Source organism: Garra rufa, chromosome 4, assembly GCF_049309525.1.
Source record: "Garra rufa chromosome 4, GarRuf1.0, whole genome shotgun sequence".
Lineage (NCBI taxonomy): Eukaryota > Metazoa > Chordata > Actinopteri > Cypriniformes > Cyprinidae > Garra > Garra rufa.
In genome coordinates, this window is record NC_133364.1 from 48,781,115 (window position 1) to 48,849,298 (window position 68,184).

The following is a 68,184-nucleotide window of genomic DNA, read 5'->3' on the forward strand; positions in this document are numbered from 1 at the left end:
TAAGTATAAATAATGCAGAAAATGTTTATATATTTAAAATAAAAGTACAGACTGTTTTACTTGCTTTTTAGTTCAGGAAGCAGCTGTATAAAGAATAAGACCACAGAAAAAAAAGAATAAAACTCACTGATTCACAATAAAAATAAATAAAATGAATTAAACAAAATCAAACTGTTTCTGTGTTTGAATCTCTTTGTTTCACAAAAATGTTTCACTTAGTGTTTAGTTTTGGTTTCTATTTATGTTTATTCTTTTCTTTTCTTTTTTTTCCAAGGGTATGTTCAGAATAGCTAGATTGACTTTTATATTAGTACTACTCACTTTTGTTCCTTTAAGGTTTTAATCTATCATGTATTATCTATAGTTGTTTCTTTTCCTCTAGGGGTTACACAACACTCCAAACAAAGTGCAACAATACAGTACCTGGTTCAATGTCTTTTAAAATAAATAAATAAATAAATATTTATAGTGCTGAGCTGAGTTCACACGTTAGAGTCAGTGAGAGTCTAATTCAATATTCTGTCAAAATGTTTCACTTTCTTTTCTATTAAATTTCTTTTTAATGTAGAATGGCTTTTCTAGATCTGTCAGTACAGTACAGGACCACAACTGTTAGACTGAATTTTTATGATGTAATATTATAACATTGGTTTTATAATGAGATGTTTATAGGTGGTGATAACCTTGGTGGGTGATGGTTTATTCTGTGGCTCAATTATTTTTTTAGGTGGATCAGCATGGACAAACTAAAGGAGGGTCAAAACAATCCACAAAGCTTTGTGTTTGGCTTGATGAGGACAAAGATGGTCAACCTCTGCCAAAAAGAAGTAGAGCTGGGGAGAAACGAAAGCGAGATTCAGCTTCTGGTTGTTTTTTTGTAGTTTTTTTCATCATTAGTTGCGTTCATTATTCATTAAGCAAGTTCTAAAAGGATACTTATATTTTTGCAGTTTCTTCGGCAAGCGTTAAAAGTGTGTCCTGTGCTCCATCCACCAGCACAACTGAAGACACTGTGATCATCGAAAATTTTGTTTTATTCCCTTAATACTTGCTTCCTCATTTGTTATGTGGTAACTGCCCAGATTTACCATTGCCTTCTTCATTTTCAGACTCCCTCATTCAAGATGTCCGAGACCTCTTGGGAAGTGGTGCTGAACAACCTTTTCCCTCAGAATGGAGGAACAGGCAAACTTCCTCTCTGGAGAATTGGACAGGAATGAGGCCCTTTATGGTGAACAATATGTTGTCATCTGAGAAGCCCAAGGAGGGGGTTTGCCATCATTGTGGACACAAGGCTGCAGTAGTGATGTGTAGGGACTGTTTGCCACGATCACTCTACTGCACAGCCTGTGACCTTTCCACACATGAGACCCTGGTGCTTCATAACAGAGCATCCATGGTGGAGGGGTTCTTCAGACACCTGCCGCCATCCACTTTTGTTAAGCAGCACGAGGGAGGGAAATTCTCCTATCATGAAAAAGGTAGTTTTTAAGTCTCAGGTTATATAGGCTGTTTTACGTTTTACACTAGGTCTGCACGATTAATCGCATGCGCTTGTCATGCATGTCTCGTCAGTAAAGCTGGTTCAGAGATTAGCAGTAAATGTCCATCACCTGCTTTCAAATGTAGCGGCATTTAATACACAGAGCCGTAGTTCGCTGACAAGCTATGCAATACCGCGTCATAATCGCAGTTGAATCACATTTGTTTATGAATGCGATATTGCGTAGCTGGTCAGCGAACTATGACTCTGTGTATTAAGTGCTGCTCCATTTGAAAGCAGGTGATGGACATTTACTGCTAATCTCTGAACCAGCTTTACTGACGAGACACGCATGACAATTGCATGCGATTTATCGTGCAGCCCTATTTTACACAAACCCTGGTTTACTCCTACAAACATGCTGGATGAAGTTTAGTTTGATAAACTCAACAGAGAGGGTGTTGCTTCTTTGGTTTCATTTACTCTCATATGTAAACTAATTCTGCTTTTTAGATTGCATGTTACCAATCGTTCCTCCCTGCTGCGACTGTTCCACTGGGCAAACAAGCTTTTCCAAGGGAATTGGAATGAATGCTAACATTTATTTTATTATTTCTTCATATTGTGTTTTTTGCTTCTTGTGAACAAAAGATAATTGTTTTTCTCTGAAATTTCAGGAAGATACAACCTCTTCCTTCCATCAGTAAACTGTTCCTGTGGAAAAACCTTGCCAGTGACCATAAGTGATCTGGTTGAAAGTGGTTACTGGCCAGCCACTGTCAATTTTGAGACCTTGTACTTGGTGGACTTGTTCACCACGTATGAGGATCTAAAAATCACTGCCCCAGGGATGTCGAGACAAGCTTTTGTCAGCATGCTTGAGTGTCGTACAAAACTCTTCGGGCGAGTGAGTGGACTCGTCATTTAAGTTATCTTGTTTGGATCACCTTTTAAATAACAGATTCATTGTTAGGACTCGTTCTTACAGTCCCCAAAGTTTTAGCACATATTTCTTGACAGAGCCCTTTCTTCGTCATGACCACGGTCTAAAGCCAACCTTCGAAACAGTTACCGGTACTTACTGTTTTGTTTTGTTTTGTTTGTTCACTTTTGCTTTAAGAGTGGTAAGATATGTGGGGACACAATGCAGAGGGCCTTCCTCGAATGGGCCTATGCCAAATTTGAGGTTGACAAGCTGTCTCAGGTCCAGCATTTTCAGTGTCCTGCATGCACACCCTCCATGTTGGCAGTTGCAGTGGATGGGAACCGCAAATTATATCGTTTCAAAAGCCAACCAGGGTGTGTAATATTCATGTACAATGAAATGCTGGTGAGCCACAAATTACTTTTATACAGTAAATTTAACCCACACCTATATATTTCTTTCAAGACCTGATGGGTTTTTTGATGGAGTCTTTTTGGCCAATGATGCTGAGGTGTCCTCCTTTGTTGATTACATCCATGGAACAACTGGACATGTAAGCTAAATTTATATTTCTTCGTGTGTAACACCACAATTTAAAATTTTTATGAATGCTTGCCAGTTCTCTGCCCAAAATTTAAACATTATTTGGTTTGCATCAAATGCCATAATACCATAATTTACAGCTTATTTTGTAAAATGTAACTGTGTAAATGTCTGTATTTGCCCTCATCTGTTTAAGAATCCAGGGAAAGGGAGATGTGGTGCGGGTCTGTGGACTGCAGCACGAGAGTCCGCCAACAAGTCTGCAAGCAAACTAGACGAGGAAGGTGTTGAAGTTGCTGTCTGCCGTCATGGGGTTTTGCTAAAGGGACTGAATATGTTCCGTGGAGAAATATTTGCATACCCATTATATCTCCAGAAACAGCTAGCTTCACAGACCGTCCAGTTTTTCTGCTCTGAGGTGGTCTGCAAATATTGGCTATATCTGCAGAAAGTTGTGGACCACTGTCCAGAGTTGGAGGACTTGCTGAACATGCGGCCATTTCTCTCCATCATGCATGCAAAAGCGCATTCATGGATGTGTGAGGTAATAATGACAATTAGATGTATTTCTTACCATTTGCACCACACATTATAATTGTCTGTCCTCTGCCCCTGCTTGTTATTTTCCAAATTATAACATTCATGTAAACAGTTAAAATGGGGGGGGCGCAATCAAGAAGGAGCTGGAACAACAATCGGAGAGGAGGTTGAACAGGTTAACAGCTTCCTCTCTTGAGCAGCCATATGTTCCAAGTACATGTCAAAAGCCGGTAAGCATTTTTCACGTATAGTTGTGTCTAAATTGAGACCAAGGGGTTGATGCTCGGCCTTTGCATTTTAGAAGTCCATGCATAGGTGCTCCCTCAGAAAACAACTGTCTAGTCAGCACTTTTACACTGATCAGGATTCTCTTTATAATAATTTAACTTCTGACATGTTAATTAAGTGTATGATTATTTCTTGTGGCAATATTAGAGAATGATCAATGTAGTATCTGACCTGTGGTACTCACTGTGAACCTAAATTAATGCAAATACATTGTGTGTCAAGTTCGCACAGACATGCTAACAATCCAGGCAAGTGGCTGGAACAAGCGAAAGGCAGAAAACCTTGACTGGACACTGGCCAAAAGATACATCAAGGTACTAACTAGGAATTTATGTATAATAAAATTTTTGTTTTTAAATTGTGTCTCAGCATTTGTTAAAACTGATATTTCTTTCGGATAGACTGTAAAAAGGATTGCAGAGGCAACAAAGGATCTGCAGAAACTCACAGCTGAGTTATCTCTACAGCAAGACACAGTCCAGTGTCTAATGTTCAGCAGTGGACCTCAGGTACTTTGAAAAAATTATTTTATTGGATATTTTAAAAATCATTGGCTCTGCTCTTGTCCAGGGGATCTGAAAAGAGGCTGATTATAAACTGAAAATGGCGTTAATTAATTTGTTTGTTGTCGTCCAAAGGAGCAACAATCCAAAATGACCTGCAGAGGACCATCGAGGAGCTATATTTGGGTATCAAACAGCGAAAATTTCAGCTGTATCGTCAGTCTGGTGAGAGCATAAAATTCAATTAAATTCAAGTTTATTTGTATAGAGCTTTTTACGATACAAATCATTGCAAAGCAACTTTACGGAAAATTAGGTTTCTACAATATTTAGTTATACTGTAGCTTATAAGTGGTGACTGTCAGTTTCTGTGCATATGACAGGAATTTTCAGAAAAATTAATACAAGACATAGTCAACCAGACAATGAACACTATTAACAGCAATTATAATGAGATTACATTGTAAGTAGCAATATTTGTCAGTTCTGATTGTTGTTTCAGGGTTAGTATCATCTGTAGTTCTCTGAGGGGTTGGCATCATCTCTTCTCAGGTCTTCTGGATCCAGACTTGAGCTGTGTGGCAAAACAGAGAAACAAATAGAGACATCATTAGCGTAGCTGCTGTAGGGGTGTAACGATACACCAAAGGCACGATTCGGTTCGGTTCACGGTTTTGGAGCCACGGTTCGGTTCGGTTTCTTGACTGCAATGCTAAGGAACAATAGATTCACTTAATAAAAAGAACAACTAAACTTTCTCTTTATTAACATTAAGCTTTGAAATGGGCTTGTCCTTCAGACAAGTAAATTAGACATTCACTTGTCCAAATGAAAAATTTACTTATCCGGGGCAAAAAAATGCCTTTTTTTGCTGTAAATTAATCCATTCTGAAGCAATAGTCTCATCACTACTCTATAAGGTCTTACTTTAATCTGAATACTTGTGATAATTGCCTTAAATTGATTTCTAGGACACCTTTTTAACCTCATTTTCCTAACCTTACTAACTGTATGTGTCATCATTCACATAAAATTCTTAAATTATCAATACATCAAATTAGAATATTATAAAACTGAATATTAAATAAAAAATATATAAAACTGTATTTACTTAGACTGTTTAATGAAGATAAAGGGTTCCAAAAAAATGCATTTACACAGTAAAATTGCACTGTTGTACTTTTTTAAACAATCTAAAATATTGGAAAAATGCAATACCTTTAAAAACCGAACCACCAATAGGTGGCAGTAGTCACTGTCTTAATGAGCAAGTCACGGATTCAACCATAGATGGATTCAACCAGTTCGTTCACTGACTCGATTCATTAAAAAATGCTAAATCATTCAGTACTGAAACAACGCTGTGTTGCTCGGAGATTCAAGGAGTTTCTGCTGTTGCTTAGAACTATTTCGTTTGCAAAAACGGTTGATGTGTCTAATATGTAAGTCAGTTAATATAAACTACTAGTTTATTGAACTACTGTTGTATAAAATCAATGTCACGTTTGCAATCGTAATGGTGCTTTTCTACCGCAGTATGTTTAATGCTTGTTTCTTTGTGTATGCTGTTGAGCCTATATTAGTGTTGATTTTCTGTGAGTCAGGTTGCCTGCACCAGCTTGATCTTCAGTCATCTTAAGTAATAAAATCAGAATTATGCTCACCAAAGTTTCGTTGCTGCGCTAGTTATTGTTTGTCATTGATGTCCGGTCGGGCCAGTAAAATACTCGTTCACTTGAGTCCCTTTCATAAAATCCACTGGTCCCGGACAAGCGTTAATGTCGAGTAGTAACCGAGTGTGATCGCTCACTCAAGTCACATGACATGACATGCAATTGGAAAATACCAGAGCCATATAAAAAGAGAGTTGCGACACGCTTTGATCTCGCCGCCGTGCGGTCACGTGGTTCATGGAGCTCTCAATAGTTCCAAACAGCTCCGCGCTGTCAATGTGTTTGAATGGAGTTAAATAGGATAGACAGCAGTTTTATATATTTGCAGCAATTTCGAGTAATTATTAACACATAATGTGCATTGATTGTGTATTAATAACTTCTCTGAATACGCTTTACAATCGTATTTTATTCTGGGGAGTGATAAAGAGACATAATTAATATGTTCTCATACTCTTTGGCAGTCAAATGTGACCAAACACCTTAAGTGTAACTTTTATTCAATTAAATAATTGTAATATATATAGTTAAGTTCTATTTAGTAAATATTTTGAGGAGTTTTTTTGTACTTAATATGTGCAATAATGATCCTGACCATTTAAAAGATAACATTTTCTAATATAGTATTTAGATTACAGTTAGTGTAATATTTAAGGTTAAATACATCTGCATGTGTATTTGGACATGATCAAACACTCTTTTTTTATACAGTATGTTTCGATTTAACGATTTAATGTTAAATAAAAAAAAAGTAATTTACTCTTGTTTTATGATATTCAAATATACAACATAAGTGAATATTATAAAAGGCAAGCAAATATGGCATTTAACATAATAGAAAAGATGAAAATAATGTTTAAAAAAACACAAGGCAACGAATTGCATTCAGCATACATTTTTATCGTGTTTCTTGAATGCAGTCTTTACTGAAACTCATTCAACCTCCTACAGTGAGAGAAAGATTGCAGAAAGACTAAAAACATAAAAATATGACAACTAGTATCTGGTTATGGTCGCTATTACGGTGTTTCCCACGTTATCCAGCTGCATTTACAGTTTATACAGTTTAACTGTTTATTTTTTAACGATAAACATAAACTATAACACGCTTCATAAAACACCACTATTGGCCAGTTTTTCGAGAGGTCAACTGATGCGTTAAAATGTAAAGAAATGCAGAAATTTCTTCAATATACTTGCGACTGTGCTTGAGAAGCGCTGAAATGAATGGGCTTCAATGGAGGAGCTATTGGTTGTTTGGAACTATTGACCGCTCCATGACACGCTTTACTTCCGCATTCCTCAGTTCCTATGGAAGCCTATGGGAGTGTCGCAACTCTCTTTTTATATGGCTCTGGAAAATACTAACTTTAGAATATAATATTTAGAACAAAAGTTCATCATTACTGATACAATTTAATCAAATGAGATCAAATAAAGATGTTTGAATTGGTTAAATTAGTTAGAGACAAGTGATGTCAACCTCAACAATTGGGCAGCAAGGGGCGTGACAGTACCGCGGTACGCCACGAGAGTTTCGCGATACGTATCGTGGTTGGTGTATCGCGATATTTCGGTTCGGTTTGTAATATCGTTACACCCCTATGTTCCAACAAAGTAAAATTAATTAGTTTAACCCAAGCTTAAGAATGCATTTGATCAAATACAACTGCAGTCACAGTAATGTAAAGGCCACTAGTAATGCAGATTTGTGAAAAAAAAATTAATTCATTACTGATTTATACATAGTAAATATAGCAAAGCCTTTTATTTAAAAAATAATTTTAAAAAACATCTTTTGAAGTAGGTTTACTATAGGTCAGGGCAGCATACTGAAAAACTGTCAAAATCATACTAAGTTGAGTGCAATATCCAAATATTTCCAATATTTCTGCATAGTGCAGAGATGTCCTGACCTACCAATTTTATCCTCTATTTAAAACATGATTGCTTAAAATAGATTCCCAAGTTTTTTCACAATTTTTCAAATGATTATGAAACTTGTGATGCAAAAATGATCACACAACATTTGTCACAATAATCATAACACATACACACATATTGGGAAGTCTTATTCTGTATGGTGCTTTTGTGTAGTCATCGTGTGTATGAACACTCACTTTGTGTTTCTCATTGTAGGTGGTAACAAACAAAGGCATCGGCTGAGAAGAAAGATTGCTGTTGAGAAGAAAGCCTTGGAAGTTGCCATCAATGACCACAATGCTACTGTTGGGGAAGATGAAAAACTGCCTCCTCCCAATGAACTCCTGGCTGTGGACAACTACTCCTGGCCATGGGAATGTAAGTACTTCCTCTGAAATGCACTCAATACAAACTGTTTGATGCACACATCTTGATGTAAATATGGAATCCGATGGTAAAGAAAAATTTTAAGACACTGGGCAATATGCAAAAAAAAAAAAAAGAATGCAGTAATTTGTAAATGGATGTGATCAAACCCCTTCGCAAAGAGCTGATGTTCTATCGCACCCTGTCAGGGTTTATTTCTGTATTGTAGTAGTACAGCATGCAAAATATCTTCTGTCCCAATATTTTTCTAGGAGGTTATAAGATAACACTTTGATGTAATGTATTGCAGGTCATGGTGATATGGAGCGGGAAAAAAATGTTTTTGACAAGGTAATGCGGCTGGCTAGACTGAAAGAAGAAGAATTTATTGTGGTTCGCGAAGTCAAGCAGCACATGGAGTACATGAGGAGTGTTGCTGGACTGATTGAAGAGTTTACCTTTCAGCTCACTGGAGACACCAATGGGAAATGTAAAGACAATAAATAGTTAAACTTTTTCTTCAATTTGCTTCTCTGGTAACCATTGCCTCATTTCTTTATATTTTAATGTCACATTCTCAGGCAGTACAGAGGGCTTAATGGAGGAAGGACGTGAGGGACTACTCTGTGTGCTAAAGAGAAGATTGTGTGAAGTTGAAACACAACTGGCTACAGCACGCACCACATACAGAAGTATTCTTGGACTGCAAACATTGCCCTTAGATGACTTTTCTGAAGAGGAAGACTCAGAGAATACTTCCTCAACTGATGAGGAACTGGAAGAGTAGTTAGAAAGATGATGTGTATGACCCAAACGTTTTGATCAGGGCATAGTCTCTTAGCTCTAGAAAGCCTACTTTATTAATTTCACCCAGTAAAGTGAACTGTTGTTTCAACTATAGTCATGTCTCTTTTGTTTGATTCATGAATAATTTTCATTTAAGTCAGTTTACTGTTTTATCCCATGTGTGAGTTGTTCTTTTTAAGTAAGTCTGTAATATTAGGCCTATATTCTAAGGCAGTGGTCATCAGCTACACTTGTCCGACGGCCAAAACATTTCTCAGGAGACACTATCAGGGCCAGACCCTCTTGTAAAATTTAAATTAATATTGTATCCTATAAGTAATATATTAATAGACCTATATTATTAAATTAATTATATTATTATATATTATTTAGCCTTTGTCTGTGTTAACTTACTCATATTACCTGTACAATAGCAAGCCACTATATAATTATATTTTAGGCTTCTTATTTATAAGGCTGTCAACTGCTCACGTGGGGAAGGTGATTGCCGCTGGACGAGGAGGCCAATCACAGCGAACAGATTGACGTCATCCAGGCTAGGAATGCAAGCGCTGGCAGACATAGCAGCTATCAAGCCCGATGTTAAAAAGATAGTGTAGAAGGTGAAAGGTCAATTCTTTCGCAAATGGTGTGATTGTTAATTTTGTTTTTAGATGTTTTATTTTGTGTTTCAATCATTTGACTCTCGAGGTCCCTGTCGGGAAAACAAAAACGGCGTACATTAAGTGCAAAATTAAATATCTCTTGTCTAAAATATATTTGTATTTAATAACGCAGCACTACAGTAGATTGACGTAAAAAAATGAAGGTTTTAATAATCACAACTTTAGTTATGAAAAATAAATGTGTGTGGTTTTTATTTTTTTTATTTTTGATAGCGGAAGTAGCAACGGTGGCCGTGGCCGTTACTATGGAGATGAGGACAGTCTGCTTTGCGTCACGTGAGCAGAGCAGTTGGCGCACTGGTCTCATATTTTAGTAAAGCTATCGTCATTAACCAAACAATTTTGTATTTTCTTAGCATAGATCATATACATGCAGTATAATTATTCAGTAGACAGTTTGTGATATTTTATATTTTGAGTAAATATATGTTTTCACAACCCTAGCACAACCCTAAAACGGAGGAACTACAATTGGGGTGCTGATGTCTACACAAGTACTGAAGATGGGTCTAGGGAGTTGTAGTTTTTATTAAAATCCAGGGTTTTCCCTAAAATTTGAAGTTGTAAATACTTAATTGGTGGCATTTCAGGGGGTTGAGGGGATGTCAAACACATTTTTGGCGTCAGACTTTAAATATCATCTTGTTCAATGGGGAATCTTTATTTTTACACCATAGCCCCCCATCTCCCCACAACACTTCTTGATGACTATGCTGAACTTATAACCCATGTCAACACCTTTCTATAACAGTTGGTCTCATGTATGTAACCCTTTTTGTCCCATAATTATAAGCCTTCAAATATGCCCTGTGGTTAAGGTTCAAAGGTCAATATCTCAAAGCAGAAATAATATAGAGCAGGGCTATTCAATTGGCGGCCCGCGGGCCCAATGCGGCCCGCCAATCATCTTCATCCGGCCCGAGGGAGCAGCAGGTGGCTTGAATGGTTTTTGCACTAATTAGTTTGTCCACTAGGCGGCGGGCCAGCCAAAAAAGAAAAGCAAGAGAGCCAAGAACAACAACAATCTACCGGAGATCGCAACATCATCAATAGACGGCAGATTTGACAAGCGTTTGTAGGGCTCCAGACTGCGACCAAATGGTCGCATTTTTTCTGCCGGTGCGACTAAATTTTGTGAGCGGTCGCAATGGCGCGACCACCGCGTTATTCAACTCATAAGCGCTGCTATTTCTGTTTCATATGAGAAACATTAAACGGCAAACGAAGCGAAAGAGAAACCAAAGCGCGCCACATTTGAGCTGCGCAGCGCGGACCGTTTATCAGCTCGGAACCGCAACGCAAACACACTTGTCCAAGCTCAGAACAGCATCGGGAACCAAAGTTGATTTCGCGACACTGTTACTGCACAGTGCTGCGAGATCCAGTGAAAAGTGTTTGAATTCGCCCAGAATGAATTAAGGTTGCTGAAAGATCAGTGAGAATCATTCAAATTCTGCTAAGAATTCTGTTTTTAACAGCGCTGATGTACGCTATGTCAGACAACCAGAAGTCACACCAACTTAAGCAAAGTCGAATGTTATTACTGTATTCATTTCAGGGTTTGTACAACCTTTTGAGAGAGAAATTCAAGCACTTTTCAATGACTTCCAAGCATTTTGCACAACCATTTTAAGCACTTTAAAGCTCTTATGATCCAATTTGAATGTTATCTTGATGGCCAAAATATACTTTGTGGTAAACAAACACTTATGTAAAATTAAAAACATAAAATATCGATTATAACCAGTATATGGCAATAATAATCTGTCTATTTTATGCATATACAATTTATAGTTTATGTGAAGATTGTTTTAAAATCACCTAAATTAAAAGCTGTTATATATTTCAGAGCCTATTAAATGTTGGGCTTTCAATTCTACTGTAATGTTGAATGGACATAATTAATATGTAAAACTGAGAGAAAATTCATTTAATAGAGTCACCAGTAGCAATATTGAAATCAATACTTCATTAATAATAGGCTACTTGGTAAAAAGATGCTATTAAACACATATTTAAAAATACTTTGTTGTTTCTACCTTAATTTGGAGGTTCATTGTGAAATTATGACAGTATAAATATGCGATTATTCATGATTAATTACAAAAAAATGTGATTTTTTTTTTTTTTAATTGATTGACAGACAGCACCTTAACCTTTTATAGATGTTGGTGTTGGTAATATTAGTTCATTTTAGTGAAAATGAACATTCATACATTTCAGTGTAATTGTATAGGCCCCCTAGAAAAAGATCGGGACGGCCCCCATCCCCTTGGCCCGCTTCAAATTTCCAGTTCGATAATCCGGCCCTCAAATGGATCTAATTGAATAGCCCTGATATAGAGCCTTCTGTCACGGTACATGCATCTGTTGTGTTTTTCTCTGTCTCGTGATCATGTGTTGTGTGTGTGTGTTACGTCATGCTCCCCAGCACGCTGCCAATCAGTCCTCCACAGGTGCATCTCATCATCTCCGGCTATATATACTCACCTCGTTTTCATCTCCTCTGTCGATAGTTCATTCTGGATTGGGTTCAGGTCGGGATTGTGTTGGTCGTGTCTTCGTCTCAGTTGGATGTGTATTTCGTCAGTGTTTCATCTGGAATTACTCACCTTCACGGGATCATCACGCCACGTCACTGCAGCCATCAAGCCCCTGTGTCACCCAGCCGAGAGATCTCACCACGTTGGAGTTTGTTCACCTTGTTTGTCTTTAATAAACATTCATTTCACCGCATTTGCTTCCTCGTCTCTGTTTGCACCGTCACAGAACTATCGACCACGAATGGAAGCAGCAGGATCCACCCGTCTCACTCTGGAGGATTGTTTGCTGTCTTGTGTCTCTCGGCTGGAAGCCCAGGAGAAGAGCTCAACGGACACGGGAACGGCCGTTCGAGCTCTTGTGACACAGGTGTCCGACCTGACCCAGCGTATGCAGCAGATGCAACTTCCCGCTGCGCCGCCCACGCCGCCCATGCCGGCCGCTCCGGTTCCCCTTCCTGGACCATCTGGGGCTGCCCATCAACCGGAGCCCCGCCTTCCCCCACCAGAGCTGTACAGTGGTGAGCCGAACTTTTGCCGAGCTTTCCTCACTAGATGTACGATGCATTTCTCTTTACAGCCCCGCACGTTTCCTAGTGAGGAGAGCAAGGTGGCGTTCGCGCTCACCCTGTTAACGGGGAAGGCAGCCCTTTGGGGCACGGCGGTGTGGAAAAACCAGGACCCGTGTTGTGCCTCGTTCTCGGCACTTGCCGCCGAGATGAAAAGGGTGTTCGACCGCGCAGCCACCGGAAGAGACTAACGGACCTCAAGCAGGGGGAGAGGTCCGTTTCTGACTACTCCATTGAATTTCGCACCCTGGCGGCGGAGTGCCGATGGAACGAGGAGGCGCAGTGGGACATGTTCCTGCATGGGCTGGCTGACCGCGTCCAACACGAGATCTAAGCCCTGGATCTGTCCGCAGACCTCAATGCCCTGATCGACCTGGCACTGCGGGTGGATGCTCGACTCTCCCGAGCCGAGCGGCGGTGGTTACCCGCTCGGCTTCCCCCTGGGGAGGGACTCCCATCTCGAGCCAGCGGCAGAGACGCGGTCAGTCCCATCGACGATCACGAGCCTATGCAGGTGGGTCGGGCTCGGCTTACTCGGGAGGAGAGGGAGAGGCGGAGATCCCACGGACTTTGTATGTACTGTGGGGCAGCTGGGCACTTCGCTGCCAGCTGTCCGGTAAAAGGGCAAGCCCGGCAGTAAATGTGAGGCTACTGTCGGGTGGGGTCTCCGCTACCAAGCCCTCGTCTAGATCTACCTCCACCCTCCTTCCGGTTAGGCTTGCATGGCATCAACACGACATCCGTTGCACTGCACTACTGGATTCGGGGGCGGAAGGTAATTTTATGGATTTTTCATTTGCAGTACATCATCATGTTCCACTTCTTCCCCTCAGTAGTTCCATCGCCGTTCACGCTCTCAATGGTCAGACTCTTCCCACCATCACCACCATATCTGAGCCCGTCACTCTCACGGTGTCTGGCAATCACCGTGAGAGTATCTCCTTCTACATACTGGACTCCCCTCATGCACCCGTCGTTTTAGGACACCCCTGGCTCATCAAACACAACCCTAGGATTGATTGGCAGCTTAAGTCGGTGTCTGAGTGGAGCATTAAATGTCATGAGTCCTGTCTTGTGTCTGCTTGTTCGTCTGTTTCTGGTTTTGTGTTACAGGAAAAGGCGACAGATCTGTGTAACGTGCCCGCGGAGTACCTCGACCTGAAGGAAGTGTTCAGTAAGTCTAGGGCTGGTTCTCTCCCTCCTCATCGTCCCTATGACTGTGCTATAGATTTACTGCCAGGTACGTCTCCGCCTAAGGGCAAATTATATTCACTTTCTACTCCTGAAAGAGAGGCTATGGAGAAATACATTTCTGATTCTCTAGCAGCCGGGTTCATTCGACCCTCCTCTTCTCCAGCGGGGGCGGGGTTCTTTTTTGTGGGGAAGAAAGACGGATCTCTGCGACCTTGTATTGATTACCGGGGGTTGAATAATATCACGGTAAAAAATACCTATCCTTTGCCGTTGATATCTTCAGCCTTCGAGAGGTTGCAGGGAGCGTCAGTCTTCACTAAATTGGACTTAAGAAACGCATATCATTTGGTTCGCATCAGGAGGGGAGATGAATGGAAGACCGCCTTTAATACCCCCAGGGGGCACTTTGAGTACTTGGTCATGCCCTTTCGGCTTGTCCAACTCCCCAGGGGTCTTTCAGGCACTCGTCAATGATGTGCTGCGAGACATGGTCGATCAGTTCATTTATGTCTACCTGGACGACATATTGATTTTTTCCTCTTCTCTCCAGGAACATGTGCAGCACGTCAGGCGAGTGCTCCAAAGGCTGTTAGAGAATGGGCTTTTTGTCTAGGCGGAGAAATGCGATTTTCATGCACAGTCTGTTCCTTTTCTAGGGTACATCTTGTCGGCTGAGGGAGTTCGTGTGGATCCAGCAAAGGTTCAGGCTGTGGTGGATTGGCCAACTCCAGATTCCCGTAAGGCCCTACAGAGGTTTCTGGGGTTTGCCAATTTTTACCGACGGTTCGTCCGCAATTACAGCCAACTAGCCGCGCCTCTGACAGCCTTAACCTCCCCCAGAACGACGTTCAGGTGGTCTGACGCAGCTGAGGCTGCGTTTACCAAACTGAAAAGCCGCTTAGTTTCGGCTCCCATCCTTGTGACCCCTGATCCTTCACGTCAGTTTGTGGTGGAGGTTGACGCGTCAGAGGTGGGGGTAAGTGCGGTTCTCTCACAGCGTTTGGCCACAGACGACAAGATGCATCCCTGCGCGTTTTATTCACATCATCTGTCACCTGCGGAATCAAATTATGATATTGGTAATCGAGAGTTGTTGGCAGTCAAGTTGGCCTTAGAGGAATGGCGTCATTGGCTAGAGGGGTCGGGGGTACCCTTTATTGTATGGACCGTTCACAAAAACCTCGAATATATTAAGACTAAAGAAGCTAAAAGCTAAAAGATTGAACTCTAGGCAGGCTCGGTGGGCACTTTTTTTCGGACGTTTTGATTTTACTCTCTCGTTCCGCCCGGGTTCCAAAAATATCAAACCCGATTCCTTGTCACGTATTTTTGACCACGCCGATCGCCAGTCCACTCCCGAGAGTATTTTTCCTGAGACGCTTATCGTTTCAACTCTCACATGGGAGGTCGAAACGAAGGTTAAGACAGCCTTAGAAGGGGTAACGCCCCCGGACGCTTGCCCACCGAACCGTTTATTTGTGCCAGAGGAATTACGGTCCGAGGTTATTCAGTGGGGTCATTGCTCTAATGTAGCGTGTCATCCAGGAGTCAATCGTACCATACGTTTGGTCAAACAACGGTTTTGGTGGCCTCTCATGGCTCGTGACGTTCGCAGTTTTGTTTTGGCTTGCTCAGTTTGCGCCATTGGTAAGACATCTAACAGACCTCCAGATGGACTCCTTCAACCACTGCCGGTCCCTTCGAGACCCTGGTCTCACATCGCGCTAGATTTTGTCACCGCCCTCCCGCCCTCCCAGGGCAACACGGTAGTTTTGACCGTGGTGGACCGGTTCTCGAAGGCGGCCCACTTTATTCCCTTGCCCAAATTACCCTCAGTCAAGGAGACAGCGGTAACTGTCGTGGACCACGTCTTTCGGTTACATGGCCTCCCGACAGACGTGGTCTCTGACAGGGGACCCCAATTTGTATCCAAATTTTGGAAAGAGTTTTGTAAATTACTGGGGGCCACTGTTAGTCTCTCTTTGGGGTTCCATCCTCAAAGCAATGGTCAAACTGAGAGAGCCAACCAAGATTTGGAGAGAACGTTGCGATGTATGGTCTCTAGAAACCCTTCCTCCTGGAGCCAACAACTCTCAATGGTGGAGTACGCCCACAATTCGTTACCAGTATCATCCACGGGCCTATCCCCATTTGAAGGTAGTATAGGGTACCAGCCACCAGTTTTTCCCAGTCTGGAATCCGAAGTCGCGGTCCCCTCTGCCCACGCCTTTGTCCAGAGGTGCCATCGCACTTGGACTAGAGCCCGTGAGACTCTGCTCCAAGTGAGAGAGCGCACCAAGGCTAAAGCCGATCGCCACCGGTCTAAGCCTCCCGTATACGTCGTCGGTTCCAAAGTGTGGCTTTCTACCAAGAACATTCCTCTGCGTTCCGTCTCGAATAAACTTGCTCCCAAATTTATTGGCCCGTTTGCTGTCACCAAGATCATTAGTCCGGTGGCAGTCCGCCTCAAACTCCCTCCAGTGTACAGGAGAATTCATCCTGTGTTTCATGTTTCCAAAATTAAACCTGTTTTTTTCGCACGAATTAATCCGCCGGCCCCGGTTCCCCCACCGCCGCGGCTCGTAGACGGGGAACCCACTTATTCGGTTAATCGCATTCTGGACTCTAGACGGAGGGGACGCGGATTTCAGTACTTGGTGGACTGGGAAGGTTACGGTCCGGAGGAGAGAAGTTGGGTGCCTGCCAGAGACATCCTGGATCACTCTCTTATTGATGAATTTAATCAACAGGTGCAGGAGTCTGGGAACGTCAGGAGACGTTCTTAGGAGAGGGGGTACTGTCACGGTACATGCATCTGTTGTGTTTTTCTCTGTCTCGTGATCATGTGTTGTGTGTGTGTGTTACGTCATGCTCCCCAGCACGCTGCCAATCAGTCTTCCACAGGTGCATCTCATCATCTCCGGCTATATATACTCACCTCGTTTTCATCTCCTCTGTCGATAGTTCATTCTGGATTGGGTTCAGGTCGGGATTGTGTTGGTCGTGTCTTCGTCTCAGTTGGATGTGTATTTCGTCAGTGTTTCATCTGGAATTACTCACCTTCACGGGATCATCATGCCACGTCACTGCAGCCATCAAGCCCCTGTGTCACCCAGCCGAGAGATCTCACCACGTTGGAGTTTGTTCACCTTGTTTGTCTTTAATAAACATTCATTTCACTGCATTTGCTTCCTCGTCTCTGTTTGCACCGTCACACTAGCTATATTGTGTTGGACTGAGCTTAAAGTGTACTATGGACAAAACATAATGCTTTAAAATGTGAATTAGAATGTTCCATTCTATATATTTTGTTTGAAACTCTTTCTACAGTAAGGGGATCTGTTAGGCTTCTGTCTATTATGAATTTTCATGTGCCTGTCAAGGCTTCCTTTTTGACTGAAACAGTTTCCACACTGTTTGCATGTGTGAGGCCTCTCTCCAGTGTGAATTCTCATGTGTGTGTTAAGGCTTCCTTTTAGAGTGAAACTCTTTCCACACTGTTGGCAGGTAAAAGGGTGTAGATGTGAATTTTCTGGTGGACTGCAAGGTTTGTAGTTGGAGCTCTTTTTTTGTTTAGAAGTCTTTTCAAACTGTAAGGAACAAAAAGATTTTTCTCCAGATACGAAATCATGAAGATTCTCAAACTGATCTTCAGTTTCATTCAGTACCTCCCTCTCCAATTTCAGCGCTGTTAGGTCTAAGTTGGGGGGAAAAAAAGGAATAAAAGTTAACCCCAGTTTAGTGGCACAAAACAATTAACATCCTGCTCAGCCGGTACCCTACAGAGTTTAGGCTGGCCATTATACAATTAATAAATAAAAAATCTTGAAAATCTATATACAGGGTTCATACACATTTTTACCAGTAAAATTCCATGACTTTTCCATGACTTTTCCATGACTTTAAGTAAATATTCATGACTTAATGTTTCATGAAATGTATATGTATCAGGGCTCGAAATTAACTTTTTTACTTGGTAGCACTGGTGCTCCCAACTTCAAAAAATTAGGAGCATCCCAAAAAAAATTAGGAGCACCCAATTTCTTTTTAGTTACGTGCCATTCTTCATGGCGGATTCTGATTAGCACACGTAAATCTTGGAGATGTCTATTTGACGTCTGCATTTACATCTGCAAGACATCTACAAGACGTAGTTTGCTCATCTGCAATATGTCTATTGGACGTTTCCTATCAGATGTCAAATAGACCTCTATAAGATGTTTGTGATTCAGAATGTGTGTAAAACTGACATCTTACTGACATCTGTCAGACGTTTGTACACAGCAGATGCTTTCCAGATCAAGAGATCTTTAACATACATCTTGCAAACGTACGTGTGCTTTGTGCGTTGTACAGTTTATTGACACGGAGGCGCCAGAATTGTATCTGACAGAATGTGCGCTGTAGCACGAAATATACTATATTTCTACAAAAGCAGATTGTGGAGACCTTTTAATTGTCCACAATAAAAAAAAATCGTCATACTTCACACCCCTAATTGCCATGCAGTTTGTGCAACGCCGGAACAGGGTTTGGTTGAGAGAAAGAGAAAAAAAACATCCAGTTCCAAGTTAAGCGGAGCGCAGTGTCAGTGACAGGGAGTGATTGACGGCTCAGGGCTCGCAAAATGTTAAAATCTCTGGTAGCCCTTTGGGCAGGTACTCATCAGATTTTGGGAGCCCGAATAACTAGCCCAAATAAAAAATACCTTTTTTTTAAATATAGAAAATCAGATAGTTTACATTTTAATCAAAAATGTTTATATATAAAAAAAGATATATAAGATTATATATATATATATATATATTACATAATTGTTTAGATTTTTAAAAGGCACATTAACTTTTTTCACATTTACACCTCTATGTGTCTGCTGCATAAAAACATGGATTGATAATTGCAATAATTTGACCATAAAAAGCTGGAAAAAAAATTATTGGAAATAAAAATTTATTCTGTCACTAGGGGGCGCTTTAGGAGCGCTGAAATATTAGTTTCCCTAGTAACTGCTGTATACAAATCAGCATTAACGCTGTTTTGTCAGACAAGAAATGAACATATGTTCAAGTGTGTACGATAACTTGCAATGAGTCTGTTACAGCACTGTGCAAGAATTTTGGCCCACTCATCTTGGCAGAATTGTTGTAATTCAGCCACTTTGGAGGGTTTTCTAACATGAACCGCCTTTTTAATGTCATACCACAACATCTCAATAGGATTCAGTTCAGGACTTTGACTAGGCCACTCCAAAGTGTTCATTTTGTTTTTCTTCAGCCATTTAGAGGTGGATTTGCTGGTGTGTTTTGGATCATTGTCCTGCTGTGGAACCCAAGTTTGCTTCAGCTTGAGGTAACGAACAGATGGCCAGATATTGTCCTTCAGGATTTTTTGGTAGACAGCAGAATTTATGGTTCCATTTATCACAGCAAGTCTTCCAGGTCCAGAAGCAGCAAAACAGCCCCAGACCATCACACTACCACCACCATATTTTACTGTTGGTATGATGTTCTTTTACTGAAATGCTGTGTTACTTTTACACCAGATGTAATGGGACACACACCTTCCAAAATGTTCAACTTTTGTCTCATCAGTCCCTCGTCAGAGTATTTTCCTAAAAGTCTTGGGGATCATCAGACAAGCCTTTATGTTCTGTTTGCTCAGCAGCGGTTTTTGTCTTGGAACTCTGCCATGCAGGCCATTTTTGTCCAGTCTCTTTCATGCAGTTGTGCAGGCTCTTTAGAGTCTTTTGTGACCTCTTGGATAAGTCATCGCTGTGCTCTTTTGGTCGGCTGGCCACTCCTGGGAAGGTTCACCACTGTTCCATGTTTTCGCCATTTGTGGATAATGGCTCGCTGGAGTCCCAAAGCTTTAGAAATGGCTTTTTAGTCTTTTCCAGACTGATAGGTCTCAATTAGGGGTGTAAATCGGAGCCTTCAAGACGATTCGATACGATACCGATTTCTTAAGCCAACGATTCGATTATTTTCGATACTTCAGAATTCCCTGTGATACGATGCGATTCGATCCGATTCGATTCAATATTAGATATTTTTACATGATATCTATTAAGTTTCAAATAAATCAACAAAAATAGTAAATAATTTGCCTTTTATTGAGAATACAGAAACAGTATTCTATTCACATAATGTGTATGTTCCACTAAAGCAGTTGTGCTCAATGCACTGCAAATAGAACAGCAAATATAAGTTACTGCATCTACAAAGTGCAATCAGATAAATTGTAATAAGAAAAAAAAAAACTTATAGTGCAGGCCTACTATTGCCAATTAGCCTATTCACCGTTTTAAAAAAGTTTCTTTCATACAAAATTGGTTACATTTTGAAAATACAATTTTCATCTTATTAAGAGGTAATGGTCACACATCCTCTGCAGTAGATGAACTGCAAATAGAATACTAGCCTACTCCACAAAATCAGTTCAAAATCATCGCTCTTGAAAGTCAGACAACAATGTGAGGTCTGTGAACATGAACAACATCATAGATGGACTGTGAAACGAAAGTAACGCGTGTGAAGAAGACGACAGTGAGGTTAGTGCCACCCGCAGCTTAGGAGTAGGTAGTACGCTTAATACATCGGAGCAGACAGTAAAAGAAAGGTCGGAACGGATTCTAAAAATAGACAAGTGAACAAACAGGCGGCAAAATAAACACATTAATCGATACTCTTGCGGACGAATCGATGCATTGAATCGGCGGCTGCATAATCGATGCATCGATACGAATCGATTAATATTTACACCCCTAGTCTCAATTACTTTACTTTTCATTTGTTCCTGAATTTCTTTGGATCTCAAAATGTGTAGCTTTTGAGGACCTTTTGGTCTACTTCATTCAGGCAGGTCGTATTTATGATTTCTTGATTGTGAACAGGTGTGGCAGTAATCAGGCCTGGGTGTGGCTAGAGAAACTGAACTTTGTTTGTGTTTTACCACTTTTTCACACAGGGAAATGTGGGATTGGATTTTGTTTTCCCTTCATTAAAAGAAACCTTCATTTAAAAACTGCATCTTGTGTTATCTTTGATTAATATTTAAATTTGTTTGATGTTCTGAAATATTAAGTGTGAAAAACTTTAAAAAATTAAAAAAAATCAGGACCACACCACTGTAAAACAGACAAGAGTCCAACACAATCATAAAAAACTTAACTCTCATACTGTGTTAAAAGCCAACGAGTAAAGATGAGTTTTAAGACTAGGTTCCCGTGGTTTTTAACCTTATGTGAGGAACAACCAAAAGTTGAAGAAAATATATAGAGAACAGAACAGGCCCAAGAATGGAACCTTGAGGAACTAACTCCACACGAGAAGGACGCTGAAGAGGACACCATTCTTACGCAGTACCCTTAATACCAATGCAATTTTCTAATTGAGAAACCAAGATATTATGGTCTACACAGTGTCAAATGCCGCTGTAAGATCTAAAAGCAAGAGGAAAGCATAATTACCAAAGTTAGTAGCTAATAACAGGTCATTAAAAACTTTTACAAGTCCTATGCTATGATGGGATTTAAAACATGACTGGAACACTTCCTGAAACCCATGTAAATATAGAAAAGACAGCAGTTCTATTAATACAACATTCTCTAACACTTTGGGAAGAAATGGCAGTTTTGATATAGGTCCAAATTTGCCTTTTTAATCAATGGTTCCACTTTGCATGTTTAAAATTCTGTGGTACAACACCTGAGGTGAGACTGCCATTTATAATTCTCTAAATATTTGGTCCAATGGTTTCAAAAACACTTCAAAAAGTGTGAAGGGACAATGTCCATACATTAAGAAGATGGTTTCATATAATAATATCCAATAATATCACATAAAAACTAAAGAGACACAGGCTCAATCTGGTTAAAAAGTTTGGTTTTATGACAGCTGTATCTTCTATCTCTAGTTTTTAAAACAATAATAGAAACCAGCCTACATTTTAACTGGGAAGAGGAACAGACATTTACTCATTTGAGCTAATAATTAGGACTGTATTAGTCAGCTTACATTTGATTTACATTTACTGCTATGATAAAAATACACTTACATTATAGTTTATAATACTACATGTGTCACATTTAATGTCCAACAGCACATATTTTAGCAAAATGTATGTTTTCCTCAGAATAATTGAGCTATTATATTGCGCTCTGCCTGTTTAGTGTGCATCAGCACTTGTTTACTCTTGTAAACCTCATCCACTCCTGACAACAAAATGGATGTTTGTATGACTTTTCTAACATTTACATATTCTTATGAAGAATATACACTGAGGAAAACACATCTCAAATGTATTTAACAGTACAAATATATGTGCCATGGTGGATCAATCTGATCTATAATTGACATTAAGGACTGCTTTAAGAATAAGCGTGCACATCAAACTATCTTGACTCACTGAACCTGGGTCAAATGAGTGAGATTGTGTGAAATTAAATGGTCATTTATGGTACTACTTTAACCCCAATAGATTTGTTAGATTATTTCAGATCACTTTTTTGAAACAGCCCCTAAAGATCGACATTAAGCCTTGATATGTGCTTTTCCTTTAGACAGCTAAATCAATCATCCATTTGTAGAAAAAAGTTATATGTAAAAAATAAAAATAAAAAATTAATTTGTTCAAGTAATTTTTTACAAGCAATATTCTCATTACAATTTCATCAGCTCTAACATTAATAACCATATCTGTGGTATTTATCACATTAAATTGTTGGATGTAACTTAAAGTTGTTTTTATATAAAAATAAGTATGATTAAAAAAACAAAACTACGAAAGTATATTTTGGAATATACACATAAAATCATGATTTTTAGCTTTAAGAAAAAGTTGATTTTTTTATTTTTAGTATGCAATAATAGTAGTAGTTCAAGCCAATGAGAATGAAGCTGTCTCCATAAAGTCATTCCACATTCTATCTTTTAGGTCTGGTCCACACTAATACATTTTCTTTTTTTTCTTTCTCTCTCTCTGTTTTGGCCTTCTGTCCACACTGAGATGGCATTTTTATCAAGGAAAACTAATGTCATTAAATTGTTTTCTCCAATTTTTCTGTTTTTATACTAAAAGTGGCATTTTGCTTGTGAAAAGTACTTGCTTTATTTTACTTAAAGTCAGGATAGAATTAAATGAATGCTAAAGCTCAGCATTTTGTTCACATACCCCTCCATCAGTTTGAGAACCACTGGTTTGTACTGTTCTCATGTTAAAATACAATACCTTCTTTATAAATATGCCCTACTGCTCCAGTCTGATGCTCTTGAACAGTGCTCATCTATTTATTTATTTACTTAATTATATAAATATTATTTGAATTATTTTCTTTATTTCCTCTCTGTTTATTTATTTTTTGTTTGTTTGTTTTATTGTCAGATTTGCTTTATATTTACAGCTCTGTTTCTCCTATTTTGTACTGTTTTTCTGTATGTCCGACATTGTCTTAAACAACAATATATATATATATATATATATATATATATATATCGGCAAATGAAATGATCTTACTAGAGGAAATTGCATGAAAAAGTATCATCCGTTCCGTTTGTATAGTGAGTACACTTAGATGGTATCACGTTTATCTTAAAATATACTTAATATTATTTTTAGTACATTAAGTACAAAATTAGTGTGTGAAAATAGAGCACTTTTAGCACAGTACTAAAAAGTATACTTAGTGTACTTAAAGTGTATTTTAGCACACTTTTTTACATTTTGAATATTTTTTTAAATATATTTCTATTATACTTTAAACTATTCTTAAATATATTTATAAATGCTTAAAATTAGGGTTCAAGTGTATTTCTAGTTGTAATTAAATATATATATATATTTTTTAAATACAGATATAGTATGCTAAAAGCACATTTTAGTTCAATTTAATGGTGTCTCAAAATAGCACAGTTGAGTTCACTTAGATGGTATTAAGTTTATCTTAACATATACTTAATACTATTTTTTAGTACAATAAGTACAAAATTAGTGTGTAAAAATAGGGCATTTTTAGTACATTACTGAAAAGTGTACTAAGTATACTTAAAGTGTATTTTAGTGCACTTTTTTTTACCTGGGACAACACACACACATTGCTCAAGGCAATAATGTTTTGTTAGAATTACCACACTCAAAATCAATTTAAGTGTTGTTGCTAATAATGCATTCATATTAAGTGTACTTAAGTACAACTTTTGGGGAAATGTACTTCTACTACAATACATTACTAATATTTATAAAACTTATTTTAAACTTAGGATTAGTATGTAAACAGTCTACTAAAAATCAACTAATGTTTTTTTTTTTAAATAGTTTTATTTTCAAATGTAATATAAAGCAAAACATGTTGTATAAACAATCATTACAAACATTTTTTTTTCAATAACAAGAGAAAGACCGAAACAGAAAGACAAACCAACACACACACAAAAAAAGTCCTTTCAGTTATTTTGCAATAAGAGAAGGTAAACTCTCCAAAAAGGAGCCCCAAATTTTTTCAAAAGATTTTGGTTATTTTCTGACATTGAAAAGGATTTTCTCAGGGGTGCAATATGAAAGGAGTTCGTTGATCCAATGTTTTCTAGAAGGACAATGAGTCTGTTACGATACGTGCTGGACTGACGAGACGAGAGACGAGGTAAACACTAAACATTAATATTTAATATAATCTTCAGATAAGCAGGCTGGAACACTCAGGAACAGGCAAGAGAATCCACACACAATTACAACATTTAACGACCGACAGGGAACTGAAAACAGAGACTGACTTATAAAGCAAACTGATTGATAACACACAGGTGAAACAGATGACGGTGATTACACAAACGAGGACTAAACCAAATGATAACAAAATGACAGGGGGAAGATAAATGGCCAAAACCAATGACAAGACAGACAGAACTGTGACATTACGCCCCCCTCCGGAAAGGCGCGTCCTCGCTTCGTGGAAAAAAGAAAAAACGAGAGGGGCGGAAAAACCAGGATACCAGAGTCAATGAAGAAGGGGGTTCCGGCGGAGGACGCAACCCCCGGAGGAGGACCAGAACAAAAGTCCAGGTGACAGAACAGACAGTCCAGAGGGGCGACGACGGAGGGAGGAGCCAGGGAGGACATGGGTGGGGCTTAAGGCAGGAGGAACCGACCCAGACCGCAGCTATGATGACGGCCCACTGTGGAGCCGACGGAGGGAGGAACCATGGTGGACGAAGGCGTGCCGACTCCATGGGGCCGACCGACAGAGGCGGAGCAGATGGAGAAGGAGCCCGAGGCGAAGACGGAGAGCCGATGATCCGGGGTGACGCCGAGGATCCGGAGGGCCAAGGTGGAACAGGCTCTGGCGCCCGAAGCGGAGGCGGAGTCCCGGAGATCCGCGGCGGAGCCGGAGCGACAGAGGATGGAGGCTGTGCCCGCAGGAAGGAGGAGTCCCAAGGAGCCGGTGGGACGGCGCAACAAGGCACAGCTGGAGGAGCAGAGTCCTGAGGAGCCGATGGGGTGACGACTGACCAGGGCGGAGCCGGAAAGACAATGGAGCCCGGTGGAGCTGGTGGATCGGCGGGCGACGGTGGAGAGGAGGGCGTCGAGAGCCGTGGTGGAACCGCGGGGTCGAAGGGCCGAGGCGGAGTCCTGGACTCGGAGGCTGGAGGCGGAGCTGAGGGATCCTCCAGCCGTGACGCCGATGGAAGCTGGCAGTCCCGCGGCGAGCCCACTGCACAGGTGGTGGGCTGAGGGTGAGCTGGGGGACTGACTGCTGACCTGGGAGACTTTGGGCGGCTGGGCGGAACCAGCGGGGACTCAGGACGGCTGGGTGGAACCAGCGGGGACCAGGCAGATTCAGACAGACGAGGGCGGGTGGGAGGGAAGTCTATGCAGGTCAGTGGCTCAGAGAAAAAGTCTATTAAGTCACATGAGTTGTCTTGGGCAAGATCCGAGAAGAAGTCTATTAAATCCCCAGAATTAGATCCAAGCACACCCTCAGCGGTGGTGCAGTGGGCAGGGCTCTCTATCGCCCTCTCTTGCTCCACGTGACAATCCACCGTCACGGATGTTGATGCCGGCTCTCGCACCTGGTCAGATGGGTCAGGCTCTGTCGCTCTCGGCTCTGGCACTCCATCTGCGGTGGGCTCGGGCTGTAACTCCGCATGTCGGGGTGATATTTGGCTGGGTTCTGGGTCGTGAGTGGGGCTGACGTCCTCCTCGATGACGCCGACAGTCCAGGAAGATTGGCAGGACGCCAACACCCACTCGATGTAGTCCGGCAGGCTCTCTTGAGGACCCTCCCCGGATAGCAGCGCCTTGGTGGTGGAATTCAGTCCCAGGTGGTAGTAGATGCATAGGCTGCTATCCGGGAAGTGGGAATGTTCTGCCAGGAAGATGAACTCACGTGTATGGTCCTCAAGAGAGCGTTCCTCCTGCCTCAGGAGGATGAGACGAACAGTAGGGTCCATAATGAATCAAACAAAAATAAACAAAACACTGAGGGAAAATAAACGGGAAAATAAACGCAGGGGAAAGTGCCGGGTAAACTGTTTCGGTCGGTCGTTCCTGTTACGATACGTGCTGGACTGACGAGACGAGAGACGAGGTAAACACTAAACATTAATATTTAATATAATCTTCAGATAAGCAGGCTGGAACACTCAGGAACAGGCAAGAGAATCCACACACAATTACAACATTTAACGACCGACAGGGAACTGAAAACAGAGACTGACTTATAAAGCAAACTGATTGATAACACACAGGTGAAACAGATGACGGTGATTACACAAACGAGGACTAAACCAAATGATAACAAAATGACAGGGGGAAGATAAATGGCCAAAACCAATGACAAGACAGACAGAACTGTGACAGAGTCGACTTCCAGTTCACTAATATACATTTTTTTCCCAGCTGTAAGTATAAAATATTTTTTATGATGAGACAAATCTAATGACTCAGTATCATATCCAAACTCTAGGATCATAACTGAAAATCAACTAATGTTTAAAGCATTTAAAGCACACTTTTGAAAAACACACTTATAAAAAGTCTTTTGTATGTTTTTTTTTTTTTTTTCTGTAGTATACTTTATTTTAGTACACTAAAAATGTATTTAAGTATAACTGGTATTTAGTATACTTTTTTTCAAGTGTACTAAAGTCCTACTGAAGTATAAACATACTTTTAATTAGTAAATTAATAGTGTATAACCATCACACTTTTATTTAACACAAAAAAATAACAATGTACTAAAAATGTATTTGCGGGTATTTAAGTGTATTTTCATTGCATTTAAGTATATTTTTTTCCACCTGGGAGATCAAGACTAAGGTTCTCAACTACTTTAATGACAAGTATACTGATCCTGAAAGAGATGAGCTACTCACCATGACTGCCTTTCTGGACCCAATATTCAAGACCATGTACATGTCCACTGAGAAGCTGGAGGACATTAAGGTAAGAGCTGCACTGGCAGAATCATCTCTTGCAGAGAATCAACCTGAAAGAGAGAGAGAAGCAGTCACTACTCCACTACCATCAGCCAAGAAGCTCAAGAAGAGCCTCGGTAGCTCCTTCATGAAGACCAGCAGTGCATCTTCCTCACGTTCACAGAAGCAGATCATTGAGCAAAAGCTGAACAGCTGCATTCTGGTAATGGCACCAGACAGTGAGACTGATCGTTTGGAGTGGTGGCGATTTCATGGATCTAATTTCCCATGTGTGAGTTGTCTGGTAAAGTACTTATGCATCCCTGCCACAAGTTTGCTCTCTGAGAGGACATTCAGCACTTGTCATCACATTTAGCAGGACAGGACTGAAGCCAGAAATGGTCAACAGGTCGATGGTTGAGGCTGGAAAAGTTTACTTTGTAAAGCTTACAGTGCATCATATACAGTGTAACATATTTAAGTGTGTATTTTTCTGTGTAATCTGCTTTATCTCCTATGTACTATACAGTATTTTATTTAATTTTACATAATATAACACTTTAGGCCTACCTCATATTGCAGGTTTGAAACTGTTAAACTGTTTCACTTCAATAACAATAAAGTTTTGAGTTCTAAAACTTAAATAATGTTTTACAGTAGGATAACCACTTATATGTGACCCTGGACCACAAAACCAGTCTTAAGTCGCTGGGGTATATTTGTAGCAATAGCCAAAAATACATTGCATGGGTCAAAATTTTAGAGTTTTCTTTTATGCCAAAAATCATTAGGAAATTAAGTAAAGATCATGTTCCATGAAGATTTTTTGTAAAATTCCTACTGTAAATATATCAAAATGTAATTTCTGATTTGTAATATGCATTGTTAAGAACCTAATTTGGACAACTTTAAAGGTGATTTTCTCGGTATTTTGATTTTTTTGCACCCTCAGATTCCTGATTTTCAAATAGATGTATCTTGGTCAAATATTGTCCTATCCTAACAAACCATACATCAATAGAAAGCTTATTTATTGAGCTTTCATATGATTTATAAATCTCATTTTTGTAAAATTTTAACTTATGACTGGTTTTGTGGTCCAGGGTCATATATGTCAAAAGATCAAAGGAATTTAGATTTTTCTTAATAAACAACTGCCCTAAATCACATGCTTTATTCCTACAGTATTTGTATTAAATGGAGAAAACAATGAACGATTGGCAATTTCATTATTATTAATATTATTACATATACATTTTTTTTACTAATAACTACTTGATTTTTTATGTACATTTTTTTTATGTTTTTTTTTAAGTAAAAAAAAAAAAGTACTGCAATTTTATGCAGGCTACTTAATCTAAATTTATATTAGCACCTTTTTTATATATAATCCTACTGCTCAAAATACCTGGGAAGTTCCCAAAATAACCATTAAATGGAGTCAAGATATATTTTTGTTGTTGATATTGATTACGTTGATGAAAGTGATGTAGTGATGTTCACTGTGAAGCTTACACTGCGATGTAAGAGAAAACTGATTTGACCACCTAATTTTCACCAGTAAGAAAGAAGTGTTTTAAAGCTTGTTGTATTGCAGAAGGAGACAATGGCATGAGAATAAGGCCTACATTTAGAAAGAACATTTTAAGGAAAATATAATTATATTTTCATAAGTCTTTTTCTTCTAAAATCTAGTCTGTGGTGTAAAAACACCCCCGGCCAAATTCCTGTTGTTATCAGCTATCAGTATTTCCTTATTATTTTCAGAATATATTATTAATAAACATTCAGTCTACTCGGCTGGTTGATCTAAACAATATACACATTTATACCGTTGATAAACAACATAAAAACAGACGTCACATAAGGCATTTTAATAAAACTGCTAACGTTACAGCAGCGGGGAATATGAACGTGCATGAGTTATTTTATTTAATCTGTAATTATAATGTTTCGTTTTTTGACCTAAAACACACTGGTGTTGATGAGCTGCATTCAAGCTTTCAGTAGGCTTAACTAGATAACCATTTAAAGCAGATTTAGTTTATAAACAACTGACAGTTTTGACCTCAATATGATTTTCAGTTACAAAAATTAATCCTAAAATTCGACATTAGTAACTTACTTTTCGCAGTATCGGTCGCGCGCGCGCGCGCTCACATGATCTCCCGGTTCTTACGAGTGAATTCAGTTGAGACTCGCTCTAAACGGCTCATTTGAATCAGTGAGTTATCGACTCGAGAACAGCTGCGATCGGATCAGTCCAATTCGTGAATGAATCGTTTGGTGGGATTTGCGAACCGATTTAACAGGTTCATTGAAAGGAATCATTTTGTTCATAATTCAGACACCGCTTCTGCGTCTCGGAGCACGCGCTTTATGAGGAGTAACGGTATGTTTTATGAAATGTAGTGAACTAAAAGTAAAAGTTACTCAAAATAAAAACAGTAAAGTACAGATACTTAAAAAAAGGAACTTAAGTTACTGTCCACCACTGGTAGTGACGTGGCCGTTTTATATATTTAATTTATTTTATTTAAGTCACTCTCACTGTGATATTCGTGTGAATAGGGGATAGATGTCGGGTTATATTTCATACATTAACGACTCCACAGTTTTAGAGTCACATCAGTTATTAAATGCGGTACCAGTCTCGAGCATTCATTCGGCCATTCAGGTATTGCGAGACTTGCCTTTTAAAAGTAAACAGTTCTGTTCTGTTTACAAACATCACCTGGAGACCGCAGAAATTCTGTTGACAAACGCAAATCTTGAATACGCTATTGAATATCCTATGAAAGTTGTTTATGTTATGTTTATGTTGTTATGTGAAAGTTGAATGTTTAGTCAAAAGACGAATTTCACGAGTGAAATCATCTGCTGACAATCTTCATTTCCGAAAGCACAGTTGTGAAGAAGAGTCTGATCGTAGTCTCCGGACCGTACAGAGTCTAACTTACACAGCGAGCTGAACTGCACACAGAGAAACACCCTGTGCCAATTTGATAAATCTGCACCCGATATTATGTCTTTAAGACTATCGTCCATCTCTGTGGAGGGTGCAGAGAGCCATTTGAGCCTCCAAAGTGTCACGGAGGCTTCTGTGGAGAAGAGCTCGAAAGGTGAGATTGAAATTATGTTTGAAACTTCAACTGTGATTGACACAGACCTCACAAATTCAGGAAAACAAGATGAAATAGATGGTTTAGAGTGGGGCTAGGAGTTATATCTGTTGTGTTCCTGGTATATTTGCTTTAGCATTAGAGAACGTAGCATTTGATGTCTGCTGGTAGTGGTCAACTCATGCTTTGGTCAATTTTAAAATGTAGTAAATATTATACATTGACTAATGTAGACCTATCTGTTTGGAAAATGTCAATATTATGCTAATTACCTTTTATTTTGATAGTACTATATATACAGTTAGGTGCCAAGACAAATAAAATGTTCAAGTTTTACTTCATGATAATAACCTTGGGTCATATTTGTCACTCATAGTATTTTCTAATTGTTTTTCCTACTTTAAGAACAACATACAAGCTGGAGGAAGAAGAAAACCATGCCCTCCTTCTTCAGGAAAATATGTACGGCTGCGAAGCTCCCCTTCTGCTGCTCCCAGGACACAGTGGAGTCTCAACCAGAGCTGGACATCTCTACACCAGATGTCAATTTGTCCATCTCTAAAGAGAGTGTGGAGAGCCTGGAACTGTTGAGCCTCAGCAGCCAGGATATGCTGTGCTTTAGCGTAGGCACGAGCATCATTAAGAGAGGAACTGTGGACATCCTGGACGTGTGGAACGATGACCATCTCTCCAGTTCCGATAGCTACCAAGAGGAGAGTAGCTTTGTACTTCCAGGTGAACTTCCTGTTGAGTCAGTGGGGGCTTCAGCTTGCCTGAGACTAAAGGCACTGTCCAACGCAGATGACTCTACACCCAACGTCATCTCTAAGGACGGTATGGAGAGGCTGCGATTGGAGGTTTCAGGTGAGAAAAAAAAATGCATTACAAACAGTGACATTCATGTAGGTATAACAGTAAACTGTCAACTAATTATTTAATCCAATGTCAGAGAATATCTCTAATAGTTGTGTTTTCAAATTGGTTGATTTTAGTTCCACAAAAGGCCACAGAAGAGCCTAAGAAAGGGAAAGGAGTCCGCTCTTTCTTCAGGAGAGTGTGGAAGGCTGTCAAGCGTCCTTTCCGCTCCAAGAATAAAGTGGAGCCTATTGTGCCTCCTCAGCCAGAGCTGGATGATCCTGAGCCGTCACCTGCCCCAGAGTCCTTAGACTTCATCCCAACTAATGGTAAGTCTGTGATCATTATAACAAGATACATTTGATTGAAGCAAAAATTTACATATATATTAATATGGTTTATTGTCACAAGGCACCAGTTATATAAATTAAAACTGTTTGTTAGGAATTAACTTAAATGCAGTTTGTCGAATATAAAGTGTTTATGCAAATGACTTTATAAGTTATTACAAATCTTGAAGACAAAAACAGAAGAATTTGTTATACTGCTTTAAGCATTTTATGCCACTTCAAAGGGTCTCGCATGCTTATATGTTCTCATGTTTTTGTGTGTTTTTTCAGAATCCATTCGCTCTCGCTATAGAGTGAAAAAGATTATTGGACGAGGAGGCTATGGCAAGGTCTATGAGGGCATCCGAATTTCTGATGGCAAGAAGGTAGACAAACATTTTGCTCTTACTGTACATTAAAATCTGTATCCACTGTGTTTTTAAAGCACCTACATATAGTTTAATACTTAAATACTCAATTCTTCGTGGTCAAGGTAAGGTCAGGTGTTCAATATGCTCATCTGTGTTTTTGCAGGTTGCCATCAAACGTATTCGCAAGACTCCACAGGATCAGTATCTTCAAATTGTAAGTTGGCAAAACATAATATGTGTTTAGTTGTTTAAGAGCTGATTATTGTAGATTAAGGAGGAAAAACTTTTGACTCTTAACATTTAAAATGATACATGTTTTACCAAACTAACCTTTTGTGGCATCTTTTCTCTAGCCTGGGTATCCGAAACCTCTCATTACAGAAGTTGCACTGCTTCTAATGATGAAGGAAGAGCCCGTAAGCCCTCACTCCATCCAGCTCTACGAGTGGTTTGAGCATCCCCGAAAATTCACACTCATCATGGAGTTTCCAGATCCCTGCGAGAGCTTGCTGGACTTCATCAACAACAATCCTCCAATGAGTGAGACAACAGCGCGGGTCATCATGCGTCAGGCTGTGCAAGCGGTCCAGCACTGCGTTGAACATGGTGTTTTTCATAACGATATTCATCCAGAGAATATCCTGTTGAGAAAACACACCTTGGAGCTCAAGTTGATCGACTTTGGCTGCGGTCATCTACTTGACAGGACAGGCTACAACTGCACGAAATACAGAGGTGAGTTGGCATTTAGTGTAACAGAGAGTGGAAACCAGCATGTAGTGATTTATTGATCATGAGATGTTTTAAAGTATTGCTAAATGCTGAAAATGTCTCGCTCACAGGAATAAACGGTTACATTCCACCTGAGCTCTTCATCTATGGCAAATTCTACTGCGTCCAAACAAACGTCTGGGCTCTTGGAGTCTTGCTGTATGAGATGATGAACAGCTGTCCTCCATTTCGTGACAGAAACGAAGTCATGGAAGCCGACGTCAGATTTGTCAACCCAGATTTATCTGAAGGTGAGAGAATAGCATTGATGCACACATACAGCCTTCGCACAGAATGAACAAACACTGGTGGAGAGCATAGTACAACACAAAGCTGTTTTCATACATGCCAACATTAGTGTCACATGATCATGACTAAGTGGCTCTCTCCTGAAAACAGAATGCCGTGATCTGATTCTTCAGTGTCTAACCCGTGATCTAACTGAACGGCCGCTCATCGAAGACATCTTGCAGCATGACTGGTTTGAAACAGTGGATCTAAAATGAAGAGAGTCAGAGGTGAGACATTTGTCATCTTCAATATATAATATACATTTCAAATATGATTAGTGAAGTGAGTTAATTTGAGCAATCTTGTTGTACTATAATAAATGATGACAGGAAAAAGACTTGAGTAAAAGACAGTCAGTGTGAAGAATGCTCTGCCTTTTTCTTTGCCAGGGTTGGACATACAGCATCCAGTGAAAAAGCAGATTGGATTGACACATGCTGACGGGAAACTCAGGCCTCTCAAGTAAGCCAGAACTACAGCAGAACTAGAGCCTGTCCACGTTCTTACAGCCCCGTCTGAAAAAGAGCAGAAGAATCAGAGCATGTCAGAGCCTATGGCCTAGTGGTTAGCGCACTGACAAATAGAGCTACTGCGCTTGCGGCCGACCTGGGTTCGAATCTCGACCAAGGGACCTTTGCCGATCCCACACCCCCCTCTTGACCCAACAGTTACCTGTCAGTCTCAACTGTCCTGTCATCTAAAAAGCAAAAAAATATTTTGGTTTTAAAAGCATATAGTTTTAGACGCTTAGTTGTAAATGCTTAGGTTTAGCTTAGTTTGATAAGCATGGTTTTAGCTTAGTTTTAAACACTTAGTTTTAGCTTAGGTTTAAAAGCGTAGTTTTAGATGCTTGGTTTTAAAAGCTTAGTTTTAAAAGCATGGTTGTAGCCTAGTTTAAAAAATAAATGTTTTATTAGAAAGCAGTAAAAAATATAAAAAAAAATAAAAAATCTGCACAAAAATGTTATCCAATATATATATATATATATATATATATATATATATATAGATATAGATATATATAGATATAGATATGTATAAAAATGAACTGAGTATATAATAAAAATTATAATTTAACAACAAATTATTAGTTTTAAAAGCATGGTTTTAGTTTTAAAATAAACGGTTTATTAGGAAGCTATAAATAAATATACCTAATAAAAATGAAATATATTTACATTTATTTAAAAATAAATGATAATAATAATAATAAAAAAATATAAAAATAATATAATATATATAAATTATTATATCTAAAATAATGCAAATCAACTGAGTATATACACATTTTAATTTGATCATTTTATTAGCTTTAAAAGCATGGTTGTAGCTTAGTTTTAAAATAAATGTTTCATAAGAAAGCAATATAATAAAAAATTATACAAATTATAAATATATATATAAAATGATATCTGAGTAAATAAAGTTATAATTTATTAAAAGTTATTTGTTTTAAAAGCTTTGTTTAAAAAGCATAGTTTTAGATGCTTAGTTTGGTTGTAGCTTAGTTTTAAGATAAATGTTTTATTAGGAAGCAATAAAAAATATATATATACAAATGTATTAAATATTAAATACGATATCTAATACAAATATAAAAACAAATACAAATAAACTGAGTAGGCTATATAATAAAATAATAATTTAATACATTAAATTAAAAAAAAACTTAAAAAAATTGCTATCTAATAAAAAAATTAGGAAGCAATAAAAATGTAAAGGACATATATATATATATATATATATATATATATATATATATGTATATAAAATATATATAAAATATCTAAAAAAATATAAAAATTAATACAAATAAACTGAGTATATAATAACAATTTTATTAGTTTTCAAAGCATATTTGTAGCTTAGTTTTAAAATGTTTCATTAGGAAGCAATACAAATATTTAAAAAAATTATCAAAATTGTAAAAAAAAAATATATAAAAATATATCTAATAGAAATATATAAAAAATACAAATCAACTGAGTTTAAAATTATGATTTAATAAAACTTTTTATTAGTTTTAAAAGCTTACTTTTATTAGGAAAGAATAAAAATAAAATGATATGATATCTAATAAAATATGAGAAGCAATAAAGTTTTATTTGAAAGCTGTAAAAAATATAAAAATGTATAAAAAATAACAAAATCTGTACAAAAATAATATCTAATAAAAAAATATATAATTGAACTGAGTATATAATAAAAATTATAATTTAACAAAAATTATTAGTTTTAAAAGCATGGTTTTAGTTTTAAAATAAATGGTTTATTAGGTAGCTATAAAAATGTAGATATTTAAAAAGATAAATGGTAACACTTTACAATAAGGTTCATTAGTTAACATTAGTTTACCATATTAGTTAACATGAACTAATAATGAACTGGACTTATACAGCATTTATTAACCTTTGTTAATGTTAATTTCAACATTTACTAATACATTATTAAAATTTTGTTAACATTAGTTAATGCAGTGTGAACTAACATGAACAAACAATGAACAACTGTATTTCCGTTAACTAACGTTAATAAAGATTAGTAAATACAGTAACAAATGTATTGCTCATGGTTAGTTCATGTTAGTTAATACATTAACTAATGTTTAAGTAATGAACCTTATTGTAAAGTGTTACCAGATAAATATATGTAGATATATATTTACATTTATTTAAAAATAAATAATAATTAAAAAATGTGTATATATATACATATATATATATATATATATATATATATATATATATATATATATATGTATATGTGTGTTTCATAAGAAAGCAATATAATAAAAAATATACAAATTATAAATATATATATATATATATTTATATAATATATAATTATATCTGAGTATAATTAAAGTTAAAATTTATTAGTTTTAAAAGCATGGTTGTAGCTTAGTTTTAAAATAAATGTTTTATTAGAAAGCTGTAAAAAATCTAAAAATTAAAAAAAAAAAAAAAAAAAAAATCCGTACAAAAATAATATCTAATAAAAAAATATTTAAATGATCTGAGTATATAATTGAAATTATAATTTAACAAAAAATTATTAGTTTTAAAAGCATGGTTTTAGTTTTAAAATAAATGGTTTATTAGGTAGCTATAAAAATGTAGATATTTAAAAAGATAAATATATGTAGATATATATTTACATTTATTTAAAAATAAATAATAATTTAAAAAAATTATATTTATATATATGTTTCATAAGAAAGCAATATAATAAAAAATATACAAATTATAAATATATCTGAGTATATAATTAAAGTTAAAATTTATTTGTTTTAAAAGTTTTGTTTAAAAAGCATAGTTTTAGATGCTTAGTTTGGTTGTAGCTTAGTTTTAAAATAAATAAATGAAGCAATAAAATATATATATGAAATATGATATCTAATACAAATATAAAAACAAATACAAACAAACTGAGTAGGCTATATAATAAAATAATAATTTAATACATTAAATAAAAAAAACTTTTTAAAAAATTGCTATCTAATAAAAAATTTAGGAAGCAATAAAAATGTAAAGGAAATATATATATGTGTGTGTGTGTGTGTGTGTGTGTGTGTGTGTGTGTGTGTGTGTGTGTGTGTGTGTGTGTGTGTGTGTATAAAATATCTAAAAAGTATAAAAATTTATACAAATGAACTGAGTATATAATAAAAATTTTATTAGTTTTAAAGGCATGGTTGTAGCTTAGTTTTAAAATGTTTCATTCACAGTTCTCAAGGTTAATGAAACCTAAACCTAGTGGGAGTAGCAACAAACCCCTGACACCTAGGCAGAGGTGGCTTCTCAGGGTCATGAATTTTATAAAAAAACATATTGTTCCCCGTCCACTGTAAGTTTACAAACACATTTCACTGTATACACAATGTACAGATTGGAAACATTCCTATTTTAGTAAATATATATTTTTTTATTTACATCTTTATCTGTGCTTTTAATGCATTAAAATTTCATCAGTTTTATTGTGTGCAAATGCCTACATATATAAAACTCAATGTCCTTAAAATTAGGGATGCACCGATCCACATTTTTTCACTTCCGATCCGATTCCGATTCCGATACCTGAATTTGGATATCTGCCGATACCGATACTATTCCGATACCAGAGCTCTATTTGCTTTTATATCACTATGACTATTATCATTATTGTTGATTTTATGAGGCTGTAACAAACTTCTCCACAAGCAAGTCTAAGTATCTCCCAAAAAGCAACTTGAGGTAAGTATGAGGTTAGAAAATGGCAGAAATCCCATCCTGAAAACAAATATGCAACTTTAAGGGTTTAAATTGATATTTATTTAAATTTCAAGACAGGGTTACTAGATACTAGTGCAATATACACTCTTGTTGCATAAAACAAAAAGGTTTTCAAATATTTGAAATAAAAAATAAATATTCACACTATAAATAGAACAATGTGCATCTGATCAACATAAATTCAGTAAATTCTTGCTTGTGTAGCAGCAACAAAATAAGGTTTTCAAATGTTAAACATTTTGAATAAAAGTGCAATAAGTGCACTTTTCGGATCAGCAAAAAACAAACAAAACAAAAAAAAGTTTGTTGTTTATTAATTACTGAATGCTTACTTTAAGTACTTCTAATCCACAGCAAAAACTAGCTGAACTAATATAATAAGTAACAAAACAAGAACACTAACACAAATGACAAGTGTAGATGAATACAACATAAAGTTACTAATAAAATCAATAATACTAGTATTCAGGTGCAGAAATTTAATAATTCATTGTTAAATAACAAGTGCTTCTCACTGCAGGTATTTATAGGATGCTGTCTCTTTAAGGCCTAATGCACGTAATACTGGCTCGCATCTCCTTCTCAGCTGTTTCGGTTCACTGAAGACATAACCGACGGTGTTACCAGAATAAAACAACGGGTATTTAAACATAACTTTGTGTGAATGTTTCTGTTCAAGAGACGTTAAAGAGTAATCAGTCTGTGAATCGCACAGTTTGAATCACGTCTCTCTCTCTCTCTCTCTCTCTCTCTCTCTCTCTCTCTCTCTCTCTGTGCGCGTGCTCGCTTCAGGTGTGTGCGGCAACGTTAAAAACAGAAAATAACACGCACGAAGTCTACAAATTATAAACTTTTACTCTATGATGGGTAATATTTAACAGTTAATCTACTAAATAAATCCACGTGGTGCCACCTCTCGGAACAACGGCTTTGCAAACATTGCACGTTGCTGTCTTTGCGGCGTTTCCGACCGTAAAGTATTTGAAAATAGAAAATAACACGCACAGAAAATAACACGCACGAAGTCTACAAATTATAAACTTTTACTCTATGATGGGTAATATTTAACAGTTAATCTACTAAATAAATCCACGTGGTGCCACCTCTCGGAACAACGGCTTTGCAAACATTGCACGTTGCTGTCTTTGCGGCGTTTCCGACCGTAAAGTATTTCCACACAGGGGACATGTATGACGCTCAATGCTAAACTGCTACCTGCAAACTGAAGATTTCCTGAAAGGAGGCATCTCATCTCTCTCAGTGTCTCATTGGAGCACAGACACGTCACCTAGCCCGGGATCACTTGTGAAGTCATTTCAGCAGACAGCACTGTACGTAGACATAACTCTGGATCGGAAATTTCTCTAGGTTGGATCGGAAATTTCCGATCCATTAATTAAGCTGGTATCGGAACCCGATACCGATACTGGATCGGATCGGCCCCATCCCTACTTAAAATTATATTTAAAAGTGCCATGTTCAGTACTATATAATGCATACTTTACTAGCTTGATTTGCCGCCCATTGACCAGGATAACACAGAAGACCCAGGAGACTATGATCTTGATGATAGTACAGAATCCCTCAATGAGTTGCAGACACTGTCTAGACCTAATACACCAACACCTACATCACAGACCTCCTCCCCTGTTGAATGTTTAGATTCCCCATCAACTGACAGCACAAATGCAGGGGTAGAGTCAAGTACAAGGGGAATGAAACGCAAAGCCAGGGTATCTGACATTGAGCTGCAGAAGCTAGCTGTTTTGAGTTGAGGTCGACCCAACACTGGATACATTCACTACTTTTGGAAACCAGGTAGCAGCTGAATTAAGGCAATTTCAAGACACAGCTATTGTTACCAGATTGAAAAGGAACATTATGAACATGATATATGCTGCTCAAGACACTGAAAGAAATAGATCCTCTTCCTCATGTTCACCATCGGCACCATACACATTCCACCCCATTGTTACACCTTTGCCCCCGATACAGGCCTACACACAACACAAGCCCCTTCAGGGTGCTCGACCGCAAAGTTTTTTGCAAACATTGCCACCATATGATGGCACTGAAAGTCTGTGAAAAGCTGTCCTTTTGATTTACTTTGTTTTATTTAATTTTTTTATATTATAAATATTATTTTATTATTGTTGTACTTTTACTTAATAGTAAATTGGTTACTCTGTTGCTGCTTTGTGTTAACACAAATTTATTTTACTGTTATAAAAGTAATGTTAACTTTTCAGTGTTCAAAAATAAGTTTTTTGTGCAGTAATGCTTAGGGCTGCGTTTCCCAAAAGCATCGTAAGCCTAAGAAGTTCATAAAAATGATCGTACGACTGATCTTAATATTACGGTCTGTTTCCCAAAAACATCGTAACTTAAGTAGCACTTGAAAATCTTCGTAGATCTACGAGTGCTCTGGTGTAATCGTAAAGCCTTAAAGGTCCACTGAAGCGCCTTGAAACACGCAGCGTTATTCTATGTGGTGACGTTCTTTTAACTGAAACAAAAACATATCGCCCAGCCCCGCCCACTAATTTTGAATAGCCAATAGCGTTCCATTTATATCTGCTCGGGCCAGAGCCGTTGAGCTCAGTAAAGCGGCATTTGTAAGCTTGTGACAGCCACAGACTAATAAATCACCCACAGACTTAATATGAAACTCTTGCTAAAACGAAATAGTGATCATAATCATGCTGAGGCTGTGTAGTTTAATACATGCCGATCGCACATATGATCTGCTCCGTGTATTGCGTCTCTGTGTAGGATGCGGGACACTACGGACTCTAGAGAGCATTTGATTGGACAGAACGTTTGATGAGAAACTGAAGTGCACGGTGATATCATCCAAATCCTTGATTCATATTGGCGGAAGTGACGAGACTGCAAGTTTTGAATGCTCATATCTTGTAAACGCAAATTTTGTCATTGTTTTTAAGCACACTAGCTTATAGATAATCTTAAAGCTAATATATTCATACTAAAAGCCAAAAAACTTTAATTTTGATTTCAGGGGGACTTTAAGTGCATCGTAAGGAGACAGAGTTATGAGGGCACCTGCTGGACAACCGGCAAATTGCTCCTAAAATTTACTTCTATTTATTTTTAATTTTATTTGTACTTATATTTTTATTCATATCTATTATCTACTCATTACACAATTCAATATATAAATAATAATGAATAAAGAAATAAAATAAAAATGACAAAATAAATGTTAGAATGAAAAAAAAAATTGAAGTTTTTCAGGCTGTGATAATTTTCACGTCACACACTTGTCATACAGTATATTTTACTAATTGCAGAAGGCCCCACTTGAAGAAACTGAATCACTGATTTTAGAAATTGCATTAATTACCTCTTCCCTGAAATTATTCTCTTGTTAGGTTGATAATGGTCAAAGGTTGTGCTTTTGTAAATGTACTGTATATGGAGAGTACATTTATTTAAAACAGTGCTGATAAAGAATGTGCACATTAAACATTTTTCTGCACCTATATGGATTTGTTTCGTCTCAAGATGGACCCCAGTAAAGTTTTTTTCTAAGCACATTTATAAAAAATTATAATTGAGCTAGATTTCAAGATGGTAAGTGTCTGTCAATAGAAGGTGAACCTGATTGCTCTTGCGGACATGATGTTTTTGTAGCTCCACCTCCATTAAAATAATATTTGAAAAATGTATTTTCTTTGTTTTTACTTATATTAAATGTAGCTTATTTATTTATTAAGATGTGAAATAAGCAATTGTTGATAAAGAAATTGATAAATAATTCTACTTAAATAATTAAGCTTTCATAAAAATATCGAAAATGATGCTGATGTCTTTTCCGGCAAGGACTGTTAGAATTAGTTTTATGCCAGATTGGAGCAAGACATTGTTTTTTACAGTTCAACATTTCCAGTTAATTTATGTTTTTAAACTTGCTCAAGAAGAAATTACAGGACTTTTTTGTTATTCGAGTTGAATACACATTCACACAAGTAGAAGAAGAATCAGAAATCAAAAATTATATGGATTGCTATAACAGCATGTGCAACAATGAGGAGCCATTCTACAGCGTGACGTTTCAGCACTTGACCAACGGACAGCGACTCCTAAGTAGCACTTAAAGCAGGGCTACGTGCAATTGTGTTAAGTGCATTTTTGGGAAACGCACGTGAAACAATAACGAACGTTCGCAAAGTGACTCGTAGAAAACACTCTTAAGTGCTAAGATCAATCGTTATCGGGAAACGCAGCCCAGGACTTTATTGAAAAGCATAGCACTTATATGGTTTGCACTTTATCAATAAATGTTTGACAGAAAAAAAAAGTCAGAGTTTGTACATGCTATTTGAAACAGTGATGTAAAACTACACACAGGTTATATGGTCTGTAGATGTAGTATATAGGCCTACAAAGCATTATGTGCCCAATGCCTAAGATCAATAACAGAACCACCATGTTTTTTTAATTACAAAAAGCACTTTTCTTAAAAAATAAAGAACAATCTGCTACAGTATGAAATCTGACAGAACAAAACAATCAGTGTTTTCTCCACTGCAAAAATTATACTCTGACATCCTTACAACAATAAATGTGTTTTTCCTGCCAAGGAACACAACCTGCAGGTATAGTCACATAGAAGGTTTCGTTGCATTTTTGCCACAACAGATGCATTGCGTTGCCCTCTATGACCCACTGGTTGGAAAGACCCTGTTCCATGAATCCTCCAGTTTCCTTCAACTATGCTGTGGTCATTGATCTCCCAGTCTGCAAAGGCTGGAGGTGTGTAGGCCTCAGATCTGCGCTCACGGAGGAAATTGTGGATGCATAGGGAGACCATAGTCATTTTAACTACCTTGTCTGGCTCCAAGCATATGGTGCTCCTAAAAACTCGTAGCCTGTTGGCAAGAGTGCCGAAGGCATTTTCTACCACTCGCCGTGCTCTTGACAGACGGTAGTTCAAGACCCGTTGACTGTGGTCCATTTGTCTGTCAAGTCAAGTCACCTTTATTTATATAGCGCTTGTTACAATACAGATTGTGTCAAAGCAACTGCACAGTATTTAAACAGCACAATAGTGTGTAAGTAACGCATTATTGAAGATAATCAATTTTCAGTTAAAGGCAGTTCATCAATGAATTCAGTGATATCATCGTCAGTTCATTTCAAATAGTACACGATTTCGCTGGAAAATGTCCCCAACTAAGCAAGCCAGAGGCGACAGCGGCAAGGAACCAAAACTCCACAGGTGACAGAAATGGAGAAAAAAAACCTTGGGAGAAACCAGGCTCAGTCGGGGGACCAGTTCTCCTCTGGCCAGACAGAACCAGCAGTTTGTACCAATGTCCGATTGTAGATCAGGTTCCTGTGGTGTAGTACCGATGGCTATCTAGGTTGGCGAGGTCTTCATTGATGATCGGTCTCTGGAGCTCATCTGGTTGACATCCACGGCTATTGAAGTCATCTCCAGGTGGTGATCCATGATCTAAGCTGGGTACGGACTGGATCCGGGGGACTGGAGTGACCATCTGATCCAGATACAGGCTGGGTCTGGTGGCTACGGTGACCTCGGAATGAAACTGACTAATATTAGCGTAGATGCCATTCTTTTTACGATGCAACGAGTGCATCAGATGTTATGTGAGGTGTTTTCGGTTCCGGTTGACCTAATTAATGCAGCCTAACAATCCTTTAACGGATTTGAATTATAGAAATGTGTTAATGTTTTATGTGTTACCGTAATTTCACATTCATATTCACAGACTCCTAAAGCTAAATACATTCATTTTAAAGCGTAAATGCCATTTATCTTTCTGATCCACACAATGGAAACAGGGACAGGAAAACCAAAATGGGCATTAGAGAACACCAGAACAAACAAGGACAAGGAGCACATTGTAAAAAAAAAAAACCACACACACAAGGACAATTCATAGGTGTGACAATCAATACTGCAAAAGACACAATTATATTGGTTGAAATAAAATTATTGCTTAGGAAATTAAGCAGAAATATTCAGTTGTAAATGAATCTCTTTTGCTTTAGGTGTGTGTGAATATAAATGTGAAGTGAGACTGTCATCTTTTGTCTGTTATACTCTCTGTGTTTCTGCCTCTTTAATTATTGTGATTGTTAATTCTAATGAACACTTGAGTTGTGTGTGAATGTGTCTTTCCCTGATCTCTGTGATTCCTAATAAACTGTTTATTGTGTCTTGTATTTATTACCCAAACTTTTCACTGTTAATAAAAGAAGATATGAAGTGAACTGAATATTTTGGCATATTTTTGCCAATTAACGAAATTTTATGATGTTTTTAACTTTAGAAAAGCATCATCATATGGGTACGAAATTCTATTCTATATACAACATTTCTATGATATATTTGTGCTTCTAGAGAGCAGTGCACCAATGGGACTTTTATTTTGCTCTAATGATGTGACGTCATAAAGCTGCGCCTCGCTCCTCATCTGTCTATGGTTGTGATTCGCCTGAAGAAAGGTTTGTGGTTTTAAAGTTTTAAACTAATGGATATTTTGGCACCAATTAAAGCGTTTTTACAAGCTATGTAAAATAAATCATCCTTATTAAATACAACGTTGTAATGCTTTAGGGTTAGTGAAGACGTTATCATTAGTAACAGAGAAAGTGCGTCTCATTTCTCTCTCTATATTTGTGAAATGATTCAGTGATTCGATTCAGCGGCACGCGGACTACAAACACAAACGAGTGAAATCACAACCGAGAATGATTTCATTAAAGAGTGTATTAGATATGATGTACAAATAATTGAATACCAGTTATAAATTAAAAGTAGCCTGCCTAAATATGAACTTTCTTGGTAGTTTGTGTATTTTATACATTTTATATATAAGTCTATTAAGTTTCTGACTGTCTTACTAGTGCACTGACTACTGAAATAGGAGCTGATTGAGACACAGATAGAGATTCTGTTTGAATTGATTTTTCTTTCTATTAATTATTCTCATCTTAAACAGGACAAAGTGTACAAACACACAGAAAAACTCCTGGAGAATCAACAGAGATCCATGTGACACACTATTATAAAGATGGCGTTTATTAAAGTGGAGATTGAAGACATGACGATTGAAGAAACATTGAAACATGAAGATACTGAGGAACAAACAAAGATGGTGTTTATTAAAGAGGAGAATGAAGACATGAGTGAAGAAGCATTCAGAGTCAAACATGAAGATACTGAAGAACAAACAGGTTGGTTTTTATTCTCAAAGCTGAAGTCACTACAGAAATATCACACGAGTGTAGAAATGTTTTGACATTTGACAGAAGTGTTGAGATCACACGGAACTTGATGGAACTTATGCCGCGTTCCAGACAAACCCGTAACCCGTGTTTTTCCAACCTTCTACCAGTGAAAGTGCACTGGAACGGCAGTCAAACCCGTGACTTGCCACTCGTGAACTTGTACTAGATTGATGTACTCCCAGTTACGCGTTCTAACGTAACATGCAGGTAGTGCACTCACTGTGGAAAAATAGAGCCTAGGACAATATAACGTTGCAATCAAATTAATAATAACATAAAAATAATAATAATTCATATATGTGACCCTGGACCACAAAACCAGTCATAAGGTTAAATTAGTCAAAACTGAGATTTATACATCATATGAAAGCTCAATAAATAAGCTTTTTATTGATGTATGGTTTGTTAGGATAGGGCAATATTTGGCCGAGATACATCTGTTTGAAATCGGAAATCTGAGGATGCAAAAAAATCAAAAAGACTGAGAAAATCACCTTGAAAGTTGTCCAAATTAGGTTCTTAACAATGCATATGACAAATCAAAAATTACATTTTGATATGTTTATAGTAGGAATTTTACAAAAAATCTTCATGGAACATGAACTTTACTTAATTTCTTAATGATTTTTGGCATAAAAGAAAAATCTAAAATTTTGACCCATGCAATGTATTTCAGGCTACTGCTACAAATATACCCCAGCGACTTAAGACTGGTTTTGTGGTCCAGGGTCACATATGTGACCAGGCAGTTTGGCGTGACTTGCCTGGAACGCTACAAAGTCGTGAGTCGTGCTTTTAAGTGGTGATTTACCAGTTAAAAAACCTGCCTGGAATGCAGCATTATGGTCGCAGGTCAGTCGGTGTCATGTTAAGCCCGCCCACCGACTCGTGATTGGCCCGGTATGTCTTGGATTTTTTGAAATCTTAAGTGAATTGAGAGTAACTAGATGACCTTGGAAGCAAATGTAACTTGCTGCCGCTAGGGGCGCGTCTAGATTCTAGGCTAGTCTATCAAGTGCAGCTGAGAAGATCCTGCTTTCACACTGGCCATTTGTTATTATGAGATCATGCATTTAAGTTGTAACAATAATATGGAATTAGCCTTAACAAAAAATATATATTTATATATTTTTGTCTGTAACATTAAACCTTATATCTGCCTCTAATATTAAAAACATTGATTTCTAGCATTTTGGCTAATTATGCAGAAGTACTAAGAAAATGCACAAAGCAAACCTTCAAATGTGAGTCATTACATTTAGCTACTGCTGAAAACAGTGCTGTAAATATAAAGCAAGTCTGACAGTAAAACAACAAACAAAAAATAAGCCAAAACAACAGCATTAACATTGAAGTTAACTCTGATGTTATGATGTGAGGTGTAAGATTGTAATGTACAAGTTGTACAACTCTATATCTTGTTTATATATGTTTAAAGTTAAAAAAGGGAAAAAGGATATATATATATAAATAAATAAAATATACAAGATAAATAACCAGATAAAGAGGAAATGAAGAAAATAATTCAAATAGGAACAATATTATCATATAAATAAATAGATGACCACTGTTCAGGAGACATAGGTCAAACTTACACCAAGGGACTGTATTTTAACACGAGAACGGTATAAACCAGTGGTTCTCAAACTGGGGTACGTGAGGTGATGGAGGGGTACGGAAAACAAAAGGCTGAGCTTTGGCATTCATTTAATTCTATCCCAACGTAAGGTTAAGGTGATGAGTTGGCATAAGTTGGGCTGAGGTTGTTGTGCTTTGGTGTTTCCCATACATTGATTTATTTGTGGCAACTCACCACAATATTAAAACTGACCGCCACAACTAGATTTTCTAAAAGGCTTTGACTTTGTTGAACAAACGTGAGCACTGTACATGTACATGTTCAATATTTTATATCACTGTATCTCTGAAGGAAACCTTTGGAAGTTTAGAACCTTCTTCAGAAAAATTTTAATGTTAATTATAGGGTCAGGAAAAGTGTGTGGGTCCCCCTCTCATCTCTGAGAGTTAAGTCCTCTCCTCCATGGACCTTCGTGAGGCAGTCATACCAGGTGTATTAGGCCTTTCCTAAATGGCCTCCCGGATGACTGCCTCTGTGCTCTTTATAGGGTCAATTATGAGCATGCTGCTCTCTGGAGCTCCCATCATGTTTTCTTTAATCATGTTTTAGGTCCTCTTTGCCTTCAAATGGAAACGTATTAGTGTGGATATTTTATTGACCAATTATTTTACTTTGTTTTGTATATTTCGATCAGATAACATTTTAAGCTGTCATTTAGTGATGTTACCACGTGCTCCTCACATGTTACATTGTATCCCACCCGCTTGGCATGTTGTCACACTTCACTTTGTTTCTTTTGAGGTAAATAACAAAAAAAAAAAAACCTTATTATTATGAAACAAAGCGACATATTTGTACTAGACAAACAACATTTACACAAACTGAGAAATGTAAAAAGTGTTACGTTGTGCTCCCCTGATCATAAAGCTGCACATGAATGAAATAAAACTCAGCCAAAGCAGCTTTTTATCGATGCAAAAAAATATAAATAAAAGGAAAAAAAAATTCTGCCGTAAAACATTTTGAAATTTTCTGGCTATTTTTTTTTAATACACCATGCTTGCACCCAAACTGAATAATTAAAAACACATTTATATCTTCTGTAGCCGATTCTTGTTAAACTCACAAGACATGCATATTATATGTGAATTTTAAGCTTGTTCTATGCATTTTATAGAACTTTTTTTTGTGCGAAATTATATTTATTTTGGCCATCAAAAGTGTACTGTCCCTTTATTTGAGCATGTCCCTTCTTCTTGACACTCACGCGCTGTTCCTGCTGCCGGTGTGAATTCACCCATTTGTTTGCCAAAAAAAAATATGCACTGCTCACGCTTGCAGTGTGAAACGGGCCTAAAAGTTAGAATGGGAAATTACTTTCTGGGTACATCTTAACACTTATTGGTTTGAACTACTGTTATATTTATTTTTTTCTAAAACGTTTAATGTTTATTTTCTCACATATTTCTCATTGCATAGCGTGTGACGTATAAAGCACACAGGCTCTTCATCAGATCGTCTGCATGCTTAAAACATCACATTGCTATGCAAATTATTTTAAAAAAATGTTTGATACTTTTTGGAGCCTTGGCTGATATAGCTGATGAAACTGATGAGAATATTGCTTGTGAATAAATTACTTCAACAAAAAAATAAAAACAAATCTTACATACAACTAAGGCCTTGTCCACACAGAGATTAGCTGTATGTGCATACATTTTATATTTTTATTTTCTTAAGCAGTCCTTAATGTCAATTATACATCAAATTGATCCACCATGCCAAATATATTTACATTTGAGATGTTGTGGTTTCCTCAGGTTATATTCTTCATAAGAATATGTAAATGTTAGAAAGTCATACAAACATCCATTTTGTTGTCAGGAGTGGACAAGGTTCACACAAGTAAACAAGCGCTGACACAATATAATAGTAGTTTAGTAATTCTGAGGAAAACAGGACTCAGCTTAGCCTGATGATTAGCCTTCCTCGGGCCAGGTTAGTTTAACAGCATTAGTTGCCCAGTCCTCCGGCTGCATATGCCTGTTGTGTATATGTGGCACATAGTCTTAGTGTTTGTATTTGGCTAACTAGGGCCCAGGTCAGGAAGCAGACAGACTGGCTAAACCAACCATCTGCTAGCTGCCTCACGTCACAGAAATCAGTTCATTCTCTGCACATAGAGATCCTTTTACCTAGATATCACACTTTAGAGAATGTGTCTGTTCCCCCAGTTAGAAAATACAAAAAACACCCAAACCAAATTAAGAGTATCAATTAACTTGATGTTCGACAAATAAAAAATGTATATAATACAGAGAAACAAGTGATAAAGCTTGACTTATTGAATATCAGGTCCCTTTCTATGAAAGCACTTTTTGAAAATGATATGATCACTGATCATAACCTAGATGCACGCTGTAAATTCAGCTCTTTGCTACAAGTACAGTAGAAACCATCATCTGAACTGAACTCTACTTTTCTGAATTGCTCAGCATATCCAATAATTCAGAAAACTCGATGTAATAGAAACTATGGACTCTCTCTTTTCATGTTAGATACGGTTGCTCCAGTGCGCTTAAGAATGATTAAGAAAAACAGTGCGACACGATGGTATAACGATCACACTCACTCTCTAAAGAGAGCAGCACGAAAAATGGAATGCAGCTGGAGGAAAACAAAACTACAGGTTTTTCGTACTGCTTGGCATGAATGTAATTTATCTTATAGAAAACCATTAAAAACTGCCAGATTGGACTACTTTGTCTCTTTTAGAAGAAAACAAACATAACCCTAGGTATCTATTCAATACAGTGGTAAATTAATGAAAAATAAAGCAGCAACAGATGCAGACATTTCCCAACAGCACAGCAGTAATGACTTTATGAACTACTTTACTTCCAAGATTGACACTATTAGAGATAAAATTGTAGCCATACAGCCGCCTGCTACAGTATCACATCAGGTATGCTATAGATCTCCTGAGGAACATTTCAATGCATTCTCTATTATAGGAGAGGAAGAATTGTATAAATTTGTTAAATCATCTAAACCTACAACATGCATGTTAGACCTTATTCCATCTGATCTACTAAAAGAGGTGCTTCCAGAAGTTATAGATCCTCTTCTGAATATAATTAATTCATCATTATCATTAGGATATGTCCCCAAAACCTTCAAACTGGCTGTTATTAAGCCACTCATTAAAAACCAAAACTTGGTCCCACCTAATTAATTAATTACAGGCCAATTTCGAATCACCCTTTTCAGTCAAAGATACTAGAAAAGGCAGTATCCTCACAATTACGTTCCTTCATACAGAAAAATGGTATCTGTGAGGATTTCATCAGGACCACAACATTCTTTTAAATAGACTTGAAAACTATGTAGGCATTAATGGTAGTGCACTGGAATGGTTCAAATCGTACTTATCTGACCGCCATCAGTTTGTGGCAATAAATGAAGAGGTATCACTAGTGCAGTATGGAGTACCACAAGGCTCAGTACTAGGGCCATTACTTTTTATGCTTTACATGTTGCTCTTGGAAGATATCGTCAGGAAACATGGTGTTAGCTTTCACTGTTATGCTGATGATACTCAGCCCTATATTTATTTGCAGCCTGGCGAAACATACCAGTTTGAAAAACTAACAGAATACATAGCTGATATAAAAACTGGATGGCGAGTAATTTCTTACTGCTAAATTCTTAAAAAACAGAGGTGTTAATTATTGGACCTAAAACCTCCACAAGTAATAACCTAAAACACTGTCTAATACTAGATGGCTGCTCTGTCAATTCTTCATCATCAGTTAGGAACCTAGGTGTGCTATTCGATAGCAATCTTTCCTTCGAAAGCCACATTTCTAGTGTTTGCAAAACTGCATTTTTCCACCTCAAAAACATAGAAATTACGACCTATGCTGTCAGTGTCAAATGCAGAAACGTTAATTCATGCGTTCATAACCTCAATGATAGATTATTGTAATGCTTTATTGGGTGGTTGTTCTGCACCATAGACTGTAAAAAAAGATGGACGACGCTTCTCCGCTTCATTTCACTATATAAAAATGGAGCTAATGCGTCTCAATATGGCCGCTGCCATCTTGGGGGAAATGACATAATTTGGAGCCAGAGTCTGCGCAGTAGAGATTCGTTTGGAGCCAGAGTTTGCGCAGTTGAGTTTTGTTTGGAGCCAGTGTCTGTGCAGTAGTGTTGCGAGGCCCAAACTCTCACAGACCCAATCGCAAGATCACTATCATGACACCACACCCCGTTTTATAGCGTTAAATAACTACCTAAAAGCGAACTTATTAGAAAAATTAACAATTGAACATGAATAAGCAGTATAAGAACTACCTTGCATGATGGAATGCATTTTTGGGAAAAAAATATTTGAAGTGTAATTCGATTATTTAGTTTGGCTCATGTCCCATTAAATTACATGGAGAGGGTGGGTTTATGACCTATACTGCAGCCAGCCACCGGTATGGCAATCAAAAACTTTTGGCTTTACTTTTCGGGACTCGTACAGCACACTTGTTCTGCACGCTTAATATACAAACTCCAGTTGGTCCAAAATGCAGCAGCTAGATTTCTTACTAGAACCAGAAAGTATGACCATATTAGCCTGGTTCTGTCAACACTGCACTGGCTCCCTATTAAACATTGTATAAATTTTAAAATCTTGCTAATTACTTATAAAGCCCTCAATGGTTTAGCTCCTCAGTACTTGGGTGATTTCTTATCACATTATAGTCCTTCACGTCTGCTGCACTCTCAAAATTCTGGCAATTTGATAATACCTACAATATCAAAATCAACTGCGGGCGGCAGATCATTTTCTTATTTAGCGCCTAAACTCTGGAACAATCTACCTAACACTGTTCGGGAGGCAGACACAATCTGTCAGTTTAAATCTAGATTAGAGACACATCAATTTATTATTTACAATACTGCATTATTGACACACTATTGACCTGTTTAATACTGTGAAGTTGCTTTGACACAATCTGTATTGTTAAAAGCGCTATATAAATAAAGGTGACTTGACTTGACTTGTGTGCACTTTGATGGATTAAATAAGGAGCATAATTTACCATACTTGGCAGTTGGCACATGTCACTTCACTTTCACTTTTTCACTTTCAATTGGTGCAAAAATATTGCTTGTTTTCTTTTAAAGGAAGTCTAATTTTAGCATTTTTTATATTATGTTTCCAGAGGTGTAATTACAATATTACTAATGTTTTTGACAGAAATATTTAAAATTGAGTGATTTTAAAAAATTATTTTAATTTTAATTAGATTTTTGAGAGATTAATGACTGTTTTCCACCATTTCCCATCCTCTGACAGTCAGTTTTGGTGTTTTCCTTTTAAAAGGTCAAGTGTAACAGCCAACATTTATGATTGGCTAACATAATTGCCCCCATAATAAAACCTCAAAAGGAATTATTGCGTGATGAATTTTTCATTTGCTGGTTGAGTGGGGAGTTTGTCCCCTTTCTTTTTTCCTAGTCTCTCTCTAAATTTGTTTAATTTTATACCCTAGGAGACATAAAATGGTATATATAATTGAGATCAGTCTATATAGATTTCCTAGATTTAATTAATTGTATAACAGCCAACTTAATCTCTGTAGGGTACCGGACAACCAGGATCAAGTTTGGACGCCCTGGTATAGGATCTAGCATACATACATTACTTATCTACATGTTGCGATGTTAATTGCTTTGTGCCATTAAACTGGGGTTAACTTTTATCTCTTTGTTTTTCCACCTTAGACCTAACATCGCTGAAAGAGGAGAGAGAAGTACTGAATGAAACTGAAGAGAAAGATCAGTTTAAAAATCTTAATAATTTTGTATCTGGAGAAAAGGATTTTTGTTTCTTAGAGTCTGAAAAGACTTCTAAACAAAAAAGAGCTCAAAAGACAGGAACTATCAGTAATTTCACTTGCTGTCAGTGTGGAAAGAGTTCCAAAGAACAAGGACACCTTAAAAGGCAAATGAGAATTCACACTGGAGAGAAGCCTTACTCATGCAAACAGTGTGGAAAGAGTTTCCAACAAGGACACCTTACAAGGCACATGAGAATTCACACTGGAGAGAAGCCTTACACATGCATACAGTGTGGAAAAGGTTTCATTCGTAAAGGATGCCTTAACAGACACATGAGATTTCACACTGGAGAAAAGCCTTACTCATGCGAACAGTGTGGAAAGAGTTTCACTCAAAAGGGAAGCCTTGACAGGCACATGAGATTTCACACTGAAGAGAAGCCTTACACATGCAAACAGTGTGGAAAGAGTTTCACTCGTAAAGAAGGCCTTAACATTCACATGAGAGTTCACACTGGAGAGAAGCCTTACACATGCAAACAGTGTGGAAAAAGTTTCAATCGTACAGGACGCCTTAACAGACACATGAAATTTCACACTGGAGAGAAGCCTTACACATGCATGCAGTGTGGAAAGAGTTTCACTGAAAAAGGAAACCTTAACAGACACATGAGATTTCACACTGGAGAGAAGCCTCACAGATGCAAACAGTGTGGAAAGGGTTTTACTCGTAAAGAATGCCTTAACAGACATATGAGATTGGAGAGAAGCCTCACAGATGCAAACAGTGTGGAAAGAGTTTCACTCGTAAAGAATGCCTTAACAGACATATGAGATTGGAGAGAAGCCTCACAGATGCAAACAGTGTGGAAAGGGTTTCACTCGTAAAGAACGCCTTAACATTCACATGAGAGTTCACACTGGAGAGAAGCCTTACACATGCAAACAGTGTGGAAACAAGTACATGAAGATTCACAATAAAGGGAAGCCTAACAGATCCCCTTAGCATGGACAGAGTTTCAAAAATCTAATTCACATGGTTTTAATTTGCTCACTTCTACCACCAACATTGCCGGCTTTGTGGAAGGCTGTAATAATCATATTTTAGAACCATTCCTTAAGGATTGTATTAGGAATTGTCTTATAGGACAAGGCATAAATATGCTGTATGATCATTTCTACAGGAGTTTAATAGGATCCGATTTTCATCATTTTGAAGAATTCTTATTCATTGCATCTATTACTAACCAATAGTTTTTGCAGTTGATTTTGTAGCATAGCCACATAAGGGGAAGTTTATTTATAGGATTGCTTGCCAATAAGAAGGCTGTGTATGTTTATTGCTTTACCCTGTGTGCTGTTATCTTTGCGTTGTGTATATATATGGAATCGGCGTTCAGGAGAGGCATCGCTCAAAAAGTTTAGAAACAGTACCTGGCGATTGATCCTGTGGATTACTTCTTTTGTTGGCTGTTTTTTCTCCCCCTTGGACTGAGTCTTCTTGTGGAGTATACTTTTTTGTTTTAGGATACTTACCTTGAAGGACAATTAAACAACCTGTGCTTTGTGGATTTGCACTCTCGAAAGATAAAAGACTACCGGTGAGACCGATATGAACTCTTGTATATACTGTGCAGTTGGGACGCTGAGAGACTACACACACACACACACACACCATTGTATTGCACTAATTCAACTTGCTCTGACACTTTGTAATTATTACTTGTATAATACATTTGGTTTGGAAATGGTGGCTGTCTGTGAGTTTACTACGTTCATACATTTATTCATAAAAAAAAGAAAAAATCTCCCGTTCCAAGTAGTGTGAATTCCATGCTCTGTAGGGAAATTGTTACAACTTAAACTCATCTAGTAAGTTTAGTGCAAAACAAATGTTCTGTTTTAATTTCAATAGTGTTTTAGTTTAGGCTGTTCGGGAGAGGGCTCCAAGCTTGGTAGTAATTCCCAAGCCCGGGGCATTTCCCTTGGCCGGGTGGAGGGGTCAGAGCTCTGCATTTAGCCTGAACCCTATAATCACTACTTTAACCCCCTTAAACTGAAGGTGAGGAGACGGGGTGGTGGAAGGGTGCTTAAAAACTTGAGATGAAGGAAGGGCTGCTTTGGTTATTTATAGGGAGTCTTTCTCATGCTGATTGGATAGGGAGTGTGATTACTGATGGTGATCACAAGTTCACTCTTATGGATAATAAACTGAGCTAAAGTTTAGGCATATCTGGCGTGCTGTCCGGGAGAGGTCTTAGAGCTTGGTAGTAATTCCCGAGCCTGGGGCACTTCCCTTGCCCAGGGGAAGGGGTCTGAGCTCGGCATTTGACCCAAATCCAATAAACGCTCCCTCAAAAGTCTAATAATCGCAAGGCAGCAGCCAGATTACCCCCAAAAATTGCCTAGCTTGAGCTGAAGGGATGCTGGACGTTGGTTGTAATAGCGGCCATGCACAAAAATAAAGGAGGAGCTCCTGCGGGAGCAGAACTGTTGTGGCAGTTGGGAATTATGAATAAGGCTCCTGCGAGGGCTGGCACTGATGTGGTAGTGTGAGGGGAAAAAGGCTAGAGGCTCTTGCGGGAGCGGGTACTGCAGCGGCAGTAGGGAGATTAGGAAGTGGCTCCAGTGGGAGCGGGTACTGCTGCGGAAGTGGGGAACTATAAAAGGCACCTGCGGAAGCGAAAAACTGTTGCGGCAGTTGGGAGATAAGGCTCCTGCAGGAGCGGGCACTGCTGCGGCAGTGAGGGGGTGGAAGAGGCTCTGGTGGGAGAGGGCGTTGCTGCGGCCATGGGGAAAGGAGAGGGCTACGGGCATGAACTGAGGGAGGATGCGGGGTGAGGTGTCAAGGGGTGCTGATGTGGGGGTTATAGGGATGGATTGTGCAAAACAGATTTACTGATTAGGGTTTGGTGGGCTTCCTTGATGTGGGAATGGTATGATCAGATGCATCTCTTAAAACCAGCAGCCGAGTGTTTGGATTTGATGTTGATGCTCTTGTAAATAAACTACCGGTGCTTTTTCTAAGTTCTCAATGCCTCGTTTTAAATGTCAGGGCCCTTGGAAGTCTACCAATGAAGTGTGGAGCTACTTTGTGCCTCGCAAATGGCGTAAAACAGTGATTTATTTACATGGCTATTCCGATGCCCTGTTGACTGTCACTGACAACCTGTTGTGAGCATCGGCTAACTGACCCCAGATTTCGGACAGCTGGACACAAACCGAGATGAGATATGCAAGGTACGTTCACACTCGGTATCATGATTCAATACACTTCAGGTCAAAATCACACCGGAGTTCTCCTTTAAGGTGCATTACCGCCTCACGCCGTCCGGTTGAAGTATGTTATTTTTATTTACCCGCCACGGTGGTCGGTGGGTGAAGCGAGTTTACCCGCCACAACACAAAATCCCCCGCATTTGGCTGGTGTCGGGTGCTAATTTCCATCCCTGGTAGAGATGTTATATTGGGTGAAAGTGAGCCATACAGAAGTATATGGAAAAAATTGGATCCCACTTAGGTACCCTTTGATTGAACTGATTTGGAGGTTTTTGATGATGTTGAGGTAACCCATGTGAAATTAAAGCATACTTGATTGCACTAAAAAAATACTTAGATACAAGGAAGTACATTAGTAGTACAATCTTATATTTTGTGTTAAATAAAATTGTAAAAATGATATGTTTGGATTTGGATAATAATACTGCTATTTACCTGTTTCAAAGTTATGTTATCTGCTTATTTTAAGGTGATGCCAGATGCTTTGAGATAAGAATGCTTGCAATTGCAAAGTTTGCTTTGTAAGAATGAGTAAGAAACAACTGTGTAAAGACATGCTGATGAGTTATTGCTGTGTAATCAACCACAAAGGTTAACAAGAGGGTACACAGGGGTGAAGAGAGCATGTTGCTACCCCAAGCAGAGTTGAAGCAGATGAAGACCTTGGAGAGGAAACAGAAGAGTGCTAGACGCAGACAGCAACTTAAGAGACAAAGGAAAGACCACCGTCTCATTAAGAATGAGTTGCAGAGACTGCATTAAGCGTAGAGGATACCTGATACCCTAACGAGGGATGCTTAACAGCATCTTCAATAATGCTGTTGAAAAGTTTGATTATATAACGAATAGCTAAGCTGATTTTTTATTTTATTTTTGCATTAAACTGCTTTGTATTGTAACCAAAGAATAATAGTTTTATTGTTACTAGTGCCTCTCGTGATATTTTACTTATAACTATAAAATAAACCTCGACCAAGAACAACCACAAGGGGAGTCTTCTACGTCATTCCTGAGGGACTGCAACCTGCGGGCAGGTGAGTACCTTTTGGTTTAGGCAAGATTTTAGTGCAATTGTGAAAGTATACTAAATACAACTGATGTTTAAATAGATTTTTAGTACATAGCAACAAAGTGTACTACTGCAGAAATACACATAAATAGTATATTAGTTTATTTTATAATAAAGAGTTTATTATTATATTTCTTAAAAGTATGTTTTGAATGCTTTAAAAAATAGTTCAATGTTAGTACACTTGTAGATAGTTACCCTAAGTTTAAATTAAATAGATTTTATTTAAGATATATTAGTAATGTAATCGTTAAAATTACTTTTTCCCAAACCTTCTACTTAAGTAGACTTAATATTAATACACTAATTAGTACTACACTTACATTCCTAGGTGAAAAGTGCAGTAAAATACAATTTATTTAAGTACACTTCCCTAATGTACTTAAAGTGCTCTGTTTTCATGCACTATATTTGTACTTAATATACTAAAAGTTATTCTTTAGTACTTCTCAAGATAAACTTAAGATCATCTAAGTGTAGTCAACTGTGCTATTTTGAGACACCATGAAGATGAACTGAAATGTGCTTTGAACCAGAGGTGGAAAGAGTAATAAAATATGCTACTCAAGTAAAAGTACTGTTACTTCAATGAAATTTTACTTAAGTACAAGTAAAAGTACTGGTCAAAAATCTACTCAAGTAAAAATAAGAAGTAACTCATTTAAAGTTGTACTCTGAGTAAAATTTACTGAGTAAGTTTTTTATTTATTTTATTTTTTCAACAGCAGGGGTGGGTGGGGGATTCTAGTGTTATTCAGAAATAGACAAGGGGATATAAATCTTAACCTGGTTGTTTTTAATTGAGGAAACTTTCAATAAAAAAATAATAAATAAATAAGATACAATAAAAATTAAATAACCATATAAAACATTTAGGGAAATTTTAGTGCAAATGATCCCATAAAACATTCAACATCACAGCCACTAAATGTGGCATAAACTGTGAATTCAGTAGAGCAGGGGTTCCCAACCTTTTTTATTCAGTAAATTTTACTCTCTCCGCTCAATTTTTTTATTTATTTATTTACTTCTGCAGTAAAGAGAAAAATATTTATTTTTAAATCTTTTTTATTAACCAAAACATTTGTTTTGGCTTATTATTCTTCTACTGCATGTTATAAAAAATGTAAAATTCAAACAAACTTTAAACCGAAACTTTAAATATACCTTATAAACTTTAAAGAAAACCTCTGTTAAATTCTCATTTTTTTTTAAATTATATACAGATTTAAAGCTCCTAAAATTCCTAAATTCAGACATTCTTTACAACTTCAGAGTACTTTTTCTTTTCAGCATCTAAAGAAATCACTAACACACGAATTAAGAGTTCTGTCAATAAAAAAGTAATCAATCCAGGAATAAGAATGGTGCATAAATGGTTTCATAAAATCTGAAAATATTTTAGACCTAGATGATTGAGTCAGATTACGAGGATTAGATCGATCCAAGATTGGATCAAAAACCCAATTCAGATCTCCACCGAGGATCAGCAGATGAGTATTTAAGAATGGGAATGTTACTCATCATCAAAATTCGGGGCATATACATTTACCAACAAAACCTTTTTATTGCATTAGTGTACCAGCAACAATGATGTATCTACCATTCCTGTCAGCGATAACATTGATTGGTGAGAATTGAACTTTCTTATTAATGAGAATGGCAACTTCTCTAGCTTTCGAATTAAAGTTTGAGTGAAAGACCTGTCCTACCCAAGGGCAATATAACCTATAATGATCTATAATGCGAAGGTGAGTCTCCTGTAAAAATACTAAATCAGAATTTAGACGTTTTAGGTTTGGTTAAATGTAACTCTTTGACTGAAAGGAAACATGTTTAATAGCTAATGCATTTAAAGCTGGAAAATATGCCCATTATCACACACTAATTTAGGCTGTTAAATGGCATATTCCTGTTTTTGACCTGCAGGTGTCACCAGCGCTTTATTTATTTAGACATAATTTTAAATTGACTAGTACGAAATAAAAATGTGTATACACTATGTACATTATCTACAATACAATAACTGTTGTAATATATTCTACATTAGTTAATGGTATGTAATTAATTAACACTTATACAGAATTATAATGTATTTGTTGAAATAAGTTATTACAATTAAATATTTATGTTAAAAAAAGGGTAAGAGAGAGGGGGAGGAAAGAGAGAACATTATAATGACTAGTGATTCAATGTTTAAATTGGAATTGATTAATGATCCTATTTATGTTTAACATATTTGTAGCATTAAGATCATAGCAGCACTAAACATTTGTGTTTATGTTAGAGAGGCGATAAACACATCAGACTTAATGGTTGTTTTCTGTGGGTCCCGTAAATCACCAACAGAACGCAGATGGTCTTCAGATAGATATCAACTGCCAATTAGCCCACAGCACACAAACACACTTTCAATGGGTATTAATATATGAGCTCTTTTCCAAAACGCTATAAATCCATTTGAATAGTTTTCATGAAAATGAATTTTTTTTTTACCTAGACCCATACATTTAGTTAATATTCAATTTATCCTGTTAAATTGGTCTGTTGGCTCAGTCTGAACATGTTAAACAATGATTGTTAAATTAAACAACAATATTGTCGATTATAAATTCAAAGTTTTTTTTCTTTTTTTCAAAACGCTACAAATCCTTTTTTTTTTCAAGAAATTGTTGGTTTATGTAAAAAAAAAAAAAAAAAAAAAGAGAGAACATGCAGCATATGACATCAGGGACTATAAATTACTATAAAATTAATATAAATCAAATATATACAAATGCATGAAATAAATAACAGCCAAATAAATAATAACATAAACTAAATAGTAAAATAAACTAAATATTTTATAATTTCATGTTTCACCACATAAAACAAATCATTTTAAAAGAACACACATACAAATACCATTAGATAATAAAAATACAATGTTAACATTACATTCAAATAATTTAGAAACACATTTAGGCTAATAAGTCATTCAGTGCCGAACCTGTAAAAAGTAATTACAAAATTCAATAGGCAAGTTATTTAGTAATACATTCAAAGTCTTTTTTTTTTAGTAAAGTGTCAAACCTGTAACAAGTAGGACCAATTTGTCCACTACATATGCTTAAAAAAAAAAAACGAATTATTAAAAATATTCAATAATGATAACGATATTCAATAGGCAAGTCATTCAGTAATACACTGGCATTCAGCAGAGTGTCAAACCCATAAACAGTAGGACCATTGTCTGCTATACCTAAAACAAATCACATAGTGTGTGTGTGAGATGTGCTTTGAGTGTGTCAGAGGAGAGTGAGAGTGAGTGTGTGCGTGTATGTGTCTGAGAGAGAGAGTGTGTGCGTGTGTGTGTGAGTATGGATCACGCTGCATCTTCCTCACTATGGCCTGCATTGTCAGTCACCTGATACAGTGCATCATCATAAAAAGCCCTCACCACATCAGACACACCTATTGCTCCTAACAGTGCCAGCACATCGTGCTTCTTTGCAGCCTTCACGGAGGTCCGCTTTGGAAGTAACTCTGGTTTCAGGTCAGCCCACCACTTGCCCAGCTTTAATACACTATGGAAACAATACTCCCCATTGTAAGCCATCTTTAAACCAACCTTGTTGGTACTCAAATCAAGCATGCGTGCTTCACTGATTTTAAAGCTCTTCTGAGCTTTAACACACTCTTTTGTGGCTGACCTGTAATCAAACGCTTCCCAGTCTGTCCCATAAATGTGAACGTGGCCGAATTGCTGGAGGATGGTATGGTATTCCTGTGGAAGCAGAAATGGTCAATTTTCCTGATCTTCTGCTCAATTCTGCCAAAGACTCGATCTGCTGGGAGAAAACTGTGGCCCCTTACTGGAAAGGTGTGCTCTATGCGAAGGTTGGGAAAAAACTGACGAAGTTCCATGAGCATGGACACCATGTTCATGTTTTTGTTTTGCCCAAAACAAGAGTCGCTGAACAGCCGAAGCCCCGTGGATCTGCTGACTTTGTCCTGAAGTCGAACCTTGAGGCAGTCACTCAGCGCAGAAGCAATCATATTGCTGTCTTTGCTACTCTCATTCTCCTGCCACACGTAGAGATGGACATCATCTTTTTTCTGGTGACTGTTCTCACCATGGTGCACAACAACACCAAACGAGTACAGATACATCCGCCGTGAGTAATAGGCTTTTCCTATTGGGGTTTTTGGAAGGACCATGTGTTGCATCATATCAAAACAGAGGGTCACATGACTTTCAGCAACCCTGCCTAACAAGTCATAAAACATGCGTGCTCTGCGACGATGCAAGATGAATGATGCAGATTCCATCTTCTTCTCTGTCTCAGTTAGGTTTGGATCTGTGATCCTAATCTTGTGCTTGGCACAATCAGAGCATGCATCTGTAGCTGGATGACCGAAGCCAAGATTGAAATCCTTGGAGAACACAGAGTAATAGAGAGAGTAGCTGGTCTGAGCATGGTTCTGAGCCTCAAAGAGTTCATGCATCTTGTGCACATTCAGGTCACTGGGGAGATACTTGCGGCCTGGTGCTCCTCTGCGCCCATAATGGCTGGCCCTGCAGGTGAAAGACTGGATGTGCTCAACAATGAGTTGCCTTCTCCTGTTGTGCTCCTCACTGTGCCGTGCACCGCCTCTTCTCTCTGGGCGAGCCTCTGCAGTCTCCGCATAATATTTAGCCACCCGGGACACACGGTCTTTGCTGATGCCTGTGAAAGTAAATAGTTTAGATTGTCATACATTGATCAAATCCAGTATGAAATAAACAGAGTTACACACAACTAACTTGCTATAGTTAATGTTAGTATCTGCACTTCCGTTAGGAAGAAAATTTTATGTTAAAAGTATCACATTCTCACTGATATGTGATAATAATGAATTTCTCTGAATTAATTCAGTTCCACTTCCTGTAATTGCAATTCAATTCAAAATTTAATTCACTGAACAGGGCTCTACGCTAAGTAATCCAAACATCGGATAAAAAATTAGCCTTCCCATTACAAGGTGAAATGTGACTCCTTAAGCCCCATTCACACTACACGCGACATGCAGCGACTAAGCGACGCGATCCCATTCATTTCAATGGAGAGCCGGCGATTTCCGGCGACTAGAGTGACAGCGGCCGTCAGCGACCGGATGTGGGCGTGTCCAGCGACGCGACAAAGTTCAGAATCTCTAAACTTTATGCAAATGAAGAGCGACTTTCAATAGGAAAGAAGACGATAGTGCTCGTGATCATTCTCCTTTCAGCTCCAGCAGTGATTGTCCTGTTTTATATGACATGTCCATGCCCACATACAAAAATAATGTCAACTGCATTGAAATGAATTGTAACCTGCTTGTCTTTGTTTCTAAAGTTGCTTTGGATAAAAACATCTGTTAAATGACGTTACTAAGCAACCAGTAATGAGAACGCCCACTAGCGACCTCATCGCCAGCCTCTGGCGACATGCAGCGATAGAAGTCGCGTCTAGTGTGAACGGGGCTTTAAGGTGATTTACAGGCGATTTATCCTTTGTTTTTACCTTTTCGTGTTTAATCAGGCTCAGAGGTGACATGAGTGCAATCAAATTCATAAATTCATGTTGAGATTAATGTTTAAATATAGTTTTAGATGTGACTCGTTTTACTGTTGACGACGAAACCAGCCAATAGTGTTATAGTCAGACAATGTAAGTCACTTAATAATAACTTTGTGTTTATTTAACTGCTGTATTAAATTAATATCTCATTTACAAACTCCCTTAAAATTATTGTTTCGCAATATCACAAAGCTCTATTATAATCAACAAAGTTCTCTGTACTGCATAATCGATCTCTTATTTACACTCTGTTTATGAAAGGATTCGTGAGATATGTTCGTGATACATTACTCAAAAACATATAGAAACACAAATATGCTGATCGGGTCAGTTGCACAGGGTGCTCCTAAATATTTTTTTCATAGTTGCACGTAGTAATTTTCAGTCGCAAATGCGAGTGATATGGTTGCACTGTAGAGCCCTGAATGAACTGAATAAAATTCTGAATGTTGCATCAGTAGGCTAGTATTATTATCAATACTTTCCATGTCAGGTTAGCATGCTTGTTTACAGCCAAATATCTTTGCCGCAAGGAAGAAACCCACCGAACGGTATTAAACTAGGCAATACTGAAACGAAAGTTGTACTCACCAAACACTTTAATGAGGGTCACCCTCTCTGGGTGACTGCTGCACAAAAGACTGTACTTGACTGATATATTTTGGTCTTTTTGTTTGTTTACGTCAAGTACTTTAAGACGCTGCCTTTTCACCCGTGTTATGTCCAGGAGATGGAGAATGGCTCTGTCCTGGTCAACCTTGTTTGGTCTTTCATAAAACTCATCATCAGGTAGTCCGGTGACAGTTTCTCAGCCTGACAGAAATCGGTCCCACCAGCCTTGTGTTTACATCCCACTGAGGGTATTAACGCGCCCCCTGAGTGACGGACCTTCTTCTTTTGTTGTTTTTTATGATTTTCTTTGTCCAGTCGGCGTTTTCTACCCCCATGTGTAGGTCTTACTGGCTCATCTAGGCCATCAAAAGTGTTATTATAGTTTAAAGAACTCATTTTAATGTCTGAGGGCAAACAAAAATCTCTCGCTTCAGAGCGCGCCTTGATTGATTGTGTCGAACGCTCAATTCTGATTGGTCGAGAGGACAAATCGCATTTTGGCTAAAAACAGGTTCGGCGCTTATAGCGTTTTGGAAAAAAACTGCATCTTGCAGTACATTTTAAACAAGGAAATAAAGCGATTTGGCATGAAACATTTATGGAGAAGTAAATAGGTTCAGTACACTGCAAAATGGCATAATTAACTCATTTTTTTTAAATTTGGCGTTTATCGCGTTTTGGAAAAGAGCTCTTCATATACTTTATAACTATTAAATAATCCGTACCAAATGGACACGATGTCCTGACAGGCTGGAGTTTGTGCAGCCTCCATAAACACAATAATTTACATGCCACTGAACCAAACAGAACTCACATATTTAGCTGATTATTGCTGCTGTAAAAATAACTACCGAAAACACACAAACTCAAGACTGCTCCTACTGAATAGCAACAGAGCTTGGCGAACGACTCCCTCTCGTGACGTCATATGACGCAGTGTGAAAAAAAAAGTTGTTTTTGAGAGCGGTCAAGGAAACCGTCACTTTGTCTTCTAAATTTGTGCCCTTAGGTCTTGTAAAATATGTTCAAATAGTGCATTAACGGTTCGTATAGTATTTTCATTCACGAATATGTTTATCTCGAATTTTTTCTAACCTGCAATATGCACTTTAAGTTAGAGCAAGATGAGACAGTTAATAAAGTAAAACCATGGTTCATTTTGTAAGCGGATGTCTTGTCATTGTGTAACTGTAACATGATAATAAATAAATGTTTCTTTGTTGAACCCAAAAGTATGCGAGATGCTGCTGGGGTGTGAAGTCTTTGAGTCGGTGCTCTTTGGTCACGGGAATCTTGACATACTGTATCTTCAAAAAACTCATCAAACCAAGGTACTCAAAAATCTTCTTAGTGTAAAAAGCCTCTATTCACATGGTTTTATAATTTATCTCATATGTTGGAGAGCATTTAAATTGTTTTTCCTCATCTCATTGCTGTTTCAATCTTATTATTATTTTTTTTTTAATAAATCCTTTCTTCACAGGAGCACACTTTACAAAGCAGTGAAAGGAGATTTGCCTGATCAAGATGTGCTTACAGTTGCAGAAATTTACAAGGACGTTTCACCAGACATTGCACCACTCATCACAAAAATGTGTATAAATGCAGACGCACCATTAGTTGATTCTGCTCTTGGAAAAGTTCAAGAAGGAAGTCCCATCTCCTTTCACCATCCACTGCCACTGAGCCAGACAGTAATTTTCCACCCAGACACCCCTCCTCCACCACTTCTACCTTTAGACGGCTACAGGCTTGAGCCCACCAGCTGCCAATTTGTTTGCAGTCACCAACTGCATCTGCAGTCACTGAAGACTATCCTGTACATGGCCAGGAGAATTGAAGCTACCACAAGGGAACAGACAACCTGCTTGAAATAAAGTGCCCAAATGCTAAATGCAATGTTGATTGCAGCTATTTAAAGTTACACAGTGGTACCATGCAACTGAAATCACAACACAGCTAATACTGGCAGGTCCAAGGCCAGCTCTTGATTACTGGAATGGCATGGTGTTACTTTGTTATTTTTGAAGTAGCCAGAATACTTAGAGAGAAAGCCAATTACTTCTTTTTTATTTTTACATGTGTTTGATTTAGGGTTAGAGCCAAAGTCTGAAGGAAAGTACCTCTCTAGGACCAGGGCTGCTCTCTTCACCCTCAACAGAATAACTAGCATCAAGGTGTATCTGTGTTCAATACTCTCTGCTGTGTGTGCACTTAGATGGGTTAAATGCAGAGCACCAATTTTTAGTGTGTTTTACAAGACCTCACAATCTTTTCTCACACACACACACACACACACACACACACACACACACACACACACACACACACACACACACACACACACACACACTCAGATTACATAATTTACACTGCAAAATTAAAAGTGCAATAAAAGATGTTATGAGATTAACATATTTTATTACCTATTTGATTGCAACTTAGAATCATTGCTCGCATACATTTTTACATTTTCGTTTGTATCACTTTATTCCCCTGCTCTTTATTATTACATATTACCATCAATCCTCCATCTTCAAGTACTTTTGCACACTTGATCTCATCTGCTTGTTTCAACTCATTTATTAATGCAATTACACTTTTAACTTTTGTCTTGTTTCAGCAAGTTCTCTCTGGTGTTATTACATGACTCACATCACACTGATAACATAAAAATACAGATCTCTTATGTGTGAAACCTCATGTGGTATTGAAGTGATTCTTTACATCTGAAACTCTTACCGCAGTGACCACATATAAATGGTTTCTCTCCAGTGTGAACTCTCATGTGTCTGTTAAGAGTTCCTTTTAAGTTGAAACTTCTTCCACATTGCTGGCAGGTGAAAGGTTTCTCTCCTGTGTGAACTCTTATGTGATCTTCAAGGCTTTGTTTATAATTAAACCTCTTTCCGCACTGAGGGCATGTGTAGGGTTGCTCTCCAGAGTGAGTTCTCGTGTGGTCTTTAAAGTTATGTTTTTGACCAAAACTCTTTCCACACTCAGAGCATGTGTAGGGTTTCTCTCTGTGAGTTCTCTTGTGGACTTCTAGGTTTTCATGTTGATCAAAACTCATTCCACACTGATCACACGAGTAAGACTGCTCTCCATTGTGAACTCTCATGTGTCTATTAAAGCTTTCTTTTTGAGTGAAGCTTACTCCACACTGTTGGCAGGTGAAAAGGCTTTCTCCAGTGTGAACTGTCATGTGGCAATGAAGCTTTCCTTTCTGGTTAAAACCTCTTCCACACTGTTGGCAGGTGTAAGGCTTCCCCAGGTAAAAAAAAAAGTGCACTAAAATGCACTTTATTTAAGTATACTTAGTACACTTTTCAGTAATGTACTAAAAGTGCTCTATTTTCGCACACTAATTTTGTACTTAATGTACTAAAAGATAGTATTAAGTATATGTTAAGATAAACTTAATACCATCTAAGTGTACTCAACTGTGCTATTTTGAGACACCCTGAAATTGAACTAAAATGTGCTTTTAACATACTATATCTGTATTTTAAAAAATATATTTAGTTAAAACTAGAAATACACTTGAACCCTATTTTTAAACATTTATAAATATATTTAAGACTAATTTAAAGTATAATAGTAATATATTAAAAGAATATTCAAAATGTGAAAAAAGTGTGCTAAAATACACTTTAAGTATACTTAGTACACTTTTCAGTAATGTACTAAAAGTGCTCTATTTTCGCACACTAATTTTGTACTTATTGTACTAAAAAATAGTATTAAGTATATGTTAAGATAAACTTAATACCATCTAAGTGTACTCAACTGTGCTATTTTGAGACACCATGAAATTGAACTAAAATGTGCTTTTAACATACTATATCTGTATTTAAAAATATATATTTAGTTACAACTAGAAATACACTTGAACCCTACTTTTAAACATTTATAAATATATTTATGACTAATTTAAAGTATAACAATAATATATTAAAAGAATATACAAAGTGTGAAAAAAGTGTGCTAAAATACAATTTAAGTACACTTAGTGCACTTCCCTAATGTACTTAAAGTGCTCTTTTTTCGGGCACTGATTTTGTACTTAATATACTAAAAGTTATTCTTAAGTACTCCTTAAGATAAACTTAAGATCATCTAAGTGTACTCAACTGTGCTATTTTGAGACACCATGAAGATGAACTAAAACGTGCTTTTAACATACTATCTCAGCATTTCCAAAAATGTATTTTGTTACCACTTATAATACATTTGAAACATATTTCATAAACCTTTAAATATACTAATTATGCATAAAAAATAAACTTACTGATTATTTAAAATACAATAATAATATATAACAAATGTATACAAGGCGTATTTATAATGTATTGCCCACATGTTTTTTATTAATAAAAAATACACTTATTAATTATTTAAAATACATGAATAATATATAAAAAAATGTATACAAAGCGTATTTATAATGTATTGGCCACATATATTCATTAATAAAAAATACATTTGTTGACTATTTAAAATACATGAATAATATATGACAAATGTATACAAAGCGTATTTATAATGTATTGCCCAAATATTTTTATTAATAAAAAATACACTTGATGATTATTTAAAATACATGAATAATATATGACAAATGTATACAAAGCGTATTTATAATGTATTGCCCAAATATTTTTATTAATAAAAAATACACTTGATGATTATTTAAAATACATGAATAATATATAATAAATGTATACATAGCGTATTTATAATGTATTTTTTTATTAATAAAAATATGTGGGCAAGACATTATAATTACGCTTTGAATAAATTTATTATATATAATTGATATATTTTAATTAATTAATAAGTGTATTATAATGAATAAAAATGTATGGGCAATACATTATAAATACGTTGTCACGAAACGTGTAGGGAAGCAAAAAATAACGTCTTCAATAAAAAGTCTTCAATAAATCCTCAGGCAGAGTAACAATAGACAGGAATGGCGGGAGAAGACGCGCACACAACGAAGGAACATAGGTGTAACGCTTGTAGCCGGACAAAGAAACAAGGAAATCAAACAAACTTATAAAGGGGAGATAATTACAACAACAGGTGGAGGGGATCACACTAATGAGCAGGAAGACCAAAAAAGGGCATGGGAGAAACCAAACAGACAGTCCAATGGGGGAAACACTGGGAAAAACCAAGACAAACAGTCCAAGGGCATGACATACACTTTGTATACATTTATCATATATTATTCATGTATTTTAAATAATTAAGAAGTGTATTTTTTATTATTAAACATATGTGGGCAATACATTATAAATATGCTTTGTATACATTTATTATATATTATTCATGTATTTTAAATAATCAACAAGTGTATTTTTTATTGATAAAAATATCTGGGCAATACATTATAAATACGCTTTGTATACATTTGTTATATATTATTCATGTATTTTAAATAATCAGTAAGTTTATTTTTTATGTATAATTAGTATATTTAAAGGTTTATGAAATAT

The 68,184-nt window shown here is 37.3% G+C and overlaps 1 protein-coding gene across 1 annotated transcript; it reads left to right on the forward strand.

The window, feature by feature from the left end:
* Positions 1-43,376: 43,376 nt before the first annotated feature.
* LOC141334111 (uncharacterized) lies at positions 43,377-53,120 on the forward strand. The gene is made up of 3 exons (XM_073839255.1): positions 43,377-43,933; positions 44,431-44,665; positions 52,083-53,120. Exons 2-3 carry the CDS (start codon positions 44,503-44,505, stop codon positions 52,970-52,972), a joined length of 1,053 nt encoding a protein of 350 aa, XP_073695356.1. The 5' UTR covers positions 43,377-43,933; positions 44,431-44,502; the 3' UTR covers positions 52,973-53,120.
* Positions 53,121-68,184: the final 15,064 nt, after the last annotated feature.

Coding starts and splice junctions, on each gene's coding strand:
- LOC141334111 (XM_073839255.1), top strand. CDS start 44,503: ATGGCGTTTATTAAAGTGGAGATTGAAGACATGACGATTGAAGAAACA. Junction 44,666..52,082: donor AGATACTGAAGAACAAACAG/GTTGGTTTTTAT, acceptor TTTCCACCTTAG/ACCTAACATCGCTGAAAGAG.